General features: G+C 31.0%; 1 protein-coding gene across 1 annotated transcript; it reads left to right on the top strand.

Moving 5' to 3' along the window:
- The first annotated feature begins 21,278 nt into the window (after positions 1-21,278).
- Positions 21,279-29,185, top strand: LOC127704141 (uncharacterized). Its single transcript, XM_052208030.1, has 7 exons — positions 21,279-21,430; positions 23,123-23,309; positions 23,683-23,780; positions 24,615-24,680; positions 25,248-25,334; positions 26,190-26,309; positions 27,412-29,185. Exons 2-7 carry the CDS (start codon positions 23,141-23,143, stop codon positions 27,496-27,498), a joined length of 627 nt encoding a protein of 208 aa, XP_052063990.1. The 5' UTR covers positions 21,279-21,430; positions 23,123-23,140; the 3' UTR covers positions 27,499-29,185.
- The last annotated feature ends 31,763 nt before the right edge of the window (positions 29,186-60,948 follow it).

The raw sequence follows: 60,948 nt of genomic DNA, 5'->3' as shown, positions 1-60,948 counted from the left end.
AATTTTATGTTAAGGGGGTCTATATTTCAGTTTGACAGATTAAGAAATACTCATTTTAAACTTTTTTAATGGACCAAATCACTACTTTACCTAAAAATTCTTTAACATGTAATATAATCCCCCTTCTTAATATTTCATGCATTTAACATGAAGAAATAGATTCGGAAAGTGCAAGAAAAAAATTTGCAAGTTATACACTATCCACACTGGGACTATATTGATAGACAACGAAAATCAATGGACAATAACTGTGTCCTCGAACCTAGTGATGGTATTCACAGAAGCTGTCTCGTCATGTCAAATACAATTCTTCTGAAATATCTTTTTCGTTTATTCATAGAATTCTGATTTCTAGAGAAAAAAATAATCAAGGACAAAACATTTGTATTAAACAAAATGGCTTGGCAATATTCATGTGATAATTAACACTATAAAATGTAAAAATGGACACACAACGCTCGCAAAAAAAGATTGACAATTACATCACAGTTATGAGAGGATAAAAATCAATTATTAAAAGACAAAAATTACCTATAACGGTTTCAATTGTTTTTATGTAGATTTGTTTAGTTTGTTTACCTACCAAACGTGTTAAATTTCTGACTTTCATAACTTTTAGACACGCACTTGGAACTCGGAAATCAAATCCTTTGTTTTATACCAATGTAAGAAACTGGCATACTCTTCTTTCTTTCTTTTTCTCTCTTCTTTCTGCAGCACGCCAAAAAGAAACTTGTACGAGGTATAACACCAGAGACCAGATTGGAATAGGTTCTATTTATTTATTTCGGTAATACTAGATTCTTATTCCCAAAAATAAAGTTTTATTTCTTTTTCTAATTTATTATAAGTGGTATGTATTTATACATCCCGTCATTGTGTTATTGTGCTATGGTAATTTTTTGTATTCTTGCTGTCATTTCTGCTTATGTGCTTTGTCTATAAAGTGTCTATATGTCATTTTGTTTTTCTTTGTTGTCGTATTTTTATAGTGATTAAGATTATAACACAATGTTGACTGCTGTACTCCTATTTTTGATATTTTTACCTATTATATCTGTTTATTTTTCTTGCACATTTGTGTCAGTATAATGGAATTTTATGCGACTGTCATACAAGTTAGAGGTTAAGCTAGCTATAACACCAGGTTTTATCCACCATTTTCTACAATAGGAAATGCCTGTACCAAGTCAGGAATATGACAGTTCTTTTCCATTCGGAGCTTTTGATTTTGCCATTTGTTAAGGGACTTTCCCTTGGAGTTCAAGGTAGAACAAAGACTGTTTGCTAATTTAATCCAATATTTTAAGAAGTTTGCTCAATACTTATAATTTGCAGAAAAATTCTGTACAAATTATGATTTGTACAAAATTACAATTTTTTGTATAACTTACATCAGACGAGGCATATTATAAACAGAGAAGTAATATTTAAATTTTTGTTGTTCCGGCCTGTTATCGTGTTCTTCCATGAAGAGATATTTCTCATATCCCACTGCCCGGAGTATGATTCAAAAAGGGATACGAAAAAATGCGTTAATTTCATAGGTGCATCCCGCATCATGAGAAGATATTACGACATTTCTAGTTGGTATTCGCTAGCTATAGGTTATTGATGACTTTCAAAGTGGTAACAAGGATTTCGTCTATGGCAACGGACATATGTGATTTCTTCAATAATATACAAAACGCTCACACTTTTCACCTGAAAATCTTCTTTTTGTCAAATTATGTTACATTTTGATGCATGTAAAAAGTTTCATAATGTCTGATTTAGAAATTTGACGCCGGAACAGTACATATGACGTCATACTAGTATGTGCAAAAGACTAGGTCAACGATTTGCCCTCTTATTTTATTTACACAATGAGAATGTTAACCATATGATAAACAGGCTTAAGCGCTCGTGAAAATTGGATTTTTTTTATATCAACTCTCGTTATGTTATCTAAATAGTAATAATAAACTCGCCGACGGCTCGTTTATTATTGTCTTTGAATTAAATAAATAGAGTGGATATCAAGCAATATTCAATTATCACTCCCTATCAAATTCTTATACTCAGTAGTATATAGAATATATCAATCAAACAACTACAAGGGTCTAGATGGGGTTTACAAAATAGAGTATAGCGTTGTTTGAATTTTTTTTTACTGTTGCTAAATAATATTGAATGTCACCAAAAGACAATAATCAGAGTCAAAAAATAATAATAGGATCACCAAGTCGTTAATGTACAATGATGTAGTAGCAGTTGAATATCATGTTTTTCATGAAAAAAACGTGGAAATATTTTGAACATTTTAAGAATAAGTAGCATCACAGTTTTAACTTATTTTGACATAAGTCGCATAAGAGTTTGTTTAAAGCTCAAAACTTACTAATTTATACTGAATCCTTAAACTTGATTTTATTAATCATACGGATAATGTCAGGCTGCACATATAAACGTTGTTTGTTTCTGTAAGTAAACACCATGGGCATGCATGTTCTTGCAATTTTGTTGTCTATAAACACATTTTTAACTCGAATACATCATTTTGTATTTCTCTTAAGATTATAAAAGTCTGAGCTGTTTCAGCCAGCTTAAAGCCAGAAAGTATCTAAAACAGTTATATGGTTAATGCACGATGCTAAATCATAATATATTCCTACATATATATTTTTCTACATTATATGTAAGGCCTAAACTTTAATAGGGGATACCAAATATTGATTTAAAATCCATTATGTTTTAAACATCATCAATTTATTTAACATTTTGGAATTAAAAAATAGCAATTCTTATAAAAATTTTATTTGTTCAAATAGTTATAATAAAAATGTATTCTGGTTGAATGTCCTAGATACTAATATTGAAATATATTACAAGATATTATCTTAACATTCATGAATAATGTATGAAGCGCCATATTTATTTGTAAAAGAAAATTAGTTTTCTTTTTTTCGTTGATATCAATTTTGCTATTGAAAACAATTTGCTTCTTTCTAAATCCGTATTTCATCGAGTAATTTAATTCGCGATTTTCAACATATCAAAAAATCAATTAACATAAATATAGCACGAATATATTTATGATTATTAATTGTTCACATTAAAATCATTTACTCGATTGCCTTAAATATTGATTATTTTAAGATTCATGAATATAGTTCGAAGCTTTTATTTTTATAATTAAAACAAAAACAAATATGCGTGTTCTTTTATTTTCGTTATGATCAAAAGTTGTTGTTAAATGAAATTCCTATATAAAAAAACCTTGATTTTGTGTTTTCAACCTTTTGATTCTATCCACATGTAAATAAATTTGTCTTTATTTAATTAAATGATTAAATGCGCGGTTTTCATCTTCTGAAGGTAACCATGAATAATAATATCGATTATATTACTATATTATAAAATATATATTTATATCCATATTCAATTTCGCATTATATTTCATAAAATTTATCACAACAAAACAGACAGTCAATTTCAGATTAATGGTTGGTATTATTTCTTTAAAGTTACAACTAAATGAAATTAAATAAACAAGAATAACTTTAAATTGATATTTTATTATATTTGTTTCTGTATCAATTATCAAACAAAATGATTATATGTATTTTTGTCTATGAATTACTATATTAATGTAAACAACATATGAAAATAAGTATTTATATATGAACTACTTATTTGTATAGCATTACATAATATGTTTTTCTGTTTCCGTTTAATTGTTGAATTCAGTAAATACAATAGGATAGTTCCAATAAAACTGAAATAAATTTATTCCTAAGTATCTACTCTTGCTTAGATCAAAAGACATTGATGATTTATTCATTTAGATACAAATAGAGATGATGAAATTTAAATAGATTGTTATGTGGTGATAATTTCACAGACTAATATTTGACTTACTTGGCATTAAATGTTTCCTTTTTCTTGAAAAAAAACCCAATTAAAAGTGGATCGTTCCATTTTCCTTGATTTCAAATTGTTTTCCTTATGAAAAAATGTGCCTTTCAACCATTATCATTGTAAACATTACTTTTGACAAAATTTCTAAACTACAATCTAAACAATTTGACAAAAAACACTAAAGCAAACAGGAATAATTTTTTTTTTTCAAATTCCATTTCAAATTTAATTTTCATCAAATAACAAAATCAACATGTAATTTCAGATTTCATGTGAGTCTGATTTCATGAGACACAAGTAATAGGTATTACATTGTATAATTTTATATACATTCTGCATATAACTTTAAATTCATTATTGACAAAACTTATTTCCATTAACATTGTCAAGCAAAGAAATATACATTTTCCCCCTAAAATGACGATTTTACAAATATCAAAATTTGAAAGTGAACACTGCGTTTTACCGAATTACATGATAAATGTTTCTATGTCATCTAATCGGTTAATCGTTTTTAAAAAGTAAAGAGGTCGCACTCATAAAATGTCATTATGATACGAATATAAAGGAGGAAACATAGTTTGAAAAAAGAAAATCAGGTTATATTTATTATTACATCTTTTAACATTTTACGAGAGCAAATTTTCAAAAAATATGAACAAAAGTTTTTATGTACATCCTCATAAATTGTGAAAATATTCCTTTATATTGTTGGTTATTGTAAATTTCTGAAAATTGATATTATAATACGGCACAGGGTTTTATTCAATCTTTAATTATTCTAAAAGTAATGTGATTATTTTATTCTGGATGACAAAGTATAAAACTTCACATACCAAAGTCCGTTTCCCATAATTGTTATCCAAAACAAAGTCAAACTGTACATTTCTTAAAATGGCGAATTAATACAGCATCGGAATGCATGTTGTGTGATCGTTTCATTATTATTTCTGTAGACTTTTGTAAAGACGACTTTTAAAATTTTATAATCTGAAGCTCTCCTTAAATTGACGAATAGATATTAATTCTATCAAAAATTACATTTTGACTAGTTGGATGTACAAAAAATGTTGAATTATTTTCTGTCCATCTTTCAGAATGAATATGAAAGAAATGTAAAGGGGGGTAGGCCTCATTAGCCCCAAAATTTTCCTCTCGTTTAATATCTAAATATTTAGGTCATTGAAATGGAAGGGTCAATGCATCATCTGCCAGTGTCTTGTTGAAATTGACTGTTGTATTTTATGTTCAGGGTATAATGAGTATGACCAGTGTTGCGGTTCCCTTATAAACAGTCGAAAAAAAATAGTAGACTGTTTGTAAGGGTACCGCAACGCTGGTTATAATATATTATATTGTTGTGTGTTTTAGCACATGTTCTCAATAGGCATATCCTTGACTGATAAACGCATATAGAATGCATGTTCGTTACTTAAGTGCGTCACTTTTTGTGATGTCCTGTGATGCCTGTCGTTGATGGAAGATGTTCGTTGTTGTTCTGCGGTTTGCATGTTGTGTGTACCTTTATATTATTTGTTTGTGCGTTTCTCTATAATGAGTAGTCTTGTGTGTGTTTGTGCTGTATTTCTGTCACGTAATGTTGTCATTTTAGCGATATTTTTTAACATTGTCATAATAAGCGGGAGGTTTGGCTAGCCATAAAACCAGGTTCAACCCACCATTTTTTCTTAAAATGTCCTGTACCAAGTCAGGAATATGGCAGTTGTTATCAAATAGTTCGTTCCTATGTATGTTGGCGTTTGTTTTTGTTTCACTTCAGTGTTCCTGTTGTTCCTTTGTTTTCCTCTTATAGTTGACGTGTTTCCCTCGGTTTTAGTTTGTAACCGGATTTGTTTTCTCTCGATCGATTTATGACTTTTGAACACCGGTATACTACTGTTGCCTTTATAGAAACATAACTTACAGTAGATCCGAAATATCATGGTAATATTTATAGAATGAATGTAAATGAATGTTGTTTTTTTTTTGCAAGTCGAAAATTCTGACATTTTTACACCTAATCTATTTTTTTTCAAACTTTGCCAGAAAAAAAAGATCGTTTAAATTTCCGAAAAAAAAGCTTACACAATTATTGTTTATAAACCTTAAAAATCACCTTTACTAAAAAAAAAATGATCATTTGAAATTTTAAAAAGTATTCAAACTATTTTGCTTCCAGACATATTTGCTAAAAGAAATTTTTTTTTCTAATAATTCCTCTGGGTCTCTCTTTGCTGTTTTTTTGTGTGCCCCATTGAAATTTGTATATTCCAAATAAGACCGACAGTGAACTTTATAAGGACAATTAGTTATTTTCAGGATTGGACAAGTACCCTTGAGACAAATCGACATATCAACATTATCATACATAACTTTTATTTTCTTCCCTGAGACTACAAAATCCTTCGATCATTGAGTCAACTGACGCTTAATTGTATATATCCCAAATCTTTTACTAACTAAGTATCATCTTTGTGCTTATGTATGTTATTTGTAAGCATAAGCTTGTACTAGGATGGTTGTTCAGATCATATCTTCTAGCATATTGCCGTTTATATTGAAAACCAAAGACATACAGTTAAGTATAGTCTATTACTTTTACTTAGCACTGAAACATTATTATTTCATTATTCAATCTTTATACAGTTCAATTGTTCCTAAGATTTAACTAAATGGTGTCAAGAGTCATTCGCAAAACTCCTCAGTACATGTTGTTTAGAAGCATTTCATATATAATGTTAATTTTCTATCTTTTCAGTTTTTTTTTTTAAATCTTTAAAACAATGTTATTCCCTCATTTAATACTAGACGGAGTCAAACGTGCCAAATTATCTTAGATGCTCCTGCATCATTATCATAACCAATGTAAACAACATGTTGGGCACTGTTTCAATTATCGCACAAATGACTTCCAATACATTTGTAAGAAATGTCTCTCAAATGCCACAGGTGTACCCCTTTAAGTTAATTTGATATTCAAACAAATTTATTTAATAGTTATTCTAAACTAGGTTTTCTCTAAATCAAATGTTCATAAAATATTTCGAAACTGCATTTTCTAATCCAGGGTATGCATATATAGACAAAGCTAATTATGCCATAACATTTTTGATATTTGGTTTTCAATGAACTTTAACTTCGTCATTGATAATGATTTCAAAATATTTTGATTTGGACGCTCCTGGTGATCTTGGTGTTGTTCAAACGCGGGTTCGGCTAACTTAACCATAAGCCATGTATTTTGTTTTTAAATTAAATATCAAATTGAAAAGTGGAGTTATGATACTAAATCCATTTTTTTCTTTTATCTATTCAATATGTTGGCATCACAGGACAATTTTTAGAACTATTTCAATATTCCACAAAATGTAGCTGTTTTGATTATTGATCGTTTAAAAAATTAAGCTGCCGCATGTGAATAATAATATAAGTTCTATAGACAGTTTGTTTTTTTTCTATTATTAAGTTGATTTTTTGATGTGTGTAATCCATACATAAATGGGTAATATGTAAGAAGTATGTTTTGTTAATGTCAGTATACACAAATGTGTAATATGTACGTAATCATGTATAAAAAAGAAATAACGCACATAACGTTTATGTTATTGAAATATTTTTGACCGAGACATAATAATCGTCATACGACCTTTCAATATATTTTGTTTGATATTTAGTGCCTCTTTTACAAAATCTCCTTTTAAGAATACAGGAAAGCAAAAAAAAAGTTTAGTTTATATCTCTAATGATCAATACAAAACAATTGCTCTTTTCATTATTTATTAGATTAATTATAATTTATTTTATATTTATCACTCGACATATTAATTCGTTTATTAAATTATTATTCATTTTGGTTTATATTTTGTAATAGATTGCTTTCTGGTGTTAGCGAGTAGTTAAAGTTCATTAACCACTTGATACCTGTTTATTGTTGCAACACTCGGATACAACAATTATGTCACTATATATTCGGAACAAATAAGAATGGAACACGTTTGGTCAGGCATATTAAAAATTCATCGAAATTTATAAATAAAAGACAATATTTAATATGTTACTTTTCGATGGGGTTCTCCTCTCACATCATCATGTACTACACATTTCCACTTATTAACATGAAAAGTGTCTTTGTATTGTGCTCTGACAAAAAATTCAATATTCAATGAGTGTTATTTTCCTTTCACGAAAATCAAATAAAAAGATAAATACACTTTTATTCATAAACATCGTTAAAATCAATTTGATATTGAAAGTACTTTTAACGAAATTTAGCTTAACTTTGTAAAATAATTACTTCTAAATGATTCGAGTAATAATGATTATTCTTATGCTTATTCAATCGAAACACGCGTCTGCCGTATTAAATTATACGTCTGGTGACTTTTTTCTCGTAGCAATAAATGGTTTGGTTTTCCAACTGTTTTAATTTGATTTTGACATGCTCGCCTAGGATACTAAACGGTATCTTTGATATCTTTTTACGATGACTTGGAAAAATATTTTATATCCTTTTCATTGCTTATATGCATTCAACATCAAAAGAAATGAAACAATCGATTAATTTTCTCTTTATGAAAAAAAGACTGCTTTACGTTGATATGCATTTCTTCTCCGATGGTCTATCCAAGCTTTTCATTTTACTAAAATCGAACAATGTATACAAATGACTGTGCAATTGTCATTCATAATTAGGAAGATCTCAAGTGGGCCAACACGTTATCGGTCATCTTAAACTATGAATCAAATTTTCAACGTTCGATAGAATAATTAAATTTGTAGTAAATTGCAGTATCTAATAATAGAATATACTTTACCATACTATTTCCACAACATGCATTAACATTTCACCAGGTGACCTCTCTGACGTCAGAGACGAACTAATTTGGTCTCTGGCGGAGTGTTGTCTCATTGGCAATTATACCACATCTTCTTATTTTTATCTCTAAATAATAAATGTAACATGCAAAATAGATTAATAAAATAAGACAAGTAGATTTAGCTTGTCAGAAATATTCCTATATTTTCTATATTCTTCATGAATAAATTACAAAGGAAAGTTGAGTATGCATCATTGTAAAAACAACTTTAAGACTTACACACTAACACATACACATTTATAAGTTGCGTACAAGAAAAAACAAATGAACAATAACACGAAAACGACGAAGTTCTATTTCATAAACAAACCGAATATTTGAAAATTTCCGTTTAATGCATATAGAACAGGATATTTTTTTAAGTAATCTATTTGTCTATTTTTTGCTTTTTCATTTTAAGTCGTAATTTTTTTCCAGTTTGATCTTTTGAATATGACATTAAACGAAACATACAACCAAATCATATTTTTCGGGTATGTTTTCATAAATACTTCATATATGTTATGTATATTGAATGTCTAATCAAGATATTATTCCACTAGTTGACCATAACTTATATACAAATTAACGCATCATAGATACCAGGGTTGAATTTTCTATGCCACACTCGTCTACAAAAGACTCATCAGAGAGGCTCGAAGCAAAAAAAAGTGAAAAAGGCCAAATCTAGTACGAAGTTGAAGAGCATTGTGGACCCGAACCTTCGAAAGGTTTTGCCAAATACAGCTAAGGTAATCTATTCCTGGGGTAGCAAATCCTTAGTATTTCGAAAAATTCCATAACCCTTAGAGATTTTAAGTAACAAAAAAATACATTTCGGTAGCAAATGATTTATCTTATAATAAGATCAACAGACTAAGCATGACTTCTTTGTCTGATTCACATAGAAAAGAAAACTTACATTTTTAGGCTGGATTAAATTATATGCTACATTAAGTTTTGTTAACTACCTTGTGAGCATAAATAATTCCACATCGTGACTTGCAGTTTCAATTCAAAATAGCACATAAAGAGCGAAATACAAAAAACGTATCATAAATTTTTAAACCAAAGCATTATTCGATATTTAATCGATAAATATTGTGTGACTACTTCACGAAAAGCTATGATAATACATGATAGTCTTGAGTTATAATTTCTAGGTGCTAACGTTGTGTATAATTTTATTTACTTTACAGTTTTATTTGTTTGTCTTTGTACTACAATGTTCCGGTTGTTCGTATGATTCTCGATGTGGATCAGTATCTGTGCATTCAGCTTTTAGGTTTTAGCTTGGGCTGTGCCTAATGCGGATGGATCTAGATGTGCAAATCGGACAGATAAGGTTTTTATAGTGTTGTTTCCATTTTGTATACCCTATTATTTATATTTTACTCAGGTTAACCTTATCTGGAAAGTGTATTTGTCATAATGTTTTACTATACTGTATGCAATTTCAGTAACAAAAACGTTTTTACTGGTATCTTTGTCAGATCTATTTGTAGGTTTGTTTAAATTTTTAAGTCTTTTATGTTGTATGTCTGGGATTTATGTTTACACAATTGGGCTGCTGGATACCAATTGATGTCACGTTAAGAAATAAGCTAGCTATAAAACCAGATTTGTCCCACCGTTTTATTCGGAAAATGCCTGTACCAGAAATGACAATTGTTTTCCTTCGTTCCGTTGGTTGATATAGTCGATCGTTTGATTTTGTGATGTTTGAAGACTTTATACTTTTTTAATATACCTTGGTGTTCGGTATTTTTGTTAATACTTTTTTCATTTGTCGTAACCACAGCTCTATCCTCTTTACTGTGATTATAATAATACAAAATGCAACTTATTACTGAATTTGTCTTGCCAAGAGCAACAGGACGGGCGCCATAAAATAATCAGGAACGTCTTACCCTTCCGGAGTTTTGTAAAATTATGTACAAACGTTAATGTTATTCAGTTTTTTTTCTGCCAATTGAAGGGTGTACTTTAATTTAGTTTAACCTTGTACATAAATACTTTGTCAATTCCATATCAGGAACCTCGTAAGACGTTGTCTTTATTAATATGCACATGTTGTTTCTACTTTGACGAATTTGGTATTATTCTTGTTGAATTTAACTGCCTCTAATTTAATACATTTATATAAAACTTGTCTAGACTAAGGACTATTTAATTTCGGTAACTGTTGAAGATCATATGTCACCGTGAAGATTTCTTTTCTGGTTTTCTTATTGATGAAAGAGTTCGTTAACACCGTGCAAAAAAAATTACTCGATGACATACTTCACGTGTTTCTCAATACTAAATTGATCTAGATGATGGACGATTTCATTACTGAAGGGTAATGCAAGTTCGTGCATTAATTTAATTTTCTGTAAAATATGTTAATAAATCAGAAAAGTTATAAAGGAAAAATGATCGCTCCAGTAAAGCTTTAAGGTTTTTCCACTCATCAAACACTAAAATTATTGTTGAATCTGCCAGAGCCTATGAACAGATGATACAATTTGTACTGATACAAATACTTAACCGTTATGCGCTACCAGTATAATATTTTAATGCTGGAAAAAAAATGCTTTTTATATTCATTACTGATATCATTTGTTCATTTATTCCTGTCATTTTCTCAAGCTGAGATCATTTAAAAAAAATAATTGAAAGATGAATATTAAAAAAACTCATAGACGTTTTTTTTTTTTTTTTTTTTTTTTTTGGAGGGGGGGGGTTTGTTTTTTCTTGTCAATATGATTTTGGAAAGAGTATTCTTTTAATTGCACCGTAACAGGTAATTAAATTACAGTTGTAAGAATGAACATTGATTTTTGTTCATCTTTTGAAGACCATAAGCAATAAAAAATATTTAGTAGTTATTATTAGTTCCTTAACATAAGTTGATATACAACATGTATGAAGACTGGTCATGGACGAAAAGCACGTTATATTTCATTTGTTAATTATGAGAACTTGAGATCACGCCCGGTTTTTGGTGGGCTTTGTGATGTTCAGTCGTTGATATTCTTTGATTTTCTTTGTATACTGTTATTTTGGTCAGTTTCCGTTTGTCAGTTCATGTTCAACCTATGAGAATGACAATCCTTTTAACATCTTTCTCCCTCTCATTTCTGTAACCATTTAAACACACTTGATGAAATTTCGGTTACAAAAATTGCTTTAAGATAGTTACAAGAGTTGATTGCAAATGAATTGTGTACTTTTACAATCAACTAATAATGCACTATGTATACAAACACACAATACTTATTTTGTATTAACATACAAGATAGAATTCCATCTGCAGATATCGTTTTCATTCTTAAAAGCGTTTCATTTATCACTTGAAAGGATAAAAATATAATAGTTTATCACATATTCGTGAAGATTTCTTTGTGAAATAATTTAGTTACTATATACTATTTACTGTATTTAATTTACTACTATACTAAGTAGTAAATACAAGTAAATTGTATGTGTAATACAATCGATGGCAATCATGCTGTATGATATCGAGATCAGTCACGGTTGCAAGGGTTTTATCAAACCCCTGTTCTGTATGACGTCACGTAATCGATATCAGTCACGGTTGCAAAGGCTTTATCAAACCCCTGTTCTGTATGACGTCACATAATCGATATCAGTCACGGTTGCAAAGGCTTTATCAAACCCCTGTTCTGTATGAAGTCACGTAATCGATATCAGTCACGGTTACAAGGGTTTTATCAAACCCCTTAAATGTGTTTTTCGGCTGTTGTCTACTCTATGGTCGGGTTGTTGTCTCTTTGACACATTCCCCATTTCCATTCTCAATTTTATTTACGTCATGTCACGTGAAAAAAAAACCATCTAAATTATTTGTACTTGAGGTAAATGTACATAATAAAGTGTATATGATATGGCTTTTCAATATCACACTCTGTATCAACCCTCAACCAATATAATCCTTCGAGCAGAGCTCGTTGGATTATATTGGTGTCGCGGGTTGACACAGGTGTGATATTAAAAAAAGCCATATGATATTCTCTATGGTCTTTCTTCATAAATATACATTAAAATTGGAGCATTGCCAAATAATTAAAACATTGCATCTTGACTGATATTTCATTCTGTATTATCCGTACAATTTAGTGATGTTCGTGTTTAATTGATAGTTATTTTTTTGAGTTACATACAATGAAACTCATAATTTGCTTAGTTTTTTTTAAGATGTTTATCTAACTTCTTTTTTACATACTAAATCAACTTTATACAATAAAGGTACCTCCAAATAAATTGTCAGTACATTCAAATTAAATGTGTTAATGATTCTTTCCGTGTGCCTTTTAAAACCTTCACTATTTTCAAAATTTATTTGGCGTTTTTAAAATACTGATTTTATCAATGATTTAAGTCGTTCAGTAGGCAATAAATTAAAGGCCACCAACAGAGAATTAAACGCTATGGTTATGATATAAACGATATCGTTTTTAAATGCGGTCAATGTCCTTAGCTAGATTATTTAACCAGTCAAAAACTTTTTACATTAACGCATGCGCTATATGTTTCCTATAAAAAAACCTTGACATTTAAATGTTTTATTATATGTGGTGGGAAAAAAGATTGATGTTAATAATTACGACCTAAAAAGATCGCTGCTACGTAAATTTTAAAATAAGAATAAGCTTTTCCCATCTAGCTATGCTACATCGTAATAGTAGTGAATGTACCTTAGCGAATTAGATTAATAACTCTTTGTAATTCTTCATTACTTACTTTGTTTATGAACAACAACACGATCTAATCAGGATATGTTCCTTTCCTTATTTCCCAATTGAATGTAATTAATGTTTCTTCTGATTTGATGAAGCTACATAAATTAAAAGAAAAGGTGAATTAGTATAGGTTAAAAAAGTATATGTTTCATACATACTTTTTTGGTTTGAATAATCGTCTTGTATATTTAAATTAAGATGCACACGTATAAAAATTGCGGTTTGTATCTTACGCAATCATAGGTTTGAACGTTGTTTTCAATTTAGACTTGTTTATATTTTTTCGTTTGGGCTTGTATTATATTTGCTTTCGGGTTTATATGATCCGTTCATCCTATTTCGACTCTTCAAAATTCAAGAGTCTATCCAAAATTGAGGTAAATTATATGGCCTTTCAAATACTGTTTCAATTCATAACATCACTGAAGAGACATTAATTGTCGAAATCCGGATATGGTGTACTAATTGTTGCACCTTTTATTTGCGGTATACCATCTTTTCCGCAAGTTTATTGTTTTCTGTTTGGTATTAAATTAAAAGTAAGATCCATTTTGTTACATCTGGTGATCTATTTATTTGGCAATCGCCAATGGCAGTCAGCAGGGTTTAAGAACATCCGTTGTTCGACCTGCTAGTCAAATGCGTTTTGTTAAAATATACTTTTGCACTTTTTTGGTCTTTTGGAAAATGTTGTTTGTGCTGTATTTAGACCCCTCTACCAAGAAATTTGTTTTGCATGCACACGTATAAAAATTGCGGTTTTTATCCAACACAGTCATAGGTGTGAACGTTGTTTTCAATTTAGACTTGTTTAAATAAAGATAGCTATATATAAAAGTAATGTTGTGCTTGGAACCCACAACATCCTATTTATAGATTTGAGTAGAAACTGATTAGCTGAAATTTAGTTCCAGTGTATTTGTTTTATTTCCCTAATAATCTATATTTTTTTTCATTTTGGTTTTTTCGTTTTTGTCTTTATAATACAACACTGTGTTAGAAATTTCAAGTTAACAGATGCTCGAAGCAAATTTGTAAAGCAATCCGCAAATGATCCTCATTCTGATCAATAATCTTAGTTTCATCAGTGGAAATTGATTTTCTGTGGGTTTTAATTTAAGTACATTTTAGTTACTGAACTGGTCATATTTCTGAGGGCAGAGGTCCTCGCAAGTTTAAAAAGCTTTCATCGTTCAGAGTTTCTGGTATGCATTATTATAACATTATGTAAGAAGTGTAGGAAATTTATTTGTAAAATGTAGAGAAAATTAAAATTATTTTTTTAACTCTTCTAGTATTGTTTGGCTTTATAGTTTGACTATTTATCAAAACCAATCATAAAAGTCACTAGCATACCAATTTTGATCTGAAACGATTAACATATTTTGAACAGCTCTTGAAAGACTGAAAAATAAATTATTATGTCATATTAAGTTTTTCAGTCAGTTAACAGACTTATCCACTGCGGTAATTCAATACTGTTCAGAAAATTCCCTTGCAGTCAATAAGGATCTATTTAGTCTATGGTCAGACTGTTCAGTAGTTTTTATTAACCTGCACACTTCAACATCGTACTGAATTGTCTGAAATGCTACGGAACAGTACTGAATTGAACGCAACCCTAATTATTTAGTACGCTAAGACTCAACAGTGTCGTACGAGTCAAAACATTTGGAAAACTAATCTAGCTCAAAAGCATTTAGAACCATTTTAAGTGTATATGCTGATATCATATATATTGTTTACAGTGTAGTTTAAGTACTAGGTACATGTAAATGAGCTGTCATCTTCATCGCAAACTACGCAACTAAATAGATCGACTGATAATAACATTTACGGTACCTTTTATTCTGGACCTGTTGCTTATTTCGACAATTAGTTTCTCATTTGTGATGATCGAGCAAAAACATTTGATAACTCATCAAAATAATTAAACGCTTATAAACCCAAAGAAGACAAAGGTATTGCCATAGATGGGCGAGGAAACAGAGCTTTGCATGTGGGAGATATTTTCCTTAATTTAAAATATTTTCAAAAAATTTAAACAGCAAATTTTAATAACACAATATTTTTATTTTCATTAGAACTGACACACAAGCATTGCGAAGCTAACTAGTTATTCAAAATCTCATGTTTACTTCTTTGAAAGACCAGTCAAATTATGAAATGTACATACATGAACGAACAATAAATGGAGTTAAGAAATAATACAAATAATGTCAAGACAAAAACAATCAAAACCACACGTAATATAAAACCCTTTTGATTTATATATAGATAAGAATAAATAAGAAGATGTGGTATGAGTGCCAATGAGACCACTATCCATCCAAGTCACAATGTGTAAAAAGTAAACAATTATAGGTCAAAGTTCTTTTTTTTCTGTTTATTTTTCAAACTTATCTACGGTACTGTTCAGACACTTCGCTTGCAGTCAATTAAGACCTGTTTAGTCTTTGTTCAGAATGTCCAGAAGCTGTACGAAATAACAACATACTGAACTGATTGAAAAGACACTGAACAATAATTGATTGACTGCAAGCAAACAGTACTAAATTTACAAGTGGAAAATATCTGAAAAAATAAGCTCTTAACAAGGCTTATCGTTTTATGTTTTAGACTTTCAGACTTTTTAGACGATGTTAAGTTCAAAATTTTAAGACTGAAATTTATTTACTAGTGACCACATCAAAGAATGATCGCACTTACCTGAATCAAGCACAAAATGCTTAGCTAAGCGATATATTAAGTCGTTGAGTTATGAAATTTAAATTTGATAATTTTTGGTATATAAACGGGCTAATAAAACTGACGATAAAAGGGTATTTGATCATAAATTATAAGTTATGACTGCAATTAAAACGTTTCTGTATTTTTATAATTACTTTATTATTATGATTTTATTTACTGGCACATATTTCATTTACCACGTAACAAAGTAATGACTCCAATTTGTATAAATAGGCATAATTTATTCGTTTTTCTTTGTAATTCATAATATTTCATTATTCTAATATACTGATGTGTGATACCTTATAAAATTTACAATCGTTATACCCAATAGCCTATGACAAGATAACCCCGTAATTCTCATACTCTCAAACATATTAGATAGCCTTTGTATCGATCTGATGAGTTAAGCCCTTTTCAACTGAATTTTATAGTATGTTCTTATGTTGTACTGTTACACCACTGTCCCAAGTTAGGGGAGGATTGACGCGCCTTTAAACTAGTTTAACCCCGCCACATTCTGTATATGTCTGTCCCAAGTCAAGAGAGTGTTATTCAGTGGTTGTCGTTTGTTGCTGTATATCATATTTGTCCATTATTTTTTTCATAAATCAGGCCGTTAGTTTTCTCGTTTGAATGGTTTTACATTTGTCATTTCGAGGCCTTTTATAGCTGACTATGCGGTTGCCTCATTGACAATCATACCACATCTTCTTATTTTTATATTAAAGAGGTCTGATAAGGTGAACATGATTTAGAGACATGCAAATGCACATTATCAGTGATTATTGGAACATGTATAATATCATTTCAACTTTAAAGAAATACAATTTACACATTTTATCATGTTATTGTAATGGCAACATTTCAAAAGGCAATGGGACAACACTACTGATAGAAAATGAAGTCTACAAAACACTGCATGATAAAATAAAAGAACAGGATTTCAATGTATACCACCAAATAACCGATTATCTGTCCAAGAGTTATTATTCCAACAAAACTATGTCGTACCAACTGATAATGTAAAAAAGTATAACAAAAATACCGAACTCAAAGGTAAATTCAAGAAAGGGGATGTCCATAAAAACTGACAAAGTCAAACTTGTCAACCAACGGAATGAGTGAAAAACAGATGTAACATTCTTGACTTGGTATAGACATTTTCAGAAGAAAATTGTGGGTTAAACCTGGTTTTATAGCTAGCTAAACCGCCCACTTATATGGCAGTTGTTTATAGTTTCGTGATATTTACAACATTGGGCTAGCAAACCCAATAAATGGGATCCAGCAGCAAAACTGTAAACACACATCACAGACATACAACACGTCTGACTAACACATTCCAATAAACATGCAAATAAATTTGACAAAGACGCCAACAGAAAAGTTTTTGTAGTTGATAGTAAATTGACAAAGACGCCGATAAAACGTTTGTGTAGTTGATATTTCATACCGTTGAAATTATACACTTGCTTGATAAAGTACAAATTAAGTAAAGTATAAATACAAGGGTTAACAAAATGACCAACACTTTAAAAACCTCTTGAGTCCAAATAGCACATCAGGAACTACTTCCACCAGGACCGCCCGAAGTCAAAACCCTGCTAACGGGATTCACAATACCAAGTTACGTCAATAAACTCATCATAGATAGTCATACGCCACAAAAGAAGCGTAATAGCACTGAGACTAATAAAGGAAAAACTGTAAATAAAAAGATACACAACTACAGCAGCTAGCATCTATAAATCAAGACCGTCTTATGTTATTTGTGAAGTAAACACTGAATATTTATCTATTATGTCTTGGTACTTCCCTGTGAACCTTTTAAGAAAAAGGACGTTCAAAGACGTTCTTTGACAAAATCCTGGCTAATTAGTTTTTTGCTCATACACTGATGATTTACAAAGACTGAGTAGTAACTTTTGAATATCGTATGAGTTTAGAAATTATTACTCCATACCCGGGTGATGTTGGTATGTTGCTGCTAATGTGATGAAAATTTATGAAATGCCTGTACCAAGTCAGGAACTCTCCGTTTTGAATTTTCCTTGGAGTTCGGTATCTAGGTTATTTTGCTTTTTTTTCTATAATTTTGAAAAAGAAATCTTTACGTTTTTCATAGATTTTGGTACTATGATGACTGCTGTTGTCAAATTCGAGGTAAATGACGAAAAATAAGGCAGAGGAAGCTGTATCGGTGGTTTCTTTAATCTAAAGTTCAGGAGGACATATTAATGGGACCCAATCAGAAAAGCTTGGAATGTTAATGGAAAGAACATCACCAATATACCTGTATGTAAAATTAAATGATCTAGCTTCTTAGAATTTTTTTGTTTTACAAGTGTCTGAAGGAACTCAAGACTCATATGAAAATAAGAAATGTCGGCCATGATAGGTGCAAAGGTGGTAAAATACTCGTACTCCCACCTTACAACTTTTCACGGCCAAGATGTTGACAAAATATAAATTTATTTTGTTCAGTAGTGAGTGACAAAAATCTTATATTGATTCAACATATTGATAAATTTAAAATATCAGCAAACAGGAAATAAGTGTCCGACATATCCGAAAAATATGATACAAATTATCAATGATAAGATAATGACTTAATATACTATGAGTTCTGTTCTGTACTTTGGTTTTTGCCAAATAATTGGTCAAGACATGGTAAACTTAAATATATTTGAGTCGAAGTGTTTTAATTACTTTTAATAGGAGTTTTCTATCTTATGTATTTTTATAATGGCAGACGAAAGTGACCTTGTGTAACTGGAATTAGCCATTTTTGCATTACTTTTATGTAAAAGTACCTAAAACCATACATGTTTTGAAAATAGTTTTAAGAAGCTGATCATTTGAAACTCGAAGTAGCAACTTATCTCTTTTTTAGAATCAAAAGTTAATAGAAACCGTAAAGAATGCCCTTTGTTTGCCTCCGGACGTGATTTAACTGAAATGTCTATATGATATTCCTTATTTAAAGAAAAAAGGTTCCATGAACTGTGTATTTATGAAATCATTGTGAAAAAAGTCATCAAATTATTTGAGTATAATGATTTACATAAAGCGACGCCAATGATAAAATCATTACAGTCAAGTACAAATACTGCCCAGACTGTTACTGGTTTGTAGTGTCAGTTTAACAGACACTTTCGGGATTTGGTTGACGGTATTGGAATGTCTGTGTCACAAATTACCAATGAAATGTTAAAATTGTCGAAACCCGATCTCGTCATCTTTTCCTCGATTGTGATATCGTAAAATGTGACTCGTGTACTAACCATGAGCAATACGACGGTGTCACATATGTTTACCTTTCAGGAGCACCCGATAGTACCCCTCATTTTTGGTGGGGTTTTTGTGACTTACCCTTCGGTTATACGAAGTGTATTGAAGAGTGTTGTTTTTTTTTGCCATGGTGTTGACGGTTTCTGTTTGACTTATGAATTTTGATTGTACTCTTGCTATCAATTTTTTTTGTAACATCCGTTAATGTAGACTTCTAAAACGTTGAATAATCTAGTCACATGAAAAAAGTATCCTTACCAATTAAAAAGATACTCGTTTTTTTTGGTCTGCGAATCTGAATCTCCTAAATGTTTGTCTTTATCCAAAAACTATTAGACTACTGATTTGTCTGAAATTTCCTTTTTCATATTTTCATCGTATCCGACTATATTATTTTCAATGGAACTAGACAATTCCAGGTGTTGATGCACGGTTTCAATTGATAATAACAAAATGCTAATTATATGACTTCTAAATGCACAACACGTGTTTATGAAATAATCGTCAGTAGGCAAGCTCAAAAATAATCTTTGAAAGTCACAAATACTAACGTTTGAGAGCATGGGCAGATTTATGATATTCATCAATTTGTTATCATTGGCGTCGCTTTATGTAAATCATTATACTCAAATAATTTGATGAGGTGTCATAATTAAACTTATCATAGATACCAGGATTAATAATTGATTTTGTACGCCAGACGTGCGTCTCGTCTACAAAAGACTCATAAGTGACTCTAATAACACAAAAATCGCACTATATAACGATTACCTCTTAAATTTTCTAAGATCGAAACGAAATCCCCATTGCTGGCTCTAAAAAGGCACTTACATAACTTTGTTCTTGGACAGTTTAGTGCCGAATACAAAAAGGTGCTATTTTCAGACATTGATCAACAAATGTTCATACCGTAGCTATACAATGTTAAAAGATTGCTATTAAATTGATACGACAATTATACCCATTTTCCCTTCATAATTGAGCCCCTACCTGTGAGCAAACGACATTGGCGTGTAATTGACTTGTACAAAACTTCTCGTTCAAAGTGTATTTAGGATGCTTTTCAAGTTCCAGTATGAACATTATTAAAGTGTCGTTTCCAAATGTTGAAATATTGTACATGGTCATTGCATGCATGTCCATGTTAGTCAAACAGTTTTCCAAAATATGTAATGGCCAAAGGTATATTTAGTTAATCAAACCATTACGAATTTGTTAACAAAACGAAGTGAAAAATCGTCATGATAATCAAAGTCACTGTCTGATGACAGAAAGTCCTACACATTCATGACATTTATTTTAGACAATACAGAACAATTTATTACCAAAACAGGACTGTTTTATTTTAAATACCTATTTTATTTTTATCAGTTTACTAAAGACATTTCGAAAAATGGGATTTTCTTTGAAGTTCAAAAACGACTTTCGATTAATGAGCTTTAATATCAAATTCGAAATTCAAATATTGAAACTCGAATTTTATTTTGAGGTCTCGAATGTTCATTCTCATATACCAGTTATAAAGTTATATTTATTTAGTGTGAAAACATTTTGCATTAATATTTCAATCACATAATTACATTCATAATTCGGTAAGTTGCTGATTTCATAAGATTAAAATCTAATAAATAAGTGCTGACGAGTTCAAAAGTCTTAAAAAAAACCGAAGCGAATTATAGCAGTTCTAAATAATGTAAAAAAATATGTAAATTTGCATTACATAACTGCCTTACATAACTTTTGAAGGACTATGAAGTGTAACTACAAGGGTTTAACAACATGTCAAGATGCCTGGTCACGTTGTATTGATACTTGTATAAAAGAGCATCCACTGCAGATGGATTTTAAAGATAAGGATTCCTGCCTTGCATTCTGGTGCCAAATAAACGTTGAGCTAGACATTTGGTAAGTCTTACTGCACGGACAAAGAAAAATAATTGTTAACTGAATATTACGAAATGTTTAATGAAATATTTAACAAGAGATAAAGGTTAAAAGGCGAATGATTTAAAAAGTTTTAATGACCATTTAAATTTCTGATCTGAAATGTCTGAACAAAAACAAGTTTAGTTCTGTTCCTGTTTAAACAGTCGTTCAGTAACATCGATACCGAAAAAAAAGTCGATGTATAATACTTGTGGAGGGGATTCCAATATTTCTGGTTTTTACATAATCTATCATCGGTCTCAAACCAAGTTATTGTATCGGAAAAGTAAAATAAATCTATCGACTTTTTTTAAATACGAGAAGCGCCTTAAGCAATGTAGTTGTCCATCTGTTTTTTTTTTGGGGGGGGGGGTTCTTTTACTTTATTCTAAAGTGTTCATTTATGTATTTTCTTCTTCCATTTTTTTTTTTTGGTAATGCAGGGATTTTTTTGTTCTAACAGTTCCCATTTAATATAGCCAGAAACCATTATTTTAATTTTTTAGTATAATTTAGTAGACATTATTACAATAAGTGAAAAGTTCGATGTGATGTTCGTATGAAGCTACAAAAAAAAACACTCTGAATAGGAATGAAGCACGTTGTATGTTCTCTTTTTCCTGAAAATCTACAACATATTGTACGTTTTAATATCAGCATAGACGTATCCATTTCCACTTCATTTTATAAATATTATTCTCTGGCTAAATTCTAAGAAATGTAAAAATTCAATGACATCTGAATAAATATACCATAGCAAGTTCAGAATGAATTAAAGGAAATGTGGGATATATGGCAATTAGAAAGTCTCCCAACTACAGAGAAAACTGACAAAATATCTAAAGTTCAACAAACGATCATCAAAACAGACAGGCGTCCGTACAATATTTCAAACTTTAAATTGAAATCGGGAATATTATCATGTAATATTACAAAGAAACCATATAACATCGCATACTTCAAAACCTGGAATTGATAAACTGATCAAATAAACTCATCATAGATACCAGGATTAAAAATCTACACGCCAGACTCGCGTTTCGCTAACAAAAAACTCATCTGTGACACTCCAATCAAAAAATTAACAAGGCCAAATAAAGTACGAATGTGAAAAGCGACACGGAATTCCGTTAATTTGCCAAATACAGCTACGGGTATCTACTCCGGGGAAAATCCTTAGTATTTCAAAACATTCCAAGTTTGGTAAACATTTCCTTTATAATTATGATAATGCAACTCATAAACTAATTATAGGTATTTACAGATCCAAGGGAATACCAAACAAAATTACCAAATGGTATATTACGTACTATGCTATTGTGATTTAATTTTCATCAGTTTGATTTTGAAATTTTCGTCCACTGACGAAAACTTTATGAAGATGTGTTTATGCTCATAAAACAAGTTTACCCTTATAATTGTCTTCCTTTTCTTTCCCAACAAGTATGTCCTTGTTTGCCATTATCTTTATATGACTTTATTTTTCGTGTATTTGTATTTAAATATTTAATCGTTTCTTCAAAGTTTACTTTCAACTTGTTTATGCTCGAGATTTTTATTGTTGACCATATTTTGCTATTGCCGTAACCATTATTTAGAATATATACTTTATTCTCGAATTTTCCATAACCTATACAATTTTATATATATGTGATTTATTTCTTTTTATAGAATTGAAAAAAGCTAGTTATGAAGTTCTATACAATGGAATCGAAAGTTGTCACTGCAAAGGAAAGATTAGGGTCTTCTCTCAAAAGATATGGTGCAATACAGATACTTCTTGGCCTAGGTTGTTTGATCATGACATTCGTTTCAATAGGAATCGACAAGAAAGTTTGTGACAACTTGGGGAAGAAAGGTATGATAAGCCATTTCGTCTTTCCTTTCACTTGAATATGATAATAATTGTTATATTATACCTGAGTTGATCGCTGTATCATGTTAAAAGAATGTACAAAGATATGAATGGAAAAAAAAAATGAGAATGTTTTTTTTCGCTTAAGCGCTTCAGACACACAAAAATTTAAAAAATTGTTATTTTCGGTCTCAATAGCATTTAGTATCTATCTTCATGCAATCAACATGGACACGGAACACTTGAAATATTGTTAACATGTGCCATTGATGTCACTCGACGTAATAAATGTTAATATGCAAACATGAAGATAAGTGATATCCCACAGATAAGTATATCTCAGTCATACAAATTGATACATTATATTTTTTTATAGAACATGTTATAACAAATGCAACTATACCTACCTTCTCGTTTGATAAGAAAACCATTATGCTCGGACTAGATGGAGGATCCGTGGTGTCTGCTATCTGGGTAGGTTACAATGATGTTTATAAGTATTATAGCAAACGTCAAACTTTGTAATAATAGAAATATAATAACAGAACTTTTATTGAGAACACAAAGACAGTTATATTTGTTTATTAACAATACCAAATAAAAACTGTGTTTTGCCCCAAAAAAGATAAAGTTATCAATACAATAGTAATGTTCATATCAACAAAAACAACAACAATAGCAACAACAACAAAAATACAATTGTAAAAATTATCATATTTCTATTTTATATTATTTATTTTTATTATTATTATTATTATTATTATTATTCTTATTATTATTATTATGATTATTATTATTATTATTGTTATTATTATTATGATTATTATTAATATTATTATTATTATTATTATTATTATTATTATTATTATTATATTTATTTATTTATTTATTTATTGATTAATCAATCAAATGTATTCATTTATGACTAAAAAACTAATATAATCGAATTGCAGAAGACTAATGTCTACCTTTTTAAACATAATTGTATTTTTTTATAAGGGCATGGAATGATTGAGACAATATCAAATTCATGATACAGACGCCGGATGTGATATTTGCTTAACCTTTGTATTGAAAAGAAATTCAACTTTTGAACGGCGTCTAACAATGAAGTTAGGAACCCATATTTGTTTTTAATAAATCTGCTAACCAAGGTGCCAAAAGAGAGCGATTCAGTTAAAAAAATAGCTAAAATAATGAACATATTTATATGAAGTATGGGAAAGGTTGGCAACTTTAAATCGTAATCCTTGGTGAACAAACCTTTCTTCAAGAAATGTATGGATGTGTTATTTCTATTTATTATAGATTGTTGTCACAGGAGTTATCCCAGCTTATATGGCAAGAAATGCAGACTACAGCTTGATAAAAACTGTAGGTTATTGTAATTTATAGATATGTTGCTACTATAAAATAAAAAAAAAAACTTATTAGATAACAAGATGTGATGTGATTGCAAATGAGAAAACAACTCTCCACTAGAGACCAATTGACGTAGAAGTTAGCAAGTATAGGTCAAAATACCTTTAAAAATGACCAATTTCCATACCTAATGGCAAGCATTTAATGGCCTAAAAATGACAAAATTAATGTTAAACTATTCAAACGAGAAAACTAACGGCCTGGTTTATGTACAACACAATAAATGAAAAACAAATATGATAAACAGTACCAAAAAAACAACCACCGAATAAAAGGATCCTGACTTAGTGCATCTTATAAATGTTTGCATATTTTAGATATAAGTTGGTAAATCAAATATTGATATATTGTCATGGTTTAAATAATTTCAATGGGAATTTTCGTCACAAAAATATGAAGGAAGCTGGTACAAATACGACATTTGTTTACTGTTTGCTTCTTTGAAATTGAAAGCTTTAAAAAAAATCAGCCGACACGAATATCAAAAGATACATATGATCGTTCTTTCTTTTTTCATAGAAAGTGGTTTTCATGGTTTTCAGCATTATGGCAGCATCATTGTTCGTACCCATCATTGTTGGTGCAGCTTTAACTAACTTTATACTCGTAAGTCCAAACATATTTTCAACACTCTACAGTCATGGCATTTAAATATGCTATTTGTTTTAAGAAAGATTAAATTAAAATATTTTGAATTTTTGTCATGCACTATCATCATTTTCAACTACAATTCTTAGCAGATATTCTTATCGGTCAACTTTCTCTGGAAACATAAACGAAAGATGATCTCGGACTCAATTTTAGATCATTTAACTTGTCAATATATCATCCAATTTTACCTTTTTTTTGTATACCCAAGCTTTTCAGCGTTCAAAACAGAACTATATGAAGAATTCTAATGCAATTTTCATGAACATAATTTTTTCATTGGATAAATTCGCTTAAGCCGACTTGATTTGCTGGAATTCTCAAATTTTTTATTTATACAATATGATCAAAAATTGAACATAACCTATCTCAAAAACGCCGTTTCAATGATATATTCGTCAAATCTGAATAGTACCAGTTACGAAATAACATTCGTTTTGAAAGTGTTCCTTTGTTTGACGTTATGTGTTGCCATGATGTTTATGTGTCAAAATCTTTCATAAAGTTTCGCGGACTTAATCTTATTTTAAATTGATACATTTTTACAAGCTCTAATGTAAGACTTATTTTTGTTATGCATTATTATAGTAAGAACAGTACTGCTATTCCTTAATTATGTTTCGAAGATAGCAAAAACATCTGAACTTTCCTTAGGTTTTTAAGGAACATCATTTTGACGTTTCGAATAACCTGGGAATGCATTAACATTAAGCACACTGTTTCTTTCTAGTTGCAAACAATGTGTGTTTCTATCCTATGTTACCATTTGTGTTGGAATATTTGTGTCTTCATTTATTTATTTTTTTATTACAGCGTGATAGCCACAAGGAATTGCTTGTCATAACTGGTCTTATATCCCTTCTAGAATTCATTGTGTCCTTTGCTGCATCAGTCTACTGCTGTGCATCACCATGGGCTCCATGCAAACTAGCGGTATGTTTTTTTTTTTTATAATTTTCATTCATTGGTCGATATTTTCCTTTATACGATTTCATTATAAAAAAAGAAAAAAATTACACTTTTTTCTAAAGCCCTTTTCATTATGACCTCCCGTGAGATTGTTACATTTTCCATATATGCATTATATTGCTTCTATCATATTTAAACTCATCATAGATACAAGGATTGAAATTTTGTACGCCAGACACGCGTTTTGTCTATAAAAGACTCACCAGTGACGCTCGAATAAAAATAAATTAAAAAGGCCAAATAAAGTACGAAATTGAAGAGCATTGAGGACCAAAAATTCCTAATGTGTTGCCAAATACAGCTAATGTTATCTATTCGAAGAGTAGAAAATCATTAGTATTTCGGAAATCCAAAGTTTTGTAAACAGTTTATTATAATTATGACCATATTAATGATAATTCATGTCAATATAGTATATTATTCAACTTAATTGACCTTCTCGCCTCTCTTTATGTGTTAAGATTAAGTATATATTTTGACAACTTGATCATATCGACATTTTATTCTAACTATGTGTTCTTGTAGTGATATCATATATTTAGTTGATCAAAATTATAAAATTACAGCTTATATACATGAATTACAAACTTAGAAATACAAAACCCCATTAGAGAAATTTGACGTGATGTCACCAACAAAATGTAACCGTAAAAAAATACAAAAAGTGACTATCTATGTGTCGACTACTTTGAACAATAATTTTAGGTCCCTTTTGGTCATATAGCTCTTCAAGTGTTTTGGTAGTTATACGTCCTTGATTTTCAAATATTTGGCTTTGAGCGTACCGGATGAAGGAAAACCAAGGAAAGCGCTCCAAACTCATCAAATTTATAAAGTGTTATTTTCACTTTGTTCCCAAGATTTGTCAATGTGAAAGACAATACAACAGTTACGGTTTGTCTTTTTATTTTTTTATTGGAAGAAAGCAATATATTTCGTCGTTTAATTTTTTTTCTTAATCTAGACGTAGAAACTATATATCATTTGTAAAAAAAAACAATGGTTGATGGTATTGCTTATATGAAAACATGAACGAATGACCATTTTCGATCAATAAATATTTCAGAAGAAAGACAAACAAGTCAAAGACGAGCAATTCGTTGACAACGAGAAGCAAATGACAAAGCTAGAACTTCCAGAATATCAACCATAATAAAGTTATTCCCAATGGACTATACAATGATCACAAAAACCACCATGTCCTTTTATTAACCAAAGCACGGCTTTTGTATTGCTTAGTTGAGTGTATGTATATTCTGTCTAATAGTATTTTTGAAAATGAAAGGGTTTAATGTCAGTTTGTTGTGTGAAATTTTTTGGTAATTTAAATATAAATAAAAAAAAATAATAATTACGTGTGTATCATGTATCATTAACTGAAAAAGTTTTAACAGTTCTTAAATCTAATTAGGAAATGGCAATTTAAATTAAATATTTACGTTTAGTAATTATGAAACTGTAATCTTGCTGCAACTTTTTGTATGTTTTTACTTAAAATAGAATTATATTTTATATAAGCTTTTTTTTTATATATAACAGTGCTCACAGTGTATTGAAAATATTAAATCAATACCTGTGTATGGCGAGATCGTATGAGAAGACAATTGTTTGGTCCGTCAATTTCTTTTTTATTTTATGAGGTCATCCTAGTTTTATTCGAAACTCAAACACGGTAATATAATCAACTAGGAGATATACTCCATGTGCAAGGGTTGCTGGAATATTGCTTCATCGAAATAAAAGGTAACAATTGGGAAGCTGAAATCCTTTCTTTTGTCGTAAACTGTTGTTCACATCTGACCTTCATTGTCAATTTGTAGATGAAAATTAAGACACGAGGAAGACTCAGCTGTATCTGTTGTATCCTTTATTTTGAGTAAGATGGGATAAAAGCTGGAAAACATGTTTTTGAATCGCACTTGTTGTTTTAAATTATATTTTGGTCGTTTATAAGTTTATGCACCTATAATTAGTAAATTTAAAATGTAAGTTGGTATTTTGAAATAAGGCGATATGATATGATGGTAGTTGAACAAGTATCATTCAAGGGATGCTGATTAGATGTTGATCATGATTTATTGATAAACAATCCATTGACCGTTTTATTAATTATTTCTGCTGCATAATAAATAAAATTTTGTGATTTCGGAAGGCACAAACAAAAGGCGTTTCATATATTCCCATTTTACTTAAAACTGATATATTATCAGATTATATAAACCGTACAATATATTTATATATATATTTGCTTAAATAAAGGTATATAAAATATCATATTAGCAAATGTCAGTTAATTTAATTAGTAGAATTAAAAACGTGTCTAAACTAGTTTGTCATCAGTTTCAGGGAAAAAATAAATGAGTGTTCTATTGAAATATCATATTGGATGCTTTATATTATTCCTTTTGACTTTTGTATAGCAAATATAGTAGAATATAGATTAAATAACGACGAAAATGTTACATGCCCACTGTTATGTATGAATCAACTATAAAAGAATATAGAATAATTACAACCATAATCAATTGAATCTTCAGAATTATTTAATACGTTAGTGTTTGCCTTATGCAGCATCGGCAAGACTATTTCAAAGGACAATGCAAAACGAAAGAGAATTAATACAAAAGCAATTAAGGAACACGTTGACAATTTTGTAACAGTCATGGAATTTAATGAACTTTTGTGTATCAGGGAAACCAGTTTTTAAACTATAAAACTAGAGAGAAAATAACAGGGGCTCCTTTGAACTTCTAATGTAATTTTGATTTATTTTTTGTATATTTATAATACAATAACATTAGGTCAGCTTGCTTGTAATAATAAACTTTCATTCGAAATTAGTTGAGTATTTTGTTAGTTCCAATATACAACATTCATGCCTCATTGAAAACAGTTTAAAGCATTGGGAAACATAATGCATGTTCGGAGTATTTTATCCCTTTGGTTTCTCATGTCTAAAAAGTTAGCTATACACAATATAAAAAAAGAAAACACGAGTCACAATTGCATCATTTTTTAGAAGAATGTATCAATCGAAATATGAGGAATATGTCAATGAAAAATAATCATTAAAATTGCGACAACCTGCACTTTGTCATCCTTGATATTGTCTATTTATTCCCTTTTAAATGAATTTGATCGGATATATAGATAAAATAGATATACATTGTCTCGAAAAACTATTTGCACATGGCATAGAAATAGGTAGAATGCAAGGCTGTACCGACCATTTATATGCTGTTTCGAGCCGAGTACAAATAAAATTTATGTTTCGAGAAAATTAATAATTATTCTCTTTATACTTCAATGCATTCAACTGTTGAACATGAAATATTTTCGGTAAACACCATCAATGCAATTTGACTGGGGAAATAACACAGTTGCAGTATAAATCAATTGTCATTGCTTTTGATTTGTGTCAGTTGTATAGTGTCTTCGATGTCAATTTTCATCATTCCCTATTGAAAACATTAACTACTTATATTCTACCTGATTTTTTTCATTAAAAGCATGTTGCCTTATAATGATGTATATATCATCCAATACGACAACATATGACTTCGGATCTGATTAACTTGTCCTAGCCACAATTCCCTCCTTTTTTACTCCATGACCGCCTTGGTGGTCTTGTGGTAGCGTGTTCGCTTTGAGTACGGCAGGTATCGGGTTTGAACCCCGACCGGGTCAAACCAAACACTTTAGAATTGGTATGTGCTACTTCTCCGCTAAGCACGCGGCATTAAGGAGCAAAGGCATAGAATGGTCGGCTCGGAGTCGGAATAATGTGTCTGGGTAGTGTGACATGTATTCCTGCGGACGCTTATCTTGTGAACTAGCACGTTCAGCGTGTTGGTTGGTATAGAGCAGGGTTAATTTTAATATTACATTAACATGTTCTCGTCCTGAATATGCATTAAATTAGCCGATGGAGGTTAAATTGCCATCCATCATCACCATCTTTCCTCCATTGTTACGTCACCGAGAGCGTTTAATCACAGTACTGTAACTTTCTATGTGTAACTCAAAGGGTGTCACTTAAATAGCAGAAATTGCTTACCCATCCGGAGCACCTGAGATCAATCCACCCAATATTTATTCGGATTCTTGTTGCTCAGTCTTTAGGTTTTGAGCTGTTGTTTTTCTCTTCATCGTTTTCCTATTGGCGGTGGTAATCTGCACATAGGGTCATTGTTTGCGAGTTTTGTACCTTTTCTCATGTTATTATTGTATATTTGGTGTGTTATTATAGCGTAGTGTATGGATCCCATAAATAAATTCTTAATTAAATGTTTATAACTGAACAGATCTGGTTAGACTACCGGATAAATGTCTACATATACAAACACACATTGTAATATTAGTAAATGCACTTATTTGATACCCAGTATAAACTACTCAAAGATACCAGGTTTAAAATTTAGCTATTAAGAAATTGATCAGACCTCTATCTGTGACTTTTTGGGAGCGTCGGACAACGAAACACAGTCCATACACATAACATGGAAATTGTCGATTCAGACTTGTGACGGCAAGTTGCTCTCTTGAAATGGTAATAGATTTATTTTCGAGTAGAGGAATGTTACATCATTCGATTCCTTATTTATTTCTCCACCAATATGTGACTTTTATACACCTACTTATCCCCTAAAGCACAAAGAAGCCATCTACCATTTACAGCACCATTCGTTCACATTGAACAAGGTATTGCGATCTGGCAAGATGTCCTCACTTATATGGGGCTGATTAGAGTGTCAAATAATTTCGAAATTTTGATTTAACCGATTAAAACAATTTCTTCAAAATACCAAAGAAATTGCTGTGGTACAAATAGGTTTTGTAGAATTCGGTCGTACTTATTCAATATATTTGTTGAAAGTTCTCAAATATTTACTGTTTAATTAGATTAAAGAAAGAAAAAAGATTACAATACCTGCCTTTTAAAATATTTTAGTGAGGACATTATTATAAAAATAATAACTGACATTTTAAACGAAAGAAGATTATATGTTTTGCATCCATTTGCCTTATAAATGATTTTATATTCATACAATTAAACAGAACTGGTGAATCATGATGTGTAATCGACTACTGTATGGGTTTTTTCACACCTTTCTAGTTTAAGCAGTACGTTTTAACACATTATTAGCAACACTTCTATATTAAAGCTTATAAGTTAATACAATTACTTACGCTCATTGTTTGAGGAGGTATTAGACACTTTAATGTAGACAAGAATTAAATTGATAGATAATGTTCATTTCATTTCTTTGTCTTCTAAATGGTTACCTAAGCACACTATACGTTTTACATTGAAGAACAAAAATATGTTTCGGTCAGTTAAAGTCATTTATTCCCGACTCCTGAAAAATATACCAAAAAATTATAAATGACGAATACTGATCTCATAACAATGTATTTGAAAAATAAATCAGTAAGAAAATATAATATATTTTTTTAGTAAAGTATCAAATATTTCATGTAAATATTTTGGGTAAAATACGACAGTTAAACATGCACGACAGCGGAAATGGATGTGAGTCCGGTCATCATAGCTGAGGAAATTAAACCAAAAAGAGAGGCAAAATATATTCAAACTTTTGAGTCGATGACAAGCTGACAACGCCGTGGATAAAAGACGTCAAAAAGACAAACAACAATAAACAAACACCACAAGGAAAACTATAGACTGCGCAACACGAAACCCACCAAAATCGGGTGATCTCACGTGCTCCGGAAGGGCAAGCAGTTTGTTCTACATGTGCCACCCTTCGTGTTGCTCATACATGTTCAAACTCGGTGCTAAGTTTAATTTGGTGATGTCACTATCAGCAATGTTGCTGCAATATTAAGAACTATATCGTAATGTTGTTAGTATATATCATACAACGACTGAAAATACAAAAGTCTTAAAACTCAAAGCAACCACAATCAGGTTGTGGGTTATTTGGCATGCGCTGTGTCAATTGAGATCGTTGGTATTCTAAGGGCTCTTTCCTAAGACGTTTATTTGCCGTTTTGGGTCGTTTTCTGTATCCTTTAACAAATCGTTAAATAATCTAAATATCCGAAGTTTCCGTGCAAACTAAAAAAATACGTGCTTTTGATGGTCCTTTTAATTCTGTTGATAGTTATGATTTTTATACTCTCTACACTACACTTCCACACAATCTTATCAAGAAAAAGTTTTCATATTTAATTCAATGGTCTTTTGAAAATTCTCATTGCAAATTTATTTGCTGTAACTCGTTTAAAACCTTTGTCTGTACGAAAAAGGAAAGTAAGCTATGTACACTTACTGGAAATGTGAAGATATGATTGAAGCTTTAAATTTTATCCTGGGCAACATATATGTACGTTTCGGCGATAAAGTGTATCGACAGTTAGTAGGTATTCCTATGGGCACTAATTGCACTCCGTTAATAGCAGATTTATTCCTGTATTGCTGTGAATCACAGTTTAAGGCCAAACTTAGTAAAGACACGTCATTGTTACATTTGATTGACACATTCAACAATACCTACCGTTATCTTGATGATATTTTTTCGTTAAATACTCCAGAGTTCTCTAAATATACCATAGAAATTTACCCAAAGGAACTTACGTTAAATAAATCTTACATAAACAGAAGTAGTTGTCCTCTTCTAGATTTAGACATTTCTAAAGGGAAACTCCATACTAAAATTTACGACAAAAGAGAAGAATTTTCATTCCCTATTGTTTATTTTCCTTTATTAAGACGGCGATGTGCCTTTGGCTCCACCATACGGTGTTTATATATCCCAACTCGTTCGTTATAACCGTGTGTGTAGTGATGTCATAGATAATAACAAACGTAATCAATGCATCACTGGTAAATTATTAAGTCAGGGATTTTGTTACCATAAATTACTTAAAACATTACTAAATTATTTCATAGAAACAAAGATTTGATTAATAAATTTGGCTGTGCCTGCAGAAAACTTATTAAAAACGGTATTTCACATCCTAATTTTTACGGTAATATTGTACTGAAAGCGTGGAAATCACTATGTGATCCGTGTAAACTCATCGAACCTTTAAACAAACTTATTAGTAAAGGTTATCTTATTAATGTTGTAATAAGATCTTTGAATATTGTTTACATTGGCACTAACATCGATTTTGTCATCAACAAATTAAAACATAACTAAATTTTTATTCTTTTCGAATGTTTTTTTTTTTTTGGGGGGGGGGGGATGTATAAATACACATCCACGTTCATTTTCTATTTAGAGATTGCTTTATCTATATGTCGTGTACATGTTATTATTTTGTACAAAAACTTTGTACAAGTAATAACTTGTACGATGCCATCATACAAGCTATTACTTGTACACATATAATTGTACAAGTAATTACTTGTACAATTTTTGTTGAGAAAAAGATAATTACTTGTACAACCCACTATCTTTTTTGAGTTATATTTGTTTCTTTTTGTTTTGTTTTTTTAAATGTTTTATTCAAAAACTCCTTTCTTTGGGTTTGTTATTTTGGGTTTTTTTTTTGTCATTTGTCGGGTTATTATTTTTTTTTCTTATTTATTTGTTTGTTTATTTTTGCTTTGTAGACATCATTCAGCGTATGTATTTTTGAAATTTATATTGTTTGATTTTCTTTTCTTTTTTTCAAGTGTTTTTAAGTATTGATTTTGTAATGTTAGAAGGTTACAGACGAACGACGGACGCAAATTAATAACATAAGCTAACATGACACCTTGAGCAAATTGAGCTAAACAGCTTGTTGTCACTTAAACACGGACTACTGGTGCAAAGTGACAAAGTCGTTAAAAGGAAAAACAAAATGAAACCCTTTTACCATTTATTTTCAAACATAAATCATGACAAAAGTTTATATGATATCCTATATGGGAAACTCAAACAAAAGTCAAGCATAATAGAGCAAATAAACTATTTGTTTGCACAAGACTAGGACGCATGACATCTGGAATTACACAATAAGTTCAATCTTTTGTATTTACATTTGCCTGTTTAACAGCCACCCCGACATCTGCAGTGAACATGTCCTTGACCACCACTGAAACAAAGCAATTGTACTGCTTTTCTGACGTTAACCTCAGTGTTCTCTGGTATGTCCAATATTGTCAAATCCTTTCTCTGAATCTTTTCGATTTGATTGCGACTCATTAAACCAATCATGGTTCCAACTTTTGTTCCTATTTTGTATCCATTTTCCTGATAATTTCTCTGCTGATATTGGCAAATTTTTTTTTTTAACACCTTATAAGTTTTGTGTATGCCTCCATCATGACCAACTCCAGACTGTGCTGTTCTAATGAGACAGTAAAGTTCATCAACTGTACAATAATAGGTAATTTTGTCTCCTTTGCGAATGATTTTTTCAATTCCTGCTACATTCAAAACATCATACTGCCTTAAGAAATATCTTTGAAGTGCTGTTTTTTGGAACATAATTTGTCTTCCTTTACATTACTAATAGTCTCTCTGTATCTTTCACGTGTGAATACTTAATTATTAGAAGATTTATTGTCATCCCACAATTTAATTATTTCATCATGAAATTTCTTTTCTACACTGTTTTCCATATTTACACTTCAATTATGCCTACTAAACTGAACAGTTTTGCTCACATATTTGTTAAATAAAAAGTACTCATATGTTAAAAGTTTATACTTTTATGCTTAGTAATAAATTGTTTGTTTAAAGGGATAAGATATGTTGTGAACATCAATATGACAAGGTAGAATAATGATTTGTACAAGTTATCATCTTTTTCTCAATAAAAATTGTACAAGTAATTACTTGTACAATTGTATTTGTACAAGTAATAACTTGTATGATGGCATCATACAAGTAATTACTTGTACAAAATGTTTGTACAAATAATAACTTGTACAAAATAATAAAATGTACACGACATATATATAACATGATACATATTTATTATGAGGTTAAATCCTAACTATCCTACTGCCTGTCGATACTTTTATATTGGCATTGCACAAGTCATGTCTTCTTTGACTGTCCATGGCGTTTAAAACACTAAATCCTTGGGTGTGTTTTAATTGAAGAAAGATAAGAAGTTAGCAATATCCTTTAACCCTACGTTCCGCTATATAGATGATGTTCTCTCACTAAATAATACAAAATTTGGTGACTATGTTGAACGAAACTATCCCATCGAACTGGAGATAAAGGATACAACAGATACAGTTAAGTCTGCCTCTTATCTTGACTTACATCTAGAAATTGACAATGAGGGTCGTTTGAAAACAAAACTTTACGACAAAAGAGATGATTTCAGCTTCCCAATTGTGAACTTTCCGTTTCTATGTAGCAACATTCGAGCAGCGCCTGCATACGGAGTATATATCTCCCGATTGATACGATATTCCCGGGTTTGTGTTTCCTATCATGATTTCCTTGATAGAGGATTGCTGCTCACAAGGAAGCTATTAAACCAAGAGTTCCAAATGGTGAAGTTGAAGTCATCCCTTCGTAAATTTTACGGACGCCATCACGAGTTGGCTGACCGTTATGGAATAACCGTTTCAGAGATGATATCGGATATGTTCCTTATGTCGTAACTACAATACCCTCCCTTTTCACGAATGTGACTTACTGAATTAGACTATTTACCGGATTTGTAATAACATAAGCAACACGACGGGTGCCACATGTGGAGCAGGATCTGCTTACCCTTCCGGAGCACCTGAGATCACCCCCAGTTTTTGGTGGGGTTCGTGTTGCTTAGTCTTTGGTTTTCTATGTTGTGTCATCTGTACTATTATTTGTCAGTTTGTTTTCGATCTATAAGTTTGACTGTCCCTCTGGTATCTTTCGTCCTGCTTTTTTAATTGATTTTAGACTCTGATGCATGATTTTTTATCATTAATTGTTTTTGGCTTTAAACTAGCTTTCAGTAACTGCGAGTACTCTCAAATCGTACTTTTTTAATTTGACCTGTTGACACAATTTGTAATGCATTTTTGTAAAATATGTTTACTTATTTTGTGTTATATCTCGTCTCACTATTTTTAATATGTACCATCTTTAATAAGTATTTAGTGTGTACTCGTACTGTGAACAACAAATTTATTTATTTAGTAAAAAATATTTTCGTACTACTAACAACAAAATTATTATATTTAGATTTACCTGTGTACGTTATTTTATTTAACGCCATTTTGTCCTAGGTCAGAGTTATCTTTTTGGCATTGTTTTACATCTTTTTTTTAATAATATTGTATTTATATTGTGTCATAGATCAAATTTATTCGTTCAGTGTATGTTTACTTGTTTTTGTTTATATGTCTTTTTGATCGAGTTAAGCCATTTCAATTGATATTTTATAGTGTGTCTTTTTATGTTGTAATGTTACACTACTGTTTCAGTTTAGAATGAAGGTTGGCGCAAGGTAAAACGTTTAAACCCGCTGCATTTGTATGCACCTGTCCTAAGTCATAAGCCTGTTGTTCAGTGGTTGTCTTTTGTTGATGTGGTTCATAAGTGTTTCTCGTTTTTTTATATAGATTAGACCGTTGGTTTCCCTGTTTGAATTGTTTTACACTAGTCATATTTGGGCCCTTTATAGATTGCTATTCGATGTGAGCCAAGGCTCCGTGTTGAAGGCCGTACTTTGACCTATAAATGTTTACTTTTTACACATTGTGACTTGGATGGAGAGTTGTCTCATTGACACTCATACCACATCTTCTTATTTATATTACTAGGATCTGCTGCTAGATATGAAGATGATTTTGTTAAAAAAAATAAAGACTGAAACTCATGAGTCGACAATAAACTGACAACACCATGGTAAAAAAGAAAAAAGGACTAACAGACAAACAACAATATATAAAACACAACATAGAAAACTAAAGACTGAGGAACACGAACCCCATCAAAAATCGAGGGTTATCTGATATGCTCCGGAAGGGTAAGCACATTATGCACCACATGTGGCACCTGTCGTGTTGCTTATAAAAACACAAACCCGGTGATAAGTCTATTTCGGTAGGACACATTAGGGCAAAAGGAGGATGGGATTGCGGTTAAAACGGTTGAAACATATCCGTCGTCATCTTAGCTTAATAGCATCCGTGTTAGCAGAATCCCTCTATCAAGGAAATCATGATAGGAAACGCAAGCCCTGGAGTATCGTATCAACTGGGAAATATATACTCCATATGCAGGCGTTTCTGGAATGATGCTAACTAGAAATGGAAAGTTCACAATTCGAAACTGAAATCATCTCTTTTGTCGTAAATTTGTGTTCTCAGCCGACCCTCATTGTCATTTTCTAGATGTAAGACAAGATATCAGGCAGACTTAACTGTATCTGTTTTATCCTTTATTTCAAGTTCGATGGGATAGATGCGTTTATCATAAAGGATTTGTTGTAAAAATTTGAAAAGGCAACAAAAACGAAAAAGGACAACACAAAAAGAGACGAAAGAAAAGTAGCAACCCTCTATTTAGGAAGCAATAATAAGAGACGGAAGCTATAGAATATCATTACAACCGGGAGATATATAAATATATATCATATGCTAGCGCTACTGGGATGATGCTACATGAAAATAGGAAGTTCACAATTTGAAAGCTACAATCATCTTATGTGTCGTAATGTTTGCCTACCCTCATTGTCAAAAACAAGAAATAAAATCCAAGTCATTAAATTCAAAATTTAAAAAATGTACAAACAATTTGAAATCATCAAATACAGTTTATGTATACGTTTATTTAAGGTACACCGTCTACGATACAGATATTAATAACGATTTTTTTACTAATAGAATTTTTTTCTAAATTTATACGAAATGAATGCAAATGACAATCACATTTTGCAGGAAGCATAAACCGTCGTCAGAAATTGTCTAGTGAGATTTAATCCGTATAAATTAACGTGCAATTACACGTCATACAGATAAAGAATAAATATCATATAAAGATGTCAATTTCAGTGTTATAGCTGGTTAAATATTTATCAAATTTTCTTTATTATAATATATAGATTTCTGTCACTGCATCGTGTGTGATACGATATTCTTCCACTCTTGACAGTTTAATTTGCAAATTTAAAACGCGAGGCTTGCCGAGCGTTTTAAATATTCAAATTTAACTGACAAGAGTGGAGAATATCGTATTGCACGAGATTTGGTGGTGGAATCTGTTTCTCTAATTATTCATAGACGTTAGGAAGACAAACTTTATCTTTCTTTTCCAATGATCTGCAAAAAGATGTGTTCTTTCTATGTGACATCATCAGACATAGTCGCCATTTGTCTTGATGTCACAATAGGAAATTCAGAGAAAAGCAAGAAAATTGCACGTCATAGTTGAATTTTGGCCAATGACGTACTGAGATCAAACGTACCACAAGTTGATGTATCTAAAAAATAATCAATGGGTCAGGAAAAGACTAAGAATTAGAGAAACGTGTACATTATCGGATAATAGTTTATTGTCACATATTTCTATCAATTGTTCATATTTCAATGTATATAATATGTCATTAACTCGATGTTTTAAAACATTATTTGCACGAAGTACACGAACACTGTGAGAAAATGGTGTTTATTAATTAGGTGAGCTGAGCCAAATATTCTATAATCCTGGGTTGCATTCATACAATTGTATGCAAGTGACGTAATCAAATTATTCATGTCATGGCCGTTGTTTTGTTTAACCAATTTCACGTATATAGATATAGGAAGATGTGGTATGAGTGCCAATGAGACAACTGTCCATCCAAGTTACAATTTATAAAAGTAAACCATCATAGGTCAAGGTACGGCCTTCAACACGGAGCATTGGCTCACATCGAACAGCAAGCTATAAAGGGCCCCAAAAAATTACTAGTGTAAAACCATTCAAACAGAAAAACCAACGGTCTAATCTATATAAAAACAAGAAACGAGAAACACGTATGAACTACATAAACAGACGACAACTACTGTAATCAGATTCCTGACTTAGGACAGGTGCAAACATTTGAAGCGGGATTAAAAGTTTTAATGGTACCAAACCTTCTCCCTTTTCTGAAACAATAGTAAAACATCACAACATAGAAAAACACACTATAAAATATCAATTGGAAGGCTTAACTCAATCAAAAAAAGTAAATTAACACACAATGCTGTCTGAACAAGGTTTTCATATAATTTCTCGAATATTCAATTCTCCACAAGCTATTATTTTCGTTTAGAAAGGCGACAAAACTCGACTGGCTGCTTTCTCACTTATCCAATCATAAACCACCAGTATAGGTGTTCATCTATCCACATACGAAAAAAAGTATAACAAAAATACTGCACTCCAAGGCAAATTCAAAAAGGGAAAGTCCATAAAAACTGACAAAATCGAATGCTATTAATCAACGGAACAAATGAAAAACAACTGCCATATTCGTGACTTTGTACAGGCATTTTCCAAAGAAAATGGTGGATTTAACCTTATTGTATAGATTGGGAAACCTGCCACTTTGATGACAGTTGTTTATATTCCGTTATTTTGACCGAATTGATATACTCCTTACGCGGCTGAAGTTGGAATATTGCTGCTAAGGTGAGGGAGATTGTTAATGGAAAGAACATCATCAATGTACCTGTATGTGAAACCAAATAATCTAGCTTCTTTGATCTTCTTGTTTTTACAAGTGTTTGAAGGAACACCGACTCATATATAAATAAAAAAAGGTCGAGGGGTTAATATGTTGTCAATGAGAAACTCCAGCATTCTAATCAATTGTTCTTCGGTGTAGCATGTTTGTTTTTCGGGCTCATTTTTAACAAAATATGTAGAATTTTATCCCAAAACAATAAAATTGTAGCGTGTGCAACCGTTTTTAAAAAGAAAAGCATTGTTGATTATATCTTTAAGACGGCCGTTTTTTTAATTTTTCATGTGGTATGTTGGTGGAAATGGTGGAAAATCGAAGGTATGATAGACTTTATTTCAGAAATGACCGAGATTTAAAATTTTCCAGTAGTTCTGTTCAGTTCTAAAGAATCCACATATGGTTTATGACACTACGCGAGAAAACAGTGTCGTAGTATTTCTGTAATCCCTTTTTCACTGTGGATACAATTTTGGTAAATCTAACGGACAATTCCTTTGTAGAACATGCATATGAAGTACTGTACCGTTGTTTGTACGGAGCCTTGTGAAATTTAGGTATCCAGTACAAACAATCTAAGTCATCAGATTTGTTGTTCGTCGAAATATTCAATAAGGCCATAAAGGACTTGTGATTTGCTAAGATCTCATCTTTATCAAATGTAACGTTTAATTACGTGGGATTACCCGAGTGTTCATTTATCCCTCATTCTTTGATGAGACACTCGTTATAATAGGATTAACATACAAAAACAATATTGCTTGATTCTTTGTCCGCATGACATATTTATCTTGAAGAGACTTCAGACATTTCACAGCCTCTTTGTCTCTAAATACGGACCTAGGTCGAACATTTACACAGTTTCAACTTGTAGATTCCTAGTTTGATATTAACTGAAAACAATATAGGGGATAAGTTACATCCTTGTTTCACTCCCAAGTCAACTATAAACATATTTGTCATGTACCAATTGATTTTACGTGCTTTACGAACATCTACGTACAGGGATACTAGCCGTTTCAAGAACGTTTCGTTTTCTGCCAAGTGCCATTAATTTATACCACAACATTTTTCTGTTCACGGATTAAAAGGCTTTTTTTTTGTGTCGATGAAGCAAGAAAACGTCGATTTACGTTCAATTTTCTTATTATTATTATCTCTAAGCAAATCGACTATAGTTTGGAACTGTTTCTTTGAAATTTCTAACCAAAAACGAACCTGATCTTTCTCCACTCCACTAGATACTCAAGTAAGTGTTCTTACAAACGACGTTATATTGCAAAGTTCTACTAAATCCAAAACGAAAAGTCATTCCATTGTAATTACGTCTGTTGTATAATTTTTGTTCCTCTTGCAATAGTATGAAAACGTTTGACTTTTTACACCAGTATTCCTTTTGAAAAAAAATTGAATGAATTCGACAAACTTGGTATCATGAAAACGACTAATGTATATACAATTTTAAAGAGGAACAATTCATAATTTGTAAAACAAACAATACTGATGTGTTTTAAACAGACAATCGGCATTCCTAGGGGAACGCACTATAATATTCTTCTTGTCGACTCTCTTATCTACCGCCTTAAGGCAGTTTTGATACAGGAGCTCTTCAGGAAAAATGAAAATAACCTAGCAATATCCTCTAACTTCGCATTCCGACCTGCAGAGCTTGTCCTTGCATCTTATAATTCAAAGTTTGGTGACCATGTTGAAAGCATCTATACATCACATTTTAAATAAAGATACTACAGATAAGTTAATGTTGCATCGTTACTTGATTTATATTTAGAAATTGACGATGAGTATCTATTGACTTTTAAATATCAATCTGCAAACCTTACTTTTTTATGTAATAACATTGCAGTATCGCCTGCATATTGAGTATAACTCTCCTAGTTTATACAACAATCCAGAGTTTGCTTCTCCTATCAATGTTTTTTTTATAGTAGGTTGCTTCTTACGAAGAGGGTATTGAACCAACTGTACTCCTCTTCTTGTCGACTTGTTCCTTTATTCATATTGGACAGACTTCATTCATGAGCTTCTATAGAAAAATAAAAAGAAGCTAGCATTATTTTTTAACTTCGCGTTTCGCTTAAAAAATGATATTATCTCACTGAATAATTTAAAGTTTGATGATTATCTTAAGACATCTATATCATTGAACTTGAAATTAAGGATACAATAGATACAGTAAGGTCTACGTCATATTTTTACATAAAGATTCACAGTGAATGTCAGTTGAGAACATATCTTTACGATATAATAGATGATTGCAGCTTTCCATTTCTATGTAGCAACATTCCCACAGCGCCTTCATATGGAGTATATATCTGCAAGTTGATACGATATTTCCGAGCTTGCATTTCCTATCATGATTTACTTGATATAGAGTCTCTACTCACAAGGATTCTATTAAACTGAGAGTTCCAAGTTGCATAATTTAAGTCATCTTTGAATATTTTACGGACGCCATAACGAATTGGTTGAAAATATTACGACGGATAACGTCGGATATGATCAAATTGTCGTATCCTCAATCCCGAACTGTTTTTTTTTTTAATATAAGTTACCGAGTGAAACTTCTGACTTTTACTTATATAAGCAACACGACTGATGCCACAACCTGCACCTAAGCAATGATGTATAGTAATTCAGCAGAATGGGCGCCCAATAAACTTCGAAACATACAAATCAATCAAAATTAAAAAAAAATACACACAAGAATAACAAAGGCTAGAGGTTCCTTACTTGGAATAGGCGCAAAAATATACCGTAGCTAAACACATTTTGTGAGATCTAAACCCTCCCCTATACCTTACGCCAATATGGAATAAACAAACACACAGGAATACGCACAGTATAAATCAGTTTAAAAGAAGTCCGAGTCCGAAGTAAGAATAGGTACAGGAAGAAACTAAGGAAAATGACAATGACCAACAGGATTTAGCAAATGACCACTAGCAGTGACTGACATGCCAGCTCCAGACTTCAATTAAGCTGATCGAAAGATTATGTCTTTAGCATATGAAATTTAACCATATGTTATTGGTTAAGTGTCATGATATCACAAATATACGAGACGAACATAACCTGCATCATGCCAACAACTGTTTTTAGAATAGATATGTTTATTTCTCATGTAAAGACCCTACGAGATTAATAAAAAAAAATGCAATCTTTAATAACTTGACAACAGTATCGTAACTATATCCCTTGTGAATAAGTCTGTTTATATGTTTGGTTAGCTTTTGACGTGAATGAGGACATTTTTGTGCTCTGTATAGAACATGTCTATAAAAGATGGGATGTGAAATACCTGAACGTATAATATGTCTCCACGTTGATTTATATTTTCAAATGATGTGTAAACTTTGATACTTCTAATAAATTCATTGTAAGGAGTATACTTATCATACTTGAATTATTCAAAATTTGTGCAAATATTACGAAAACAGTTGTACATGTTGTTATCGTGACGACTGGAATATTTTTGAAGTAGACCAATGCAGTGCAACGACTTATGAAATATTGCATAAACAGAAAAAATAAAAAAACCAATGGATACCTAAATTGAAATTCAAAATACGTTCGTCTAGTTGTTTTCTATTTAAAGGTATGACAAAAAAAATCATTTGATATTATTTTCGTCAAGCAGAACATCATGTTTCTATACAAAATATTGCTTGACTAATATAAATACACAGAGTCAATCCAGATATAGACATAATAAAAAAAATAAGGAGATGTGGTATGATTGTCCATGATCATGAGACGATTATCCACCAAAGATCAAATAACGTAGATGTAAGCAATTATAGACAATAATAAGGAAACGCCATACAGTTTAGTCGGTTATAAAAGGCCCCGATATTAAAAATGTAAAATCAATTCAATAAGTCAACCCTATGGACATTTATAATTTCTTTAATTTCACTTTCAGATATGTTAATGATGCCATATAACTTAGTAACCAGCATTTCTGTGTGTGTTTGAATCTCATATATCCCAGTTACCCTAAAATTAATCATGTAACAGTAACTAGAATGTGTGCTTCTTATCTTGAATTTGTACATGACCTTGACACAGATTGGGAACTTGTAACAAGAATCTATGACAACGAAATGATTTCAACGTTCCAAATGTCAACCTCCCATTTCACAGAAATAACATACCCTTTGCCACATCTAATGTTGTTTACATATCTCAATTGAAAGGATACGATCATGCATGATCACACTATAATAACCTTATTTACAGAGATCTGATCCTTACATAAGACAAGTCGTATTTGATTTAGCCTTTTAGATGTTGGAATCGAACTGATGAGTCACATGTAGAGAAATTGCTTATCGGAGGTACACAATCATATTCCTGGTATCTGTGATTATGTTTCGTATAGCGGATGATGCATGCAAATCAAAAGACATTTTTGCATAGACGCAACTAAAAGCAAAATAGGAGTTTATGCGATTTCCTTAGTTTTTTTTATATTATTATCTGTTTACCTTGATTTCTTTCTTCTTTATGGATTTAATTGAACGTATATTAAATATTAGTTCCTAAACCAAAAAAAAACAAAACAATTAATTTTAATCTCATTTTAAACTATGATACATAAAGGCTGCTTTTATGAAAGCTTTATGGCAAAAGTAAAGTCATCAATTAGGAGAACAATATTATTATGATTTAGTTTATCTTTTGGGAAATTTGATTCATGGATGACTACGGATATGTTCAAATCATCGTAAACAGAATTATATTTGTTGTCAAAAAATTTGTTAGAGGAGCAGAATAACTTTCTTTTCTGAAATTCCGTGGATCATCCTGGTTTTTGAAAATGTCCGTTGTAAATAATTTTTATGTGGATTTTACTTTATTTTTTTTGTTTTTTGTCTTTTTACTTTTCTGTCGTCTACGGGGCTCGATGATCGAGTTGTCTTAGGAGTTCAAAATCACTTTCCTGTCATTACTGATGCGAGTTCGAACCCCAATTCGGTAAGGTCAGATCGACTCAGATCTTAGAAAATTAGAATTGCCAATTTTTCTCCCAAAAGTCAGTAGTTCTCTGCTGGCGCTAAGGCTTCTTCCAATGATAAAAATTGACCAACATGATCCAGTCAAATATACTTACATTGGAGTTAAACAATAAAAATCAATCAGTCAATCCTTCGTCGACTTATATCGTAAAATGCCATCTTTGTAGCTTCAACATTTTCTTAACGCCAAATGTGGACCTCGAGATTTTTTTCAGCTGAACACATGTTAAGTGTTGTTAGTTTGCTGGTCCACTGACATCTATTTTTTATGTTCCTTCATTTCAAAAAGTTTAGCATTTTTAAAAGCATTTCTATAGACCTTTTTGCAGTATAAAGTGTTCATTTTAAAACGAAATATAAAAGGTTCCGACTTATATTTCTATTCTTATACAAGTAAAACTCCTCAAAGATCCTTAACATATGTTACTCAAAAATCGAGTTTCGTCTACACAAATCTCATCAAAAAGTATCGAATTAAAAATGATAGAAGCCAAACCAAAAACAACGTTGAAAAGTACTGAAAGCCAAAACTTCCGCGAAAACAAATGTGCAAAATACTAGTAAGGACATGTACAACTTTAGTGTTTCGAATATTTCAAAATATATACTGTAAACTCAGAGAACATATGTAATTTTCAAATGATTTGGAGGAGTTTATCTTTTAGATAGCATAAGAACAAGTTATTTGAAGACATGTGTGATAAGGATGATTGACTTTATATTCATTGTAACTAATTTCTAGTCACATATCAGTGATAAAGAGCTGAGTGTATGTATATTGAACGAATAAAAGTATTTACAGTTTATAAACATTTATATGTTCTATTGCTTTAGTGTTTCGGAATGACAAAATTCAGTTTAAAAACTGTCTAAGAGCGTTAATTGAGAAGTGTAATCATTCCACACCCCATTTTACTAAAAACCTAAATACAGAAGAAAGAAAAATAAAACAACAATACATTAAAGCATGGTATAGAACGTATATTGTTGCTGTCATATTCTGTATGTAATCTCATTCATACGTAAGTAAACCTTCAAATTTCCTTTAATTCGTAACATTTTATATGCAGTTATTAAAATCTTCAAAGATATTCTTCACTCTGTTTCAGAACGTAAATCGATAAGCTCGAAGAACAGTTTGGCCGACAGTTTGACTGTCTCATTGGTATCTTTTGCCTCTCAATTTCTCCGTGGTACATTCTATTCCTTCGTCTCTGAACTGACTCAATCAAAATGCTTGATTTCTTGATTGACAACACATTTGTTACGTTGGGAGGACTTGTTTTTCAACAAACAATCGGAATTCCCAAATGGAACCAACTGTGCTACTCGTCTTACCGACTTGTTGCTTTAATCATATGGGGTTGACTTCATCCAGGACCTTTTTAACTTCACTTTCCGCTAAATATATGTTGTTTTCTCATCTTGGTGACTGTGTGAACGCATTTATCCCATCGAACTTGCGGTAAAGGATACAACAGATACATTTAAGTATGTTTCATATCTTGACTTACACCTAGACATTGACAATAACGGTCGGTTGAAAACAAAACTACGACAAAAGAGAAGATTTCAGCTTCCAAACTGCGAACTTTCCATTTCTATGTAGCAACATTCCAGCAGCGCCCATATACAGAATATATATTTCACAGTTGATACGATATTCCCGGGCTTGTATTTCCTATCATGATTATGTTAATAGAGGATTGCAGCTCACAAGGAAGGTACTAAACCATGAGATCCAAGTGGTGAAGTTAAAATCATCCCTTCGTAAATTTTACGGACGCCATCACGAGATGGTTGACCGTTATGGAATATCCGTTTCACAGATGAATATGTTCCAATTGTCGTTACGACAATCCCGTCCCCTTTTCACCGAATATGACTTACCGGGTTTGTACTAACATGAGCAACACGCCGGAAGCCACATGTTGAGCAGGATCTGCTTACCCTTCAGAGCACATAATATCACCCCCAGTTTTCTTTGGTTTGTGTTGCTCATTCTTTAGTTTCCTATGTTGTGTGTTGAATACTGACTTCATCAATATGTTTATTGCTTTTCCAGTAAACGTACTTGTAGAGACGTTGACTTCATTGTAGATCTTGTTTCGATGGTAATTTTGGCTGCTGTCAGTTTTTTTCAAGCTTAAAAAACTTTCGAGAAAATGCCAAATGACCAGAACCATCATGTAATAATATTTATCGAAAAGAGTAAAAAACGAAACATCTTTACTAAAGACAACATTTCAATAAAAGTGTAAGACTGTTTTGTCACAGGTTGCAAGAAACTAACTTAAAAATAACATTTTTATATGGTTTTTTTTTTCTTTGTAAACGTTGTAATTTCGAAGTTTACTTTTTAATGCTACAAACTACTTTCCTTTACAATTATATATTCTTCTGAAATGTTCAATTCATAACTTTATTACATCGTGAAAAGGTACTTGACTTAACTCCATACCTTACCTTAGTTCGAGTCGTCATACGTGTCATTAAGATTAATTCTTTTTAATAAAATGGTGCCATTTTTACCTTTTTATAGAACACACATTGAAAGGCATTTTGTATCTGTTCTTTTTTTATTTTGTATTTCTTTGGCGGAAACTAAAGTAGATAGATGGCATTATGGTACAGCAAATATGATATGCAAGACAAGATCTGCAACATGACAAATTAGTCAATATGGACGAATTCTTCTTACAACCACCTTTAAAGACTGTTTTTACCAGTGTTACTGGGTTTTTTTGAAGAAACTATGGTACATGTATATATAAAGCAAATGGAAACAACAACAATGATCAGCAGAACAAGATATAAAAAGACAACAACATGGCTACTTGTAGGTGTTATTGCCTTTTAACCTTTGTGCATTGTTTTTTTTGTGTGTGCAGAATTATAGTAAAATAAGTGAAATTATTTGCAGAAACAATGATCATCAGAATTAGATATACTAATAGATCGACATTGTAGTAATCACCGGTCGATTCTTTATAGGAATAATTGCCTCTGAAATAGAATGTGTTCCCTTTTTTGCCTGAAACGATCAGATATATTCTAATTGCACTTCGTCATGTGAATCCCATAGTGTAATTTGTCCACTTTTGATAAATATGGAGATAGCTATTTATTTTATATTTAATTTGAGATCCAAGTGCAATGGTCTATCTCGCTATACAACTATAATAAGAGATTTCTTCACTCTACGAGCTTTTGTCAGAACTACACTGTTCTTTATCCACACTCCCATTCAATTATAATCGCATATTCATCATTTTAGTAAGTTTAGAGAAAAAAATGCTCAAAGTGTTGTGCCTCAACTATTTCCCATTTATTTTTGCTGTTCAAAACTTGTTATCAAAATAGTTTCAGTAGTACTATGAGTAAATGGTTCGTTTGATTTGATCTCAACCTATGAGTAATTCTTAGCAAATTCAGATGTACAGAATATGTGATATTACAAAGTTAAAATATCCATGGTCTATCTCAAATGGAAATATAGGGATAAATTTCTAAGACTACATTGTTTTTAGTGAAATGTTCTATCTCCAAAAAAGGAGATGCTTTATTTGTCTAAGTTGCTTGTCTATTAAAAAAAACAATCGAACAAAGAGTTAATCTTCATGTACGTATATTCGATTTCTACATAACTTGTTATGTCTCAGACAAATATTTATAATATTGAGCGTTCAAAATCTTATTTTAATGTTTACAACTATTACCAAATGGGAAATACATCATTATAAGATTCACACGACGTATAACTGATTACTTCGCCACTGTCATCAAACATGACACATATTTCTGAAATTTCCTTTTGATAAATTAGAAACTATCAAAAAACTAAAGCTGTTACTGCGTTAATCAAAGTTTACCTTGTAGGATATTGACTTTTCTTTTAAGTACCGTTTTTGTTGTATAGTTTTTTAAGAATATATACGTCTTTGGCTGTTTTAAATGTTTTGGCTTCGTGCGATCCTGATGAAAACAAAACCCGATAAACGCTTTGGACGTATCAAATTTATAAAATGATATTTTCATTTATCCATTATATTTATTGTCGTATTAACGATTTCATCATAAAAAATAAAGCATTAAGTCATGTTATAAAACACGATTTTAGTTTACAATGGTTTGTCAAAGCATTTAGTGAAACCTATCTTTTTATATTTTATTTCAAAATTCTGTTTTCTAGTCATATGATAAAACCTTTTCGTGTATAATTCATACAAAATATGATAAATTTGCACAGCCTGTAGCTTTGAAGCATTCGCTGTGATCTGTATTTCTTAATAATGTTCAGTATTTTTGAAAATATCACGATATAAACTTCATACTTGCAATGAATAAAACAAATTCTGTCATTTATGTTTATTCTCTCATACGACCTTTTAGCGATGTTTTTCTTCTCTCCAAAAACAATTAAATTTACCGGATAATGAAAAACACAACCAAAACAATCATCTTCTAATCACCCTACAAGAATGGTTTACAGTTTTTGTAGTAATATTACTAGATATATATTTCAGGCAACTGCATTAATAATATTAGCATGTTTACAACGACTGCTAGAAAGATCTGTTCGCTTTCTAGCCATGTCATGACGAATACTTAAAAATGGACATTTTCATATGAACATAACAAACAAATGTTTGATGGCGACTTTTCGGCAAATTCTTAATTTGTCAAAGTGGCAACAACGGGTCGAAAAACACCACGACGAATAACAACTGATAAAAAGAGATAGGAGTAGGACTTACCATTACTCAAAATACATAACATTCAAATTTTGTGTTTATGAGATATATATCGATAAACATTTAACAAACTTGTTTGCTTTACTATGGACATATTTCCTGATACTAGTATTCCGTTAGAATGTGTTCAATTATATTACCATACATGTATCTCATTTAAAGTAAATCCCATGAAATTGAAGTTGAAGGTCGAATTCCTATTATATGTATGTTTTCTAGAGGTGGTCTAAAGACATTTGAGAAGAAAATGATTTTTTTTTAATATTTCAGCCGTGTTGTTTTGAGAAAAATTTATTACAATGGTATGAACACTTTTGTCTTTAACTTCGGAATTTATTTCGCAAAAATTACAACATAATATATGTACCCGTGGGATGGGTTACTAGCGCAATCTGAGTGTTATGCATTTGTAAGACGTGAAAATTAACATTTGCCAGATAATTGAAAATACGTACTACTTTCAGGACCATTTTAACTAAATCATCAAAACGCATTGGTAAAAAAACGAAAAACAACGAAAAGATGAGCAGCAATCAACAACCAACTACATCCAGTTGAAAATGTGAAATGGGTATACTTCAGAGCATTCGATCAACAATTATTTCAAGAATTTCGTGAATTTGTTATTACATTTGCTTTTAGCACAGTCCACTTTCCTTTTGTTATTCAGCTGAAAATCATTATCTAATAATGAAAAAAAAAAAGAAAAATCAAGCCTAAAACTGCAAAATTTTGAAGTTCACATTTCTAAATTTTTGGTGCTTTTAATAAACGTTACCTTATTTTCCAAATATTTTGAAATAAAGTACAATCTATGTATGTATTATTACCGCTATCTCGGATTTTTTTTTTTTTTTTTTTTTTTTTTTTTGCACTATACAAATGTCAATTTAGAGTACTATCCATTGTTATTTTAGTAGAATACACTAATAGAGTACATTGTTGAACTGTTACAGTAAAGATATAATACTTGATGTATTAATAAGTCCTTTACACACCATAATTTATATTCAATGATAACAAAGTAATGCATATAAGGGAAACAATGCAAAAATGAATTGATGCATTTTCTAATAATCATGATAATTGCAGGTGTGTGTTTGTTTTTATTTCTATTTCGATTACGACAAATAATTGACGTTTTTATGATTCAGTTAATATAAGATACCTTCGAAATAGTTTATGTAAGCAAAATATGTTGTAATTTATTGTCACAATTCAAATGATATCCAGAATAAGTTAATATATAAACAAATTCACCCTATTTATCTGGTCTATAAAGTTGATTCAATAAAATAATTATACATAATTCAGCTAAACCGGATTTTTTTGTAGTATATGTATAAATAAGCAATGTTCGTTCCAAATCATGCTGGTACAGTAAAGACAAAGACAAATATGTAAATTAAAATTATGAATTGATCAACTTAATACATATGTTGACTGACTGTATTGTTTAAGCATCGATGAGGTGAATTGTTGTATATACAGTAACACGTGTCTCCTGTAATTGCTGTTTTGAGATATTTAAAAGAAAGTATAATGTTGATACACGCTCAGAAATAAGGGGAACAGTACAACCATCACGCTGTGGAACAATAACTTCTAAGAACTATCAAAAAAATTTGTGGGAATTATCACACGTGTGAAATACAATTCAGGATAAAATAAAACAGTACAACCATCACGCTGTGGAACAATAAATTCTAATATCCCATACGATATTCCCGGGCTTGTATTTCCTATCATGATTCCTTGATAGAGGATTGCTGCTCACAAGGAAGCTATTAAACCAAGAGTTCCAAATGGTGAAGTTGAAATCATCCCTTCGTAAATTTTACGGACGCCATCACGAGTTGGTTGACCGTTATGGAATAACCGTTTCACAGATGATATCGGATATGTTCCTTATGTCGTAACTACATTACCCTTCCCTTTTCACGAATGTGACCTACCAAATTAGACTGTTTACAGGATTTGTAATAACATAAGCAACACGACGGGTGCCACATGTGGAGCAGGATCTGCTTACCCTTCCGGAGCACCTGAGATCACCCCCAGTTTTTGGTGGGGTTCGTTTTGCTTAGTCTTTAGTTTTCTATGTTGTGTCATCTGTACTATTATTTGTCTGTTTGTCTTTTTATTTTTGTCCATGGCGTTGTCAGTTTGTTTTCGATCTATTAGTTTGACTGTCCCTCTAGTATCTGTCGTCCCTCTTTTGTTTTAGCTAGACTTGAATCATGCATATTATATTTAATCTTAAACAGGTTCATTTTCTGATTACGTTGATTTTTGGTCACAATAATATTTACCTTCAAAATTATATTTTCAGTTTATTGCTATTGTTATTGAAGTTTTTTTTATTAATTTGTTATTGGAACTAGTGTATTTTAACTAGTTGATGAATCAGTGCTTCGTCTGCTGTAATGGAAGAAAAGAGTTACAATATCATGTAGAATAGATATAACAAAAATGGTATCATGTGTAAAAAAGCAAAGTGGCAGTAGGTTATTATAATTAAAGCAAATGGCAAAAATGTACTTACTTAAGGTTATGGAACATACCAAATTATTGAAGTCGCACGAACTTTTGAAACTTATAAAAGCATTTTTTAAAGTTTTTTTCTTCGTGAAACAATTCTTTTAATCCATACTCACACTTAAATCAGTAAAACCTCCATATTGCCGAGACTGAGCAATAGGAAACTGAATTAGGCCATTAGTATATTGCGGGCAGGAATACGCGAACGTGCTGTTGCTAGACAATCATGCAACAGAAACTCATCTTACGGGCTTTACAACGAAGGGACAGGCAGAAGGGATTTGTGATGATTACCCTTGACCAGAGCTATATGTAGTGACAACGCCTCGCCACTAAAATTTGATTACACAACGTCATATGCGAGACATGTTTACGGCCGCAAGGTCAACTGCTAATCAAATCGTCGAATGCCATTGCAGACAGATTGACACCATAATTGTTTCTAATATACTGAAATGGCAAAGAATCGACTGCAAAAAAAAAACATTTTAAGCCCTTAAGTCTAAACCGCATAGTTGCCAAAACATACTGTAATCAGAAGGTACAAAACAGAACTCAAAACATGCCCAACAGAATTGGTTTACTTTTCTGTCTTATATTTAGGCGTTGGTTACAAGCAGTCAGCGCTTTCAACGGTGACACATCCATTGGTAAGGTGAAAACCTGGGTTTCAGTGCATACCACATGATTCGAACATTAAACATGACGTCATCAATTCAACTTTCGAGCTGCAAACCTTTATTAGACAACTCTGAGAATTCACCAGAATGATCTAGTGTTGCGTTTGTAATGTCCATTAGTATATTTTTCAAAAGATGTAAAAGTAGTTTTATGAAAATATTAGACTAAATATGTTGAGCCAAGCATGGGCCTTAATGTAGAGTTCGGAATATGAAATTCTTATTCGATCTCTGTGAGCCTTTTTGTTCTATATCGTTGGTTGTTTCGTAAAATTTACTTAAACCTCCCATCTCGTTTATTTCATTTTGACATACTTGCTATATATGTTTGCTTAATAGCAGGAGACGCCTAACTTGTCGACGCAGAGGTCTCGCTTCTTTTGTGTTCCATACAAATCCCTGACTTAATTTGGTTTTTCTTGGTAATAGATTTATGAGATTTTAACATCGTTAAACTACTATTGACTAAATTTTATTTTTTCCTTCGTGTGAACATAATGAGAATTATGACGGACAACCCAAAACGCTTGTTCACAAAATGTATCCCTTAAATCAATTAATTCATGGAGTTTTCATGTTATTGAATATTTACTACACAGTATATTTCATCAAAAGTGCCACTCATAATGATTCCTTATCAAGAAATAAAACATATGGCACTTAAACAGATTTTGATTTACAGTAATTTGTAACAGGATGTAAGCTTCTAATTTTCATTGGTCAAATATGTTTCGAATTTTATATAAATCACGCCAGGTAAGAAACATTTAATACAACTTTGAGGTGAACACAAAGTTAAGGTTCACTGTCGAGGTAAGTTGAATCATCTTTTTGTAGACATGTTTCCCTTTTTTACAAATTGCAATAAACTCAAGTACACTGGAGAAATCGCTTCATTTGCTAAATAACTAAAAGTCGTCAGGGAAGAAACAAACCTAAGCATTATTTTCCGTGTTTTCATGTTGGCTATTCGAGACACGTTTGTTTATTTTTTCAATCAACGATATGCAAAAAAGTTATCGATCTATTCCTAGCAAAACAAAATTGATCTTGTCCGTCTTTACATAGTTTAAACTATTGCCAACATGTTATGTATGCTATTGAGTTCGTAAATTGGGTTTGAAATTTTGAAAGCAAAATTTTGCACAATTTTAATACTATGACTTTGTTTTCGTCTTGGACCTCTGATATTAATTCTCGGATAAGGTTTCGTTTTAAAAAGAGCTTCTAGAAAAAAAGTATTCAACTTAATCATTACGATAGTATATTAATGCCAAGGTCAATAACAAAAACTAACTACTTATGAAACACTACAGATTCAAATCTAGCATATCTGAAATATAAATAATTAATGTTTATCATTTTTCAATCGGACAATGAAATTTTTTAATGCATACTACTTGTAATATTTATATTAACTTTACTAAAGTTAGTATGTTATTATGAGTTTCTTAACATCAGAAATAATTTACTGCAACATTTTGCGATAGTTGAATTGTTTCACATAGTTTATTCATTTTTTAGCTTTACTCTTGTGTTATTGCAATCAAGAAGACAACAAAAGATGTTATTTCAAGTGTTTCTTTCCTGTTTTTGTGTGATTGGCGTGCAGTGTCTGCCTAAGCACAAATATACTGCTGTAAGAAAATGTTGATCTTATTCAGTTATCTCATACTACTGCACTGATCACCATTTAATCATGTCATAACATGGTCCTTGTTACAGTGGCATGGTTCAACTCACCTTATCTTAAAATGTCCTGTACTAAGTCAGGAATATGGCAGTTGTTATAAAATAGTCCGTTTCTATGTATGTTGGCGTTTGTTTTTGTAGCAGTTCGGTGTTTCTGTTGTTCCGTTGTTTTCCTCTTATAGTTCATTTGTATCCCTCGGTTTTGGTTTGTGACCCGGATTTGTTTCAGTTAAATCGATTTATGACTATTGAACAGCGGTATGCAACTGTTGCCTCTTTTTATAGCTGAAGTATTCCACTTTTGAGGACTAATATGAGTAAAATAACATTAGTTTCAATAATTAAAGCTTGAAATTGATTTGTGTCATCAAGATATTTGTTTTCAAAAGGTTTTGCCTAATATATTTATGCTATATTATATAATTAAAAAGGTTAAGAATCTAGACTTAAATAAGCAATATATACATAAATAAATATTTATGTAAATATAATTATATGAAAATAAAACTTGATAAATTCGTCAAGAGCACTTTTTTGGATTTGCCTTCATCAGGAACGTTCAAACCTAAACATTTGAAAGACATGGACGAATTGTAGTAACATAAAGAGTAATAGGGACAATGTCATAGGGGCCGAAAAGTATTGGTCAAATTTATTTAAGATCAGCTTTATCCGAGGGAGTTAAACCCTAAAAAAGGGTAACTTTAGAAGAAAGGGATAATCCTTAATTTTCCTTATCAACATATATAAACATTTTCAGAAGATGCAAGGAGTATTAAGTAATATTTTATATTTATATCCTATCATAAATGTTATTCAATATGAAAACAAAACATGGTGATCATGCATATTTTTTCTAGACTTTTGACCTCCACGTAGTAGAAAAAGATGCATTGTTTGACCAAAGCATCGATACAGATATTATAAATGACATTATTTACTACCACACTCCGTCACACAATGACCTTGATGAAATGTACAAAGTGCAAGATTTTAAGCATGTTAGTTATTTTAAAACTGTATATCGGGTTATTGTCTAGTAAAAAAAAGTATGAGATAGGACCTGGAACAATATTTGGGATTATCATTTAATCTTTTATAAACATAAGTAATGTATTCTAATTTGAAAAGCAAACATTTAGCAAATGTATGAAATTCATATACATGTACATATTTGACTGGATCTATATTAGAGTATACTTAAGGAATATGCTAGAAAGCACTCGAAAAAACACCAGAATATAATTTCTAATACGACTTCGACATGAATGAGATTTTATATTTGTATAAATTTTCATACTCTAGTAAATAAAATTTATTCTGAAACGGTCAATTAAATCTTTGAATGATATAAAAAGTTTAAATCTCAAATCGATTAGTCTTGCTCATGACTTGTTAGTTATTTGTTCAGTATTTAACTCGTGTATAATAACCGTTTCAATTCAATATTGTTTTACTTGTGATAATAATTGCTAAATCATAATAATGTTATACAAAATGAAAACGAAACTCGTTGAAACTTCTCTATACTTACATTGAAGTCAAGAAATAGGCCTAAGCGTCTAATCATATATTGGGACCAGAGTTGACATTGTATATTCAATACATACATTTTGTCATGTTTTACAGAGTACTTAACAGCCTTAAAAGATAATGCTATATCTAAGTCCTGCATGTAATTCGATCAGTATTCATTTACTTAAAATCATATGATTTTATATATATTATATAGCTTAATGGTGATTTGCGTGGTATTTTCTAGAGTAATATATTTTTAAATGCAGAATATTGAAGTATCCTGTTATTCGTCAAAGTTGGAATGCTTAAAGACTTATTTAGACAAAACCGTGTACAAAGATGCCACAAAACAACAGAGAGCTTAGTTAAGGGATATGTATGTTTTATTGTTTTGAAATATTTTCATAAATGTCAATCTGGTAAAGACTTGTTAAATTTTCAAATATTTTCTGTATTTGAATATAAAATTCTTATCCATCTTATAAAATGAGGACTGAAGGTTGTCTGTCTGTCTGTTTTCGTTTTACCACGTCAATGTTTATCTTACTTTGTCGATTTTGTTTTTCATTATTTCCCTATGGTATTATTTCCACTTTGGTATAAAGGTCTGAAAAGAGAACAAATAAAAAAAAATATCGGAAAAAATAATTCATCATAGAAAATATAGAAAAGAAGATGACTGCTATTTCAAGTTACACCTTTCCGACTCTATATCGTACTTGTCAAGCAAACAATAATACTAATACATTTTTACTCAATAGAGCCGTCAAGAGCAATGGATACTTTTTTTTTATAATTTAACTTAAGTATCGGACGTATGTTTATTTGTAAAATAATGGGTGATGAAACAAAGTTAAAATTCGGTTATCTACTGTATACCATGTATACCCAAAACAAATTCTCAATTTAACATGATTAAATGCGAAACATGTCAAATACATTACATGTTTACATGTTAGGTTAGATAGGTAAGTAAATTAGAAGTTATAAAGCTTTTCAAGATGTTAATTCTAGTAAGTGTGGTCAACATTCGGTATCTGAATAATAATTGCTTTTAATTTATAGTCGTATTTTGGAAATATCATTGCTTCATTTGATTTAGAATCATGAACATCGATTTCAGCAAATATATCATAATTCGATTTTGAACAGATACATACCTTTTGATCATTTATAAGATAAACAACAACAACTTAATAAGTTTTGACTGCTTATTTGTCATGTCAATTCAATGTTCTTCAAGCTAGAATCATGCTGTTTCAGCAATTCACAACAAGTTGCCTATTAGACAGTGAAGGGCTTGTGGTTGTTCATCCATAGCATTGAAACTCGATAATTTCATTTAATCAATTGAAATCCATGAAAAGTTCTACCATGACGATTTTTGTATAATTTCAGCAAATTTATCATAATTCGATTTTAAACAGATACATACCTATTGAACATTTTACAATTTTCCAATAGTATAACACGAATGGGATCTCCAGGAATTAAGAAGCGTCTGTTGGATGGGAGGGATTAGAGGGTTTTACTTCCAAATTCCCTGATGATTTATCAACGGTTAGCAATATGGCATATATTGAATAGGGGTTTTACTTTATGTATTTTCGAAATCAAAAATTGGAAACCTTAGCATGTATAAACTTTACCTCTATTGAGCTAAACGCTATAAATGTATTAATGTTAAAGTTCTTTGATTATTGCAAAAAAAAAAAAAGAAAATGAGAACATGCATTTAATAATTAATAATAAACTCATCATAGATACCAGGATTGAAATTTTGTATTTGCACCAGACGCGCGTTTCGTCTACAAAAGACTCATCAGTGACGCTCGAATAAAAAAAAGTTAAAAAGGCCAAAACGAAGTTGAAGAGCATTGAGGACCAAAAATTCCTAAAAGTTTTGCCAAATACTGCTAAGGTAATCTATTCCTGAGATAGAAAAGCCTTAGTATTTCAAAAATTCAAACTTTTGTAAACAGTTAATTTATAACAATGACCATATCAAAGATAATTCATGTATACACAGAAGTGCTGACTACTGGGCTGGTGATAACCTCGGGGAATAAAAACTCCACCAGCAGTGGCATCGACCCAGTGGTTGTGAATAATCTCATCATAGATACCAGGATTGAAATTTTGTATTTGCGCCAGACTCGCGTTTCGTCTACAAAAGACGTCTACAGTGACGCTCGAATCAAAAAAAGTTAAAAAGGTTAAATAAAGTACGAAGTTGAAGAGCATTGAGGACCAAAAATTGAATTGGATAGCATTAATAATGATCAAGTAAGGACATAGTATTCTTTTCTAAATGAATATCAATTGCACTATATTCAACTTCAGTGGTCAAGTATATTTTGTGCTGCGGACAATTCACTTTACTACATACTAAACAAATTTCCAAAATTTTGATTTCTCTCAACTCATTCATCGAACGTTACAGAAACAGATTTCTGGCGAGGAACCTGCATCAGTTTTCTCAAAAGTTGGTTCAAGAAAGGGGTCATACAAGATTTTTTGTTATTTGTTTCTGGAGTTATTTGGACATATTTAGTGTTTTCCTAGTGTTTTTGAAATAATTATATATTGTCAAATTATTATAAACTTACTTCTTTCAGAGGATACCAATACAAACTTTGGAGACAGGAAAAAACGTCAGTTGGTATCCATGGATTGTGCAAATAGCGCTGACGCAGTAATAAATATGGCTATACTAACACCCAAGGTTGCGATTGGTTATATGTTTGCGAGTAAGTACAAGTAAACTGATTTTATTAAACAAAAATTAAAGTAAAATGATGTTCTATTATATTTTTGTTAGCGGCGCAAAAAATGCGAACGTTCCTCAGAATGTAAATACAATTGTCATTTTCATTTAGACATTTTTTCATGGTTAACCTTGTAATATAAGACCAGTTTTTTCATGAAGTCTCTTGAATTTGGCTGATGGAAACCAGTTGTTCTTAATTTCTTAAATCCAAGACCACTATCACTTGTGGTGTTATCGTTTTTTCAAAGGAAATAAGACTACTATTACATTTAAAACAACAATGTATTAAGTTGTTTGAAGCTTTGAAATTAATCCGACAATATCCCCATCCCTGCTACAAAAAGTTATTTAATTGTTGTCAAATATATGTTTTAAACACTTCTTTGAGTTTATTGTTTTGCGCAATCACGGCATTTTTAAGTATTTATATATATATATGTTCGTAGCAGAGTGTACATGTCATGCATTTGGTGGCCTGAACATAATAAAATAAGCGCTTGTGACTGTCAGAGGATGAATACGCATGGATGAAATATTATATATTAGTCATAACATATATTTAATTGTTGTGATTAAGCATTATCGATTTTAAACTTTAATTGATGTTTGTCGTTCAATCAATATGTGATTTTGTCATCAAAAATTTACGTAAATGTTTCTCTTAAAATCTTATGAAACGTCTTTTTACAAATTATGCTTGAGTTTTATTAAAATGGTAAAATAATAAATCATATACATTAATAGTATTGTTTTTTCCTTAAAATGGATCTCTTCTATAGATTTTATTTCTGCCTTTTTCAAATTTAAATAGAAAAAAAAAGTTCAGTAAACCAATTTATTATGATGTTATAATGTGATTATTTCTGTATTGACCTTGATATTGGATCGGGGCTTGTTGAATTTGCATTATGCGAAACCGAGATATCTTTGTCAATTAACTACTTTGTTTAATGGTTTTTTTGTGTGTTTTATTTCTTTTCACAAGATTTTTACATTTTATTCCTAAAACTAGAACTATCCCATCTAAATTTTCCTATATAAGCTGCAATGTCAAACGATCTGGTGCAGTTTCGATGTGTCTTCTGCATTTTCTGTTTCAAGGACTGAGGATTTGTCCACTTTTTTCAGCCACTATAAAGTGTTATAATTCATATTTGGACGCAATACATAAATAGTAGTTGGAAAGGAACTGCCATTGCACGAGAGATGGAGACACAAACACCAAATAGATAAAAATAAGGACTCCGAGTTGCATATAATTGCCAATGAGACAATTGCATATGAGACAACTTCCAACTTCCAATGAGAAATGTTACTATCCATATACTAACTGACCAAAAGAACGTTAACAGTTATATTGCCTTCAAATATTCAAAACCCTCGTCCAGGTTGAAAAATAAAAGACACCTTCCGAGAACATGAAGAGCAAAGATAAACAGTAAATCGAGGTAAAATGTTTTAAATAGTTATCAGGTTGACTTGTCCAAATAATTATGGCATCTTGAAATTCTATTTTCTTTATTTGCCTTTACGACATCCTACGAAGTCGTAGCTAGGCGTCTCTGCAAAAATTCAAAATAACCTTTCAAGATGTCATAAAATTGTATTTGGACTAGAAGTCGATGTGAAATGGGCTTTGTGAAAATCTAGACTCGTTGTCCAAATCTAAAAAAAATCAGCTAGTCTGTTGACAAAAGGCGTTTTAAAATGAATGTCACCGTCCTTAGCCATTTTTAACACTTTGGTTTTTTATCCACATGCATATTTAAAATGATCATTTCCTGCAAATATACTTTCTGAAGAAAAAAAAATGAGTCGGAATTTTTCTGCCCTCAGACATAGATCGACTAAACAACTTTATAAAGACCACATTTTTTTCTACAGTAAACGATGGTCTTCTGATCAGTCAATTTCTTTACAATTTTGAGGTCAAATAAAAAAAAATTCTTTTGCGCTTTACATTTCCCCATGCTCATCTGAAAGATCAAATAT

Source organism: Mytilus californianus, unplaced genomic scaffold (assembly GCF_021869535.1).
Source record: "Mytilus californianus isolate M0D057914Y unplaced genomic scaffold, xbMytCali1.0.p SCAF_6, whole genome shotgun sequence".
NCBI classification, from domain to species: Eukaryota; Metazoa; Mollusca; class Bivalvia; order Mytilida; family Mytilidae; genus Mytilus; species Mytilus californianus.
Note: the sequence above shows the minus strand (reverse complement) of the source record. Positions and strands in the feature narration are given on the sequence as shown.

Coding starts and splice junctions, on each gene's coding strand:
- LOC127704141 (XM_052208030.1), top strand. CDS start 23,141: ATGAAGTTCTATACAATGGAATCGAAAGTTGTCACTGCAAAGGAAAGA. Junction 23,781..24,614: donor CCGTGGTGTCTGCTATCTGG/GTAGGTTACAAT, acceptor TATTTATTATAG/ATTGTTGTCACAGGAGTTAT. Junction 25,335..26,189: donor CTTTAACTAACTTTATACTC/GTAAGTCCAAAC, acceptor TTTTTATTACAG/CGTGATAGCCACAAGGAATT.